Source organism: Chanodichthys erythropterus, chromosome 20 (genome assembly GCF_024489055.1).
Source record: "Chanodichthys erythropterus isolate Z2021 chromosome 20, ASM2448905v1, whole genome shotgun sequence".
NCBI classification, from domain to species: domain Eukaryota; kingdom Metazoa; phylum Chordata; class Actinopteri; order Cypriniformes; family Xenocyprididae; genus Chanodichthys; species Chanodichthys erythropterus.
In genome coordinates this window covers 5,042,272-5,103,219 of record NC_090240.1, presented here as the reverse complement: position 1 = coordinate 5,103,219, position 60,948 = coordinate 5,042,272, and the positions used below count along the sequence as shown (strand labels likewise).

The following is a 60,948-nucleotide window of genomic DNA, read 5'->3' as shown; positions in this document are numbered from 1 at the left end:
GCTCATAGCTCCCTGATCCTCTCTCCAACAAAACACTATTTATGTTCACTTATTATTAAGCAAAATGATCCAAGAGTAAATGTCCTTATCTTGCTTGTTTTCTTTAAAGAAAATTATACTTCTCAAACCTTTCTTGAGGCAAATGTTGATTCAGAGAAAGTGATAAACAGAGAGAACACGACTGATCAATTCAAGACAATATTACCATTAATAAGAGGAAATCAATTCCACTCAATATAAAACCTGGTTTATCCCATTTGAGTGAAAGGCACTGTTATGCTCATCGAAATGAATATGGACTGTAAGTGGAAAACTCTAAATACAATTCTCCTCTTCATTGGCTGAGCTTCCTCTAAAGTGCCACAACAAACCATGATTATCATTTTGAATACAAAATGATAAAAATATGAAATGCATTATGTAATTTGGAATTATATTAGAAAACACATACACAGAGACAATACTATGAGAATGGTGGTAGAGATTAATGTTGAAGGCGTCGTTTTGCAAGTTACCCAAAACGGTAGTTTGCTGGTGGAAACATTAAGCCACCCAAATGCACTTGATGATAGTGCAGCTGTCATTTAATTTTAGAGTGATTCTGTAATTTTTAATTACACATAGTGGACCAGATGTGGTAGGTTTATGAGATTATGAGATGGTTTAAGTTGTTTAATTATTTAATAATAGGATTATTCAACACAGATGAAATTCTAACAAAAATCTAGTTCCTGTTACTTATGTTTTCAGAGAAACTGTTACCTCATTCATTTTACTCAAGTTAGGTAACTTTTATAATAATCTGTTCCCCCCATAAATCTAGCAAACACTGAAGCACTAAAAATGAAACTCATTGGCTGAATCTCACAAAACCTGTGAAGAACCTGACTGAATCATATTTCACCACAAAATAAATAGAAAAATATAGACATTTTTCACTTTAGGGAAATGATGCCTATTTTAACACCATAAACATTCTTTTAAATAATTTGCAATACAGTTATTCATAATTCTAATTTTACAATTTAAATAATACATGTTTCAGTAATACGTTTTTGTGCATGACAAAAACGTATTACTGAAAAATGTATTATTTAAATTGTTAAATTTTTCGTTTATACATCTTAGAAGTCCTTGCTGTACAGCACTTAACTGAAAAATACTATATATATATATATATATATATATATAGAGAGAGAGAGAGAGAGAGAGAGAGAGAGAGAGAGAGTCACAAGTCAACACAAGCTAAGACTCGAATGTGGGTTGCCTTGTGCACAGCTATGGCATATGACACTACACTGTAAAAAGTTATACTCTATCTACTCAATAAAACTGTGGCAACAGATTACATGCAATATTATTAATTAAATTCAACATATAAGAATTGAGTTTGAAAATAATCAAATTAATTTCTTCAAAGTCAACCACTTGTGCAAAGTGACGTAAAAAGCAAAGAGTCAAACTGGCCAAGTAAATGAAACACCAGAACACCGATCACCATAATGACGACCAAACATTTTCAATAAAGTCATCAACATCAACATCTAAACCTCTGTTAATTCTTGTGTTTCTCTTTCCTTCAGTGATTCTATTTGTTATCATCAGTTGTCTTCAATGTTGGCAAAAAAAAAAATTCAATAATAAGAGTTCTTAATTAAACTGTCTGTCTGTTATTCAGATATTTTTATTTACATTTTACTTAAATTTGACTCAATTTAATTGGTTGACATTTAAGGAATTAATTTGATTAATTCCAACTCAATTCTATTTGTTGAACTTAATAATATTTCTTGTTATCTGTTGCCAGAATACGTATTGCTCCTACATACAGTTTATTTTAATTAGTTCTTATGTCTTTGGGTCATTATATCTCTCACAGATTTCTGCTCATTCTAAATCAGATAGAGATAAAGTAGCACAGTAAGATTACATTTATATGAATGCATTATTGAGAAAGTGATTGCGTGTGAATTAATTCTACCTGGCAGATTCTCTCTACTAATAATGAAGCTGTGGGTTTTAGTTACTAAGGAGTATATGCTATAAATTTTCAGTTTTTAAGCTATTGTATTGATTAATCACAGAACAATGTTGACAGTACATTTCTGCGCTACTGAATGATCCTGTGTGCGCACAATCTGCACATGATGTACGCATTACTGTCTGTATCTGTGTGTGTTACAATGCAGCGGCGCATTAGTTTAGAACAGCGATTAACTTTCGTGTAAAATAAGCTGTTTAAAATGTGCATTCGCCCAATGAATATTGAGCATCCAGATGATCTAATCAAACATATCTTGTGAAGCACTCTCAGAGTATGCATTTGTTTGTCATTTACTGTCAGATTCGGAGCGAAAAATGTGGACTTCAAAGATTTCTTATCCTGCTGCGCCCTCTATAGGCCATGATCAGCAACTAGAGCATTTCTGTAATGAAAATTGGAATAAGAATGTGTTGATCAAAAAAATAGACTTTCTTTATGCAAAATATAATCTCTTGACTTTGTGGTGAAATATAACCTGGGCATGTTTAATGAGATTCACGCTCATGAAAATGAAGTTTCTATATGGGTTTTAATACTTAGATTTGTCAGTCTGCCAGTTCCCATTTGCCTTGTTCAGAGAGGAACTACTTCCATGTTTTGCATTGTTCCCTGGTTTTAAACCTTGATCGGTTATCTCAGCTATGGGTGGCTTGTCCTCCTGCTCTGTCTCTCTATGGTAAAAGTAGTTGAAATTTGAGACTATTACAGGCACTGGCAGGGCGATGGTCAACACCCCAGCAATGGCACATAGAGTGCCCACAATCTTACCGCCTAGTGTAATGGGACACATGTCTCCATAACCCACAGTGGTCATGGTAACTACTGCCCACCAGAATCCATCAGGGATGCTAACAAACTGGGTGTTGGGGTCGTCCACCTCAGCGAAATAGATGGCGCTGGAGAAGAGAATGACGCCGATGAAGAGAAAGAAGATGAGCAATCCAAGTTCCCTCATGCTGGCCTTGAGCGTCTGTCCCAGGATCTGCAACCCTTTGGAGTGTCTGGAAAGCTTGAAAATCCTGAAGACTCGAACCAGTCTAATGATTCGCAGGATGGCCAGGGACATGTTCTGCCCTGTGTTGGACTTATTGGTGGTGGTCACGATCTCAGTTATCAAAGTGACAAAATAGGGAATAATGGAGACGATGTCAATCATGTTCATGATGTTGTTGAAAAATTCTCGCTTGCTGGGGCAGACCAGGAAACGCACCAAGAGCTCGAAGAAGAACCAAATAATGCAAGCGGTCTCAATGATGAAGAAGGGGTCGGAGAAGGTACTGGTGATGGTTTTGGGAGAGGCGCTTGGAGAACCTGAGGGATGAGTTTGGTTCAGGGAAAAACCAGCAGTTGGAAAAATCTCCACGTCCTCACGGAATTCTGGGAGAGTCTCCAAGCAGAATATGATGATGGAGATGACGATGACGAAGATGGACACGAGAGCAACCCCTCGGGCTGCATTTGAGCTCTCGGGATATTCAAAAAGCAGCCAGAACTGCTTGTGGAACTCATCGGACGGCAACGGGATCTCCACATCTTTGATAAAGCCTTCCTCCTCGCGGAACTGGTCCATGGCTTCCTGTCCTAATTCGTAGAAAATTATCTCATCTGCGAAGACATCTAAAGGTACATTCGCAGGTCGGCGAATCTTGCCCCCCGACTGATAATAGTACAGGATCCCATCGAAGCTTGGACGATTGCGGTCAAAGAAGTACTCGTTTCTCATCGGGTCAAAAAAGCCCATTCTTTTCATTGGGTCGCCCAGAAGAGTGTCAGGAAACTGGTTGAGGGTCCTTAGGCGGGTTTCAAAGCGAAGACCGGCGATGTTAATGATGACCTTCTGATCACCATCATCAAGGGCTCGCTTATCAATAAACAAGTCCTCGTAGCATTCTTTGGCCAGTCTACTGAAGATTGTCTCACTTTGTGTTCCTTCGCTGTTCACAAGTAACTTCCAGTTGGAAATTAGACTAGCACAGCTAGCACGTCCTCTCCTTGTGTGAGGGGGAAGGATAGGTGATTGGGGTACATCACAATTTTGTGGGGTCTTCTCTTTAAACGGCGACACTTTTGCAGCATTGCAGTAGGTGCTGCCAGGCCCAAACTCTGGCATTTCTACCGTCAAAGCTGTCATCTCATTGGGATAGTCTGGGTCATTGAAGTTGTCCACACCATTGTCAGTATTCTCCATACTGTCAAAGTCAACTAGCGCCACCTCTATCCTTCCAGCCTGGACCGTCATGTGGCCCCAGATATCACAGGACCACCCAATTCAACCAGAACAAAATCACTGGTTCAATATTTCAAATGCTCCTCTGCATTTGATTTTGAGGTGAAGGCCAACAAACTGAGGAAGAATCCACAGTGCTGGGACCTGAAAAACAAAGAAGAAGTGTTAGAGTGTGTTTTTTTGCTAATAAAACTTAGACTAAACCAGAAAATGGTGTTTGAGAGGCACATTGTTTCTTGGTTGCTGGTCTGAATGGAACCCTGAGGAGAGCAGCTGGTGAAGGTTGACATATTTTGGGAAGTGTCAGCGTCACAACACTTCCAAAAATGTCAGTCGTTGCTGGGTTATTTTTGTTTTCGCTGTGAATCTATTTTACACTGCAAATGTTGGAGTGTTGGCAAAATTCACAAGTCTATCACAATCCATGAAGGAAACACTAAACATCCTCTAAACATCCTCTTTCTGACATCTTCTGCCCTTAGTACTATTATATATTTTTTCATTGTTAGTTTGTTTTCATGACAATTAAACACATGTCCTCCTCCAGTTCTCAATTACTGTAATACAAAAGAAATTATATATTATTTCAATTGATGATATATTATTTCACTGTATTACTCTGTACTTACATGTACATAAAAATATACTTATTGTGTTGATGTACTGATGTACAGGTTTAGTGGTATGGGTAGGTTTAAGGGTGGGTTAAGACATTAAGAGGTAAGGGAAGGCTTAAAAGATTAGTTCACTTTCAAATTAAAATTTCCTGATAATTTACTCACCTGCATGTCATCCAAGATGTTTATGTCTTTCTTTCTTCAGTCGAAAAGAAATTGATGAAAATTGAAAAAGAAAGAATTTGTTTTTGATGAAAACCTTCCAGAATTTTTCTCCATATAGTGGACTTCAATGGAGCCCATACGATTGAAGGTCAAAATTATAGTTTCATTGCAGCTTCAAAGCATTCTACACGATCCCAGATGTGGAATAAGGGTCTTATCTAGAGAAACCATCGTCATTTTCTAAAAAACAAACAAAACAAAAAAAATATGCTAAGTGTATTACTGCCCTCCACAGGGTAAAGTTTTAATTAATTGTTATATACTTGCACTAGCATATTGTATATGACAATTTAGTTTAAACTTTGACCTGTGGAGGGCAGTAATTCAAACAGAGAAGAAGAAGAGAGCTAGTTCAAGATGAGCATTTATGGTTAAAAAGCATTAAAAAAAAATAAAAAATTTTTTTAGAAAATGAGAAAACTGATGGTTTCTCTAGATAAGAACCTTATTTCTCGTCTGGGATCGCCGTAAACTGTAATTTTGACCTTCAACCATTTGGGCTCCATTGAAGTCCCCTATATGGAGAAAAATCCTGGAATGTTTTCATCAAAAATCTTAGTTTCTTTTCAACTGAAGAAAGAAGGACATGAACATATTGGATGACATGGGGGTGAGTAAATTATCAGGAAATTTTTATTTGAAAGTGAACTAATCCTTTAACATTGTAATTATAGATGTAATTACATTAATTAATTACAGACAGTTACTGTACATGCGTATATGTACACAATAAGTGCTTTGTATCAAATGATTATTAAATGTTACTACATGTTAGTTAAAGACACTTAATATAAAGTAGGACCAAAAGTATTTATACATCATAGTATTCCCTAGTGAAAAAATAAATTTATTTTGTGCTAAGTATATGAGAAATACATTTACATATTTATGTGCTAAATACAAATGCCCTGCAATTGTACTTTTGGTATACTAAACTGCTATATTTAAAGTCTGCTAAACTGGAGCAACTAACTTAGTACTTAATGCACTTTAATTGTGCAGAAGTAGTGCTGAGGACCAACTAAAGATATACTAAAGATCATTCAAATGTGGAAATATTGCAAGTATACTTTAGGTACACTTTAAATATATTGCATTTAAAGACTGATATTATACAAAGATCATACAATCCTTATTAATAGTGATATCAAAACACTTTTTAGGCATAAAATGTGCATTGTACAATAAAGAAATACCGCAATAGTGAAATACTCCAAATAAAGAAATATTCCAATTAAAACTATAATTTTATATCAGTAGGCCAAAGTCTTAAGGAATATGTCAATAAACACGTTAATGGATTTGAAGTATACTTTACTACTTATGAAATAAATGTAATTTAAATAGATTTTGGAATTTCCTACTCCCCATACTGTAAACAATCAGTGAAAGGCTCTGTGAAAGCAAAAATACGTGTTTTTTTGTTTTGTTTTGTTTTTTTACGGAAGAGGATTAGGGCCAAGCAATAATAAAAAAATAAAACCATCTCGAAATTAAAGTTGTTAAATTTCGAGAAAAAAGTCAAGATAAAATGTTGAGAATAAAGTCATTAAATAACGAGAAAACTCGTTAAATTTCAAGAAAAAAGTCGAGAAAAAATGTTGAGAATAAAGTCATTAAATTACGGGAAAAAAGTCTTTAAATTACGAGAAAATATTTGTTAAATTATGAGAAAAATGTCGTTAAATTTCAAGAAAAAAGTCAAGATAAAATGTTGAGAATAAAGTCATTCAATTATGAGAAAAAAGTCGTTAAATTACGAGAACAAATTAGTTAAATTACGAATTTGCTCTCATAATTTAACAACTTTTTTCTCGTAATTTAATGCCTTTATTCTCATAATTTAATGAGTTTGTAATAAATTGTATTTACTCTTGGAAAGAAACCTGGAAAGAGACATGATTTGAGTAGATAAACAAGATATTCTTTGTGCATTCCAGTGAATTATTAATGGGATATATTGTAAATTAAATTGGGAGAACAGACCACAAATGGGCAGTATATGTTGTTCTTTTTTCATACTATTACAGCAGAATACAAGGGGAAAGAAGAAAATCATCATTAGGAAAAGAATGCAGCGACTGAAAAGAGCTCTTGCCATAGATATTCTTATAACATGTCACGTTAAAATACAAACTGTTACGTTATTCCGATGACGTCTGAAAATAAAACATGAAGGAAAATTGACCACTTCTTTGCATTCCCGTTTCCTCTCACTGTCACAAACTCGAGTTTCGTACATTTGACCACACATTTGGACGGGTTCCCTGCTGTTCTTAATGTGACGTTTCCAGTATCTATGGTGACACACCTCTGACACAACAGTCGGCCGGACATCACTTCAGCTAAAGTGTAACCCCTGTCAAACACTTGACACCAGAGTCCTGGCCTGCATGGCGGTGTGAGAGAATAAGAGAGCCACTGAAAGAGAAGTCGAGAGATTGAGCGAAGGAAGCCGAGAGAGAAAGAGAAACTGCTGGCCCAGCAAAGGCCAAGACTGTGGGGAAAACAATCGCCCCTCATCTAATTCACTTACTATTCCTCTGACCTGCATTGGGTTCAGAGGAAATGCTGCAGTGCCTTCAGCCAAGCTGTACAAGTCATTAGTACTACACAGGACTGTGTAGAGCCAGTATTTCTCTCTGGTTTTAAACCCGATAACCAATGACATTTTAATTTAATACAAATACAACATATTAGCAAAATCACAATGATTTTGAGTGGTGCCTATGACTTTTAATTTCACAATTTATTTAATTATTTTATAAAAAAAAAAAAAAAAAAAAAACCTCTTCAGCCTATAGGTAATAAACTTAAGTGCATTACTCATCCCACACGTTTGTACTTTGAATGTGAATGATACCTCAAATCTTCTTTCTGCTAGTACTCTTCTAAGTGACTTTTTGCCTGGTGGACAATAGGTGCAAAATCCCATAGACTTGCATTGAAGGAGGGATCTGAGCTCAATCTAGAGACCACCTAGCAATCATCATGGCTCACTCCAACCTGGTCTCATGGAAAGACGTACCTGTGGGAACGTTTTTGCGAGTTGCAAAAATACGTACCAATGTGTACATATCACTGCAGTTTCCAACAGAAACACTAGAGGCAGTAAAACAGTAAGCACTTTTAATCGTTTTTATACACAGTTCTGATTACAGGGTCAGATTATGGATTGATAAAGACTTGTTTTCACATCTCCTTGCGCAATTTTATGTTATGACTTTAAAATGCTATTTACCAAAGTGCATGATTTGTAAACGAATATATTTTGGACACTGCATCTCTTAACCAGCTCCATATGTTTTGCTTTTCTGACATAACAAGTTTGCTCGGTAGCTCAGCTGATACGGAGTTGTACTTAGGACAAGGATACCTTGGGTACGAATCCGGGGAAAAAACGAATCACGGTAAAAGAGCTCAAAGATGAGAGATCCAAACAAGCTAAAACGGCATAATTACGGATGCTTTTTATGTCACATTTGCTTTTGATAACACTATCGGGTAGTTTTAGGTTTAGTGTTGGTGGTACGTTATTTTAAAATGTAATGGAGCATTTTAGCGCCACCCACCGGACAGATTTCAAATCAGAGCTGCGGTGATTTGTATAAATCAAATGTTATAAAAATGTACCATATTCACGTTTATCTGTTCCGAAAAAAAAAAAAAAAAGAACACGCTTTTAGCGCCACTCAGTGGAGATTTAACATTGAAACTGCAGTGGTACATATTTTGCGACTCGCGAAAACATTCCCACAGGTACGTTTTTCTATTGAAACCAGACTCTATGAAACACACTAAAAACTTCCTGAATATCCTAGAAATCATTAAGCGCAACCACTTCAAACACATTTGCTACTAAAGAGCCATGTGCTAATAATAATAATAATAATAGATTAAAGAAAGTTCATTTTTGGCTACTATGAATTATACATAATTACATGCAACTAATGCTAAACCAAACTTAATCAAACCATATACCTATAGTAAGTACACATAGTTAATTTATATTACTCAGTACTTGTACTACAATGTATTGTTACATTGAAACATGACATCTTAAAATAAAGTGTAACCACTTTAGACATTCTACCATCTAAAAGTATCTTTGCAACTACATGTGAACTAACTCTCAATAGAGTATTAAAGGGTTATATCACCCAAAAATGGATATCCTGTAATTTATTACACACCCTTGTGTCGTTCCACACCCGTAAGACCTTCATTCATCTTCGGAACACAAATTAAGATCTTTTTGATGAAATCTGAGAGCTTTCTGTCCCTCGATAGAGATCCAACACAACTACCACTTTCAAGGTCCAGAAAGGTAGGAATGACATCATTAAAGTAATCCAAGTGACTCAGTGGTTTAACCTCAATTTTTTAAAGCGACGTGAGTGCTTAATTTTCGCAAAAAAAAAAAAAAGATATCATTTTACTTACAAAAATATTGATCTGCAATGATGCTCATGAGAGCATCACGAGGCATGTGTGTTGTGTTCAGACTTGCGCGTCAACTCAACGCGAGTGTTCACGAAAACATCAACGCGAGAGCACTGTTGCGTGAACACGCTTTGAATAATATTATTTTGTAAATAAAGTGGTAAATTAAGTTTTTTTTCCCACAAACAATGCACTCATGCCGCTTGAACAAAGATGAATTTACAGATATGAAACAACACAAGGGTGAGTAATAAATGACAGAATTTTCATTTTTGGGTGAACTAACCCTTAATAGACTGTTAGGTTACAGTCTTGTTTCGCATGTTCATACTACATACTTATTGTAGTAAGTACAACAACTGTAGTTACCTTATATTATTCAGTACTTTTTTTTTTTTTTTGGTAAGTACATTGAAAGTGCAAATAGTGTAAAATAAAGTGCAACCGTTCGTAGAATAAGTTGACATGTAGTTGCAAAGTTACTCATAGTCAGTAGAATGTCTGTTGGAGGAGCATCAAAATAAAGAGTTAGCAGATATTAAGAAGACAAAGTTACTTTTAGTTGGTAGAATGTCTAACATGGACCATCGACATAAAGTGTAACCGGATTTGATTTCATGCATGTATAGAGATTTCTACATGTGCTGCATTATCAGGCTAAATCTGATAACAGAAAACAGAAGTGTGGTTTGAGAGGCACGGACAGATGTTTAATTAAAGATGCCAAAAATGAGTCATCCTGCTCAGCTGCCACTGACCAGAAAACAGAGAACATGTGCGTCACGGAGAGAGAATGAGAGAGAGAGAGAGAGAGAGAGAGGCAATCATTATACGAGGGAAATAAATTCCAACACTGGGTGAAGAAACACTGCAGGACATATTTTATTTGGAAAAAATACAAGCACACAATGAATAAAGAAGAAGAGAAAAGAAAATGTTGTTAAGACAAGTGACTGATGCTGATCAGTGCTGTTCAGCTGGATAAGGACTTTTACAGGAATCTATTTAGGGTCACTCAACACCACCACTGCGGGCAGATAAAATCTAACCGACAAAAATCTAATAACATCTTAGCCAACCATCTATTCTAGTTAGAAAATTTCATTTTATGATTAAATCTTTCTTTTTTGGATGTTTTACATGAAGTGAAAGTCATGGAAGTATATTCAAATTAATACAAGACCCTATTCTGTTCTTTTCTATTAAATTCTATATTTTAATTTATCTCTACCCTCTAAAAAATCAAATTTTTGCAACATCTGAAGTTCATCAAAGAATCCTCTTCATATCAAGAACATTTATCACTGTATACGGTTCATTATATTGAATATATGGATCTTTTAAAATTGAAAAACTTTTCATTATAGTTCTTGAGATCATAATCATCTTTAAAGCACCAGAGAATAAAACCTCTTTGAGAAATTTAAACACCTCTTTTAAGCCTTTAGGCTGTTAAACCGCTTTTGGTTCTAGTTGAAAATTTTGAACACTATCACAAACCCTTACAATAAATAATTATCAAATTGAATATAATATCATGCAAGTGAATATCACACAACATATCTATATATCAAGGTCACATTTTACCCGATATTAATAAAAAAAAAATTAAAAAAAATATTTAAAATATTTTGAAAGCCTATTTTAGTTCTAAACAGTAATCTGAGAAATTAATTTTTCACACTTCAAAGCAGAGCATATAGAACATATTAAAATCAACATTTACATTTACAAAACACTGAAATTAAAGATGATTCAGAAAAAAAAAATACCCTAATGAACACTTCCTCAACAGGTGTTTGAACAGATGTTGCATAATACTAATTTTTTTAACTGAACATGCACACACACACACACTCACTCACTCACTAACTCACTCACTCACTCACTCTCTCACTCACTCACACAGACACAGGCCTACCTCTCGTGAGAGAGGGGTCTCCTGTCCGGCTGTTGTTTCTGCTTGTTGCTTGTTCTACATTTGGGTTCAGAGTGGCTTAATCTATTAAAGTCAGCATTGGGTAACCTTATGCTGGCGAGAAACTAGAGCTGACACTACGCAAACAACTACGCACACACACACGCAAGCACTCACACACACTCACACACACATTTGTTTGGATATACACCCAGAAACACCCAGAATGACCAAAAAAAAAAAAGAAAAAAAAAAAAGAATTGGCTATCACACAACAATAAAATGAAGTCAGATTTTTAATGATCAAACTTTAATGGAGGTCCATATAGCCACTGCTGTAACCAATCTCTCCTCAGCAGCTCACCTTCTCACCTTTAACAGCGAGAGACGTCTGATTGCCCTTGTAAAACAGCTGTTACCTGTCATACGATAGATTTTATATTCATCACGACACGTTGGACACGCCTATCCGGTGGCAGCCCAGACACATTTGATGAGTGTAGATCAACCAAAGCTGAATATACCTGACTAGAGCCTTACATCATCCAGCATCAATAACCGCCAGACCGATAGGTTACATATCACATCAATCCAGAGCCTGCTTATTTAAAGATCACTACCTCAATGGCTCACCGATTCACCTTGCACACTTACAGATCAACTCATCATCATCAGACAGGTGGGGGTCACTGAAATGATAGAGGAGTACTATCAGTTTATCTGAAGATTTGAGGAATTGGTTTGTGGCTTGCATCAGATGTCAAAGATTTTGTTCTGTTGTGAAAACTGCTATCTATCTATCTATCTATCTATCTATCTATCTATCTATCTATCTATCTATCTATCTATCTATCTATCTATCTATCTATCTATCTATCTATCTATCTATCTATCTATCTATCTGTCTGTCTGTCTATCTATCTATCTATCTATCTATCTATCTATCTATCTATCTATCTATCTATCTATGTATCAGTGGTGTGTGGTGTTGTTTTAAAATGAGGAGGCAAAGTCTTCACATTTTTTATATATATATTAAATGTAAATTTATGTCCCTATTACACTTAATTTTCCTGGTTAAATAAACATTACATAAAAAGAGAGACCAAAAGCAATTTTATTTTGTATTTTTACACAAACTATGTAATGTTCTATTTATTAAAACCAAGTATACATTTCATCAGGTTAATGCATTTTTACATTTATTCCAAAATAATCACTAAGGGCAGTAACAATTTAAACAATATATTTTATTTGTGGATTAATGTTCAGCTTTTCTTTTTAATAGTCAGCTTATTTTCAGCAGTCATCAAGCTTGGTCACTGGTCACAGACACAGACATGAAAATATGACATGAAAGCAGATTGCACACTAAAAACCCCCACAGTTATCATGTTTTCAGGCCATTTCAAGTTTGATTTTGATGTGATAAAAAGCAGTGATATCTAAGTTGCTGAGTCTTCCCATTAACGCCATCGTCTTAATTTAGAAATTAATTTGAAATCAAGAGGCGGGATTTATTACACAAACCAATCATATCCAATCACATCAAATCATAGCGCAATGGAGGCATTGCCTCTTCTTATGTTACTTTCCCCCATTAATTCTCAATTACCCTCCACCAAACTCAGTGCCGACTTTAGGGGGTCTGTTTAAAGTTACCGGGCTCAGGGGAGGCAAGCCTCCAGCTGTAACTTTACCAGTGGTTGTCACTGTTGGACAGTGTTACTTTATAAAAACAAGTGATTCTTACACTTTTTAATGTCACATTTTTTAAATATTTGTGTTGTTTTATCTTTGTAATATCGATTATTTTCTCGTCCATTTTTTTTTTTTTTTTGAGGAGACATTGCCTTCCTTGGAGGGGAAACTTTCAGGAATATCCATCTGTCCGTCCGTCCATCTGTCTGTCTGTCTATTTATAGCCTAGAACATCCCAGCAATGCATCAGGACCAACTTATAACACTTTAATAACCACTTAGCAACCACCAAGAATTTTGCTAGCATTTACCTAGCAATTGCGTTGCAGCCAACCAGAAAAACGTATCAACCACCTTGCAACTCCCTTAGAACTATGCAGAATACATTAACAACTATATAGCAACACCCTCGCAACCATTCAGAATGTCCAAGCATCCACCTAGCAACCCCTCAGAACACTTTATCAACTGCTTAGCACCTTTACTGTCTATGGCAACACCCTAGTAACCACTTTTAACTTCAGACATATTCATGACTATATTTAATACACATTTACTTTCGTAAGTGAATACATAGTGAAAATGAGAATCCATAATAGATTCTCAGATAAAAGCACCCTGCTGTAACTATCCATGTCTGGTCTGTTCTTGTTAAGAGAGATTAATTATAAACTGACCAGCGCCGCTGTGATGTGACATGATTAATGACTTGTGGGCTGCAGTCCAAACACCGCATGCTCTCATCAATTTCTCTCTGTCTGGCTATTAAAGCAAACAGTGACTTCTATTACACTTTTAAACCAGGTCCTTTAAAATGCAGCGTCAAAGACGGCTCATCTCCTTGTAACAGGTTGCTAAAGAGGTGCTCATTTCTGTCCAATAAATTTGAAACCACAAAGCTTAAAGTATTAGTCCACTTTTAAATAAACTTTTCCTGATGATTTACTCACCCCCATGTCATCCAATATGTCTTTCTTTCTTCAGTCAAAAAAAAGAAATTAAAGTTTTTGAAGAAAACATTCCAGGATTTTTTTCCATATAGTAGACTTCAATGGGCAACAAACAGTTGAAGGTCAAAATTAGTTTCATTGCAGCTTCAAATTGTTATACACGATCCCAGATGAGAAATAAGGGTCTTATCTAGAGAAACCATCACTCATTTTCTGAATTTTATTTTTTTTTTGAATATTATATAAGTTTTAACCATAAATGCTCATCTTGAACTAGCTCTCTTCTTCTTCTTCTTCTCTATTAGAATTCCAGCAGTGTAGACACTGCTAAGCGTATTACTGCCCTCCACAGGTCAAAGTTTGAACTAATTGTTATATACTATTTAACTAGCATATTGCATATAAAAATTAGTTCAAAGCTTTGACCTGCGGAGGGCAGTAATACGCTTAGCAGTGTCTACACTGTTGGAATTCAAATAATTTCTTTTCGACTGAAGAAAAAAAGACATGGACATCTTGGATGACATGGGGGTGAGTAAATTATCAGGAAACGTTTATTTAAAAGTGGACTAATCCTTTAACATTTAAACTGCACATCAAAAGCAGAATGTTTCCATAGAATTTCTTAATCTCTGTCACTCAAAAGGAAATTAATATGAAAGTCAAAAGTCATTTTAAAGGGTAAACAATGTAATGAAAATCCTAAAGAATGTCATTTGTCCTTTGAACAATTTCGGCTGTGTTATTAATATTTGTTTTTAATATATTTCGAAGACTTAAGTTGTAAATTCTCATTGTGATTATAACCATGAGGCAAAAGCATAGTATTTAACTGCATAGTATTACAGTTATACTTAGTTTTGGTTTCATCAGTTTCATGCCACTTGTTTTCTCCTTAGTTACTTATAAATTAGATACCGAGAAAACCCCCCACAGTCATCATGTTTTCAGGCCGTTTCAAGTTTGATTTTGATGTGACATAAAGTGGTGATATCTAAGTGGCTGAGTTTACTTTTTAAATTAGACTTCCCATTAATGTCATCTTCTTCATTTAGGCTGATTTGAGAATGCACATGAAATCAAGAGGCGGGATTTATTACACAAACCAAACATAACCAATCGCATCCAATCATAGCACAATGGAGGCATTGCCTCTTCTTATGTGACTTTCCCCCATTCATTCTCAATTACCCTCCACCAAACCCAGTGCATGATTTAGGGGGTCTGCTTAAAGTTAATGGGCTCAGGGGAGGCAAGCCTGCGGCTGTAATTTTACCAGTGGGTGTCACTGCCAGACAGTGTTACTTTATAAAAACAAGTGACTAAAGACATTTTTTAATATTTGTTGTTTTATTTTTGTAATATCAACTATTTTCTCGTCGTTTTTTTTTTTTTTTTTTTTGAGAGAGAGATTACCTCCCTTGAAAAAAGAGGGGGGAAAAAATCCCATATAGCATTAAATACATTACTACATTTTCTAAATGTCTTTCTGTCTATACTGAGCCACTATTTAAAATTAAGTGGGGCAAACTAAATGTGCATGGTGGTTGCTTTGGGCTACCCCCAATCCACAGCAGGTGATTTTGGGCTTGGTTGGGAATCAGGATGGTTCTATTAAGAGGATTAATGTGGCAGAGGCAGATCAGTGATATAAGCTGAAGATCACCTCGCTCAACTGAACATTAGTGCCGCATGGCTGCAGGCTCAATTATAGTGGGCATGACTCCAAAACATCAATGCATCATCAAAATCCAGAAGCTTCCTAACAATAGATGACTAGTCCATAACTGCCTAACGAAAAAGAGCCATAGTAACACATCTGTAGTGCTATGGAGGAGGATTTTCAAAGTGTCCACTATGACTTAAAAGGAATTTACTGAGGGACAAGCCCACATTGGGACATTATATGTATGTGCTGATAAAAAAAAATAATCCTAAAAGCACTATTTAAAGTCCGGTAACTGGAAATACATCAGAATAGCAACCAAATAAAGTTGCTAATACTTAAATTGAGAGGAAGGTTCAATCGTCCTTGAGTAATTTAAAATCTGACCTGCTTTATACAGGTATATTGATTAAAATTAATTAAAACTAGAAAAGGAAAAGTTCATCAAGACATTATGACAAATGTTGAGTTGACACAACCAGTCATAGATAGATAGATAGATAGATAGATAGATAGATAGATAGATAGGATGGATGGATGGATGGATGGGATAGATAGATAGATAGATAGATAGATAGATAGATAGATAGATAGATAGATAGATAGATAGATAGATAGATAGATAGATAGATGGATGGATATATGGATGGATGGATATATGGATAGACAGACGGACATACAGACAGATAGATAGATAGATAGATAGATAGATAGATAGATAGATAGATAGATAGATAGATAGATAGATAGATAGATAGATAGATAGATAGATAGATAGATAGATAGATAGATAGATAGATAGATAGATAGATAGATGATGGATATATGGATGGATGGATATATGGATAGACAGACGGACATACAGACAGACAGATAGATAGATAGATAGATAGATAGATAGATAGATAGATAGATAGATAGATAGATAGATAGATAGATAGATAGATAGATAGATAGATAGATAGATTGATTTAAATTCTCTTGCTTAAATTCTCACCCTTTGGTTCTCACTGCACTGGTAGTTTCCCAGGAGCTCCTCAAAGTATCCAGTGCTTGTGTTGTTTTTAGTTACGCCCTGAGAGAGATTCATGTTTTCACCATCCTCTACGTCATAGTCTGACTTGTATGTCAGTATGAATACAACCCAAAAATATTACAGTATTTGATTATAACTAGGCAAGCATATTTATTCATATTCATATTTATTTATTGAATGTATTTTCTTTCTCTCTTTCCAAGTTTCCCGTGTTCAAGCATGGGAACAAATTTTAGCTACTGTGCTGCTGAAAGGAAACAGAACATTTGGATTCTATTTTTACTTTCTAAAGAATGCAAATAAAATCAAAGCTGTTCCTCAGAGACTGATAAAGGTTTTGTTTTTTTTTTGTTTTTTTTTTGTACACAGTTTGCTATTCTATTTTATTGTAAAACTCATTATTTTTTACTCAGATGCAGTCTTTAAACTCAGTGACTTTGCATGTATGGATATGACAGGAAAGGATGCTGTGGCATACTGTGCAAAATGTGCATTTTGGCCTGTGGTGCTTGGGGATTCTCCTTGGCACAGCTTCTGAGATTTGCAGAGACGAGGAAGCCCTCAGACATATTACAGAGTTTAAATTAACAGCCTGTCCCTTTGGGTCACCACTCAGAAATAAATCCACTGGCCATCAGCAGCCATGTGGGTTTATAAACATGTAAAAAAAAAATCCTAAAAGACTCAAATACTGCAGAGAACAGGTCCCATATGACAGAGACCGACAACCAAACTAAAAAGATTAGTTAGTAGTGATGGGCACTTTCAAAATATTGCTTCATGAAACTTCGAAACATTTACAAATCTTGTACTTTTCTTGACAAATCTTGACTTTTTATTACTTGTGTATGTATATTACAAAAAGGAGAATGATATTTAATTGCTTCTAATTGACCTACTGTGCCAACACACAAGAAGCACTACACATTAATAAAATAAAAAATAAAAAAAAAACTAATTTTACCAAACCTTCATATTTAATATTGTTTAATTATTTGTGGATTGCATTCAATAGGTCACACTTTAATGAAAACATTTGTAATTGGTTTGCAAAATGTGAGTTTGTGCTGAGTTTTCATTGCATTTACACAATTATGACCAGCAGGTGTCGCCAGCCTGTGGTGTTTTTCGAGAATGATTTGCAGCTTCAAAAAGCTTAGTTTCTCCTATCATTTGTAGTTACATAAAACCTTACAAAACACAATGAGCAACTGCAATTCTACAAAAAACACAGACAACTCTACAATGCAGAAGCAGTTGATCGATAATAGGCCAATTAGTCTGCAGAGACTACAGTACAATCCACTGAACCCACATAGCCCTCACAGCTTTTTCATTATTGTGAAAAATTACAGGGTTACCCTCATGTTGTTCCAAGACTTTCGTTCCTCTTCGGAACACAAATAAAGATCTTTTTGATGAAATCTGAGAGCTTTCTGTCCCTACATAGACAACTAAGTGACTTGCTGGAACTCAAACGTGCTGCATAACACGATAATTAACCTAACTGGTTCTCGTGGAAGCTCAAATGTGTTGGCTAAAACAAGAATGAACCTCACTGGTCCTTACAGAAGCTCAAACGTGCTGTGTAACATGAGAATAAACTTCATTGGTCCATGAGGAAGCTTAAACATGCCGTGTAACACGAGAATGAAGCTCATTGGTTCTTGCTGAAGCTCAAATGTGGTGCGTAACACAAGAATGAACCTCATTGGTCCTTGAGGAAGCTCAAACGTGCTGCTTAACACAAGAATGAACCTCATTGGTCCTTGAGGAAGCTCAAACGTGCTGCTTAACATGAGAATGAACCTCATTGGTCCTTGAGGAAGCTCAAACGTGCTGCTTAACATGAGAATGAACCTCATTGGTCCATGAGGAAGCTTAAACATGCTGCGTAACACAAGAATGAAGCTCATTGGTTCTTGCTGAAGCTCAAATGTGGTGCTTAACACAAGAATGAACCTTATTGGTCCTTGAGGAAGCTCAAACATGCTGCGTAACACACAAGAATGAACTTTACTGGTTCTTGTGGAAGCTCAAACATGCTGCGTAACAGGAGAATATACCTCATTGGTTCTTGAGGCAGCTCAAACATGCTGCATAACACAAGAATGAACCTCATTGGTTCTTGCAGAAGCTCAAACGTGCTGCGTAACACGAAAATGAACCTCATTGGTTCTTGTGGAAGCTCAAATGTGTTGAGTAACATGAGAATGAACCTCATTGTTTCGCACACGTCAAGCAAACGTGCTTGAGCTTCTGTTTACCACAACTGATGTGTGAGTTGAATGTTTATATGTTAAAAAAGCCTAAATTCAATCTGTTCATTATATAAAATGATTGATAAAAATTTAACTGATGTTCAAAAAAATTTAAATTTAACTGATGTTCAACAAATAAAAAACAGAGATAATACTGATAAACAAATGATAAAGCTTGGGGTGCTGAATATTAGATAAATTCTTCAAAAGCACTTATTGTAAATGATATTATCACAGACAATAATCTAGATAAGCTGTGTTTGACAGAAACCTGGTTAAAACCAGACGATTACATTAGCCCTCAAGGTTACGATTATCGACACAATCCTCGTCAGAGAGGCAAAGGGGGAGGTGTTGGTGTAATTTATAGTAATATTTACAGCATTACTCAAAAGTCTTTCAATTATAATTTTTTCAAAGTGATGGTGCTTTATGTAAGTTATGTAAGACATTTGTGCTGGCTACTGTATATAGGCCACCAGGACACCATACAGACTTCAAAGAATTTGCTGATTTTCTATCGGAGTTAGCACTAGCTGTGGATAAAGTTGTCAAAAGTCCTTGTTTTCAGTGATTTTAATATCCATGTAGATAATAAAAAAAATGCATTTTGGCATTTACAGACATTCTAAACTCAAACAACATGTGTCAGGACCCATTAATTGTTGTAATCATACTTTAGATCTAATATTGTCACATGGAATCGATATTGATGATTATCGATTGAAATTCTGCAGCAGAGTGATGACATCTCAGATCATTATCTAGTCTCGTGTATACTACATTTAGTCAAGGATGCTAAACTGCCTCCTTCCTGATCAGTTTTATTGCCTTGGCATACCAGACAGCTTAGAAGACCTTGATGTTGCAACAGAAACTATTGACTATTGTCTTTTCCAGCACATTAGACTCAGTCGCTCCTTTACGCTTAAAAAATATGAAGGAAATTAGTCCAACGGCGTGGTACAATGAGCACACTCGGGGCCTTAAGAGAGCTGCCAGAAAAATGGAGCGCAGCTGGAAGAAAACAAAACAAAACAAACAAACATTTTGTGGAGAGAGAGAATGATTGAGTACAGAAAGGCCTTAAAAACTGCTAGATCTGCTTATTTTTCAAATCTCTTAGAAGAAAATAAACACAACCCTAGGTATTTATTTAATACAGTGGCTAAATTAACAAGGAATAAAGCTTCAACTTCTGATGTTTCCAAACAGCACAGCAGTAATGACTTTATGAACTTTTTTACTTTCAAGATTGACAATATTATAGAGAAAATTATAACCATGCAACCGTCTACTACAGTATCGCATCAGAATTAGTCAATTACAGGCCAATCTCAAATCTTCCTTTTCTGTCAAAAATACTAGAAACGGCAGTATCTGTGAGGATTTCCAGTCAGAATTTAGACCGTACCACAGTACTGAAACTGCTCTCATTAGAGTTACTAATGATTTGCTCTTATCATCAGATCATGGTTGTATCTCTCTATTAGTGTTACTGGATCTTAGTGCTGCATTTGACACTATCGATCACAACATTCTTTTAAATAGACTCGAAAATTATGTTGGCATTAGTGGAATTGCATTGTCATGGTTCAAATCATACTTATCTGACCGTTATCAGTTTGTAGTAGTAAACGAAGAGATGTCATATCGATCAAGTTCAATATGTATTACCGCAAGGCTCAGTACTAGGACCGTTGCTTTTCACTCTGTACATGCTACCCTTGGGAGATATCATTAGGAAGCATGGCATTAGTTTTCACTGTTACGCTGATGATACTCAGCTCTATATTTCTTGTTCTTTGATACAGATCTTTCATTCGAAAGCCATGTTTCTAGCATCTGTAAAACCGCATTCTTCCATCTTAAAAATATATCTAAACTAAGACATATGCTCTCAATGACAAATGCAGAACAGTTAGTTCATGTGTTCATGACCTCAAGGCTAGATTACTGTAATGCTCTCCTGGGTGGTTGCCCTGCTCGCTTGATAAATAAACTACAGCTCGTACAAAAATGCAGCAGCTAGAGTTCTTACTAGAACTAGGGAGTATGACCATATTAGTCCAGTTCTGTCAAGACTGCATTGGCTTCCTGTTAAACACTGTATAGATTTTAAAATCTTGCTAATTACTTGCAAAGCACTAAATGGTTTAGCTCCCCAGTACCTGAGCGAGCTATTAATGCATTATAGTCCTTCACGTCTATTGCGATCTCAGAATTCAGGCCAGTTGATAATACCTAGAATATCAAAATCAACTGCAGGTGGTAGATCCTTCTCCTATTTGCCATCTAAACTCTGGAACAAACATCCTAGCATTGTTCGGGGAGCAGACACACTCTCGTCAGTTTAAATCTAGACTAAAAATGCATCTCTTTAACCTGGCATACACATAACACATTATCAATTTATGTTTTCAAATCCGTTAAAGGATTGTTAGGCTGCATAAATTAGGTCAGCCGGAACCGGGAACACTTCCTATAACACCAGATGTACTCGTTACATCAGAAGAAGAATGGCATCTACGCTAATATTAGTCTTTCTGTTTATCCCGAGGTTTAGTAGGGCCGTATCTGAGGCCGTATCCAGGTGAGTCCGAGGACCTGCACCTTGACACAACCACAACGCAACCCTAAAGTATCAGCAGAGATTGAGTCAACTAGATCATCCATTGTAAAGGCCACAGTTCCGACGGCCAGTGGAACAGTTTCTCAACAAATCGCCCATACCGGCATGATAAATACGATCCTTAACTGGATGGAAATGGAATAAATACTTTGACTGTTGCGATCCCATCGGATTTATGATAGCTGCCTGAATCATAATAAAGCACTGTCACTGTTGGCCAGAGGAGAACTGGCCCCCCGACTGAGCTTGGTTTCTCCCAAGGTTTTTTTCTCCATTTTAACACCTGTTTGCCACCTGATGGAGTTTGGGTTCCTTGCTGCTGTCGCCCTTTGGCTTGCTTAGATGGGGACACTTGACATTTGATATTCAACAGTGTTTTGATCTGCCTGCATTGACACCATTGTATGCGAACTGGACTGAGCTGAATGATGACATCACTGTTTACTCCAGTGCTGATATAGATAAATTAACTAAATTAATATTGATTCTTACAACGGAATGAATCAATACTGAATTTACTTAATCAAGCCAATAAGAGATTATTAAGTCAAGTCAAGTCACCTTTATATATATAGCGCTTTTAACAATGCAGATTGTGTCAAAGCAGCTTTACAGTGATAACTAGTATATAATTTTGGCTGCACAGCAGCTCTTAAAGAAAATGGTTTCATTATCCATCTTAACCAAGCTCTCCACAAAACAAACCCTACAATTTAGTAACTCATATCATACAGAAACTTCATATTTAATGGTATTAGATGATTTGTTAATTGCATTTAATAGATGCACTTTCAATAAAACATTTGCAATTGTTTTGTAAAAGGTGTTTTTATGCATGTATTCGTTACATTTACACTTATTTGACCAGCAGGCGTCACCTGCATGTGGAGTGTTGAGTGCTTCGAAACAATGAATCATTTTAAAAGCCAACTGGTTCAACTAATTCAAAGTTTCAAAAAGCTTTATATCTCCCATCACAACCTCACAGATATTTCACTGGCTGAGGCATCTTTTTAATGGGCGCACTATTTGGGGCCTGCTCGAAAATGACTGAAAGTCACTTAAAGTGTATTTATTCTTAATCATGAAAATTATGTTAATGGTTTTAAATTACATATCACATTATCCAAGAGTGGTCGTGGTCAGTTTCCCTTGAATGTATAAGGCTTCTGGTTCCAGTTATTTTAGCTGTACAAAAAGTCTGTTATTGTAACGAAGGCAGGACTCAGAGTAAGATCCAACTGCAGCGTTTTATTAGAAGTGAGCGTAGTCATACAGGCAGGGTCAATCAGGAGCAAACAGGAACAGCGAGGGACAGGCAGAATCGTGGTCAAGATACAGGCAGAAGATCAGGGCTGGCAGATATCATTCACAGAACAGGATGGCAAGGCAAGGGTCAAAGGCAGGAACAGGAACAGACAGGGAAACAGGATAATCACAGGGAAACGCTTAGAATTGACACACAGAGTAATCAAGACTTCGCAAACTGGTGGTGTGAGTGTGAGTCCTTTATAGTCCTGGTAATGATGTGCAGCTGGGTGTGGTGATTAGTGTGGAGTGATTGTGAAGTGAGTGCAGGTGATAAGCAATGGAGGATCATGGGAAATGTAGTCCGGGATGTGACAGGAACAGACGTTGATCATGACATAACGCCCCTCCCGGAAGGCGCGTCCTCGCGACGTGAAGGAACAGCTAGGGAGGGGGTGGGTGCATTGGAGATCTAGTAGCAGCCAGGAACGGGATCTCCAATGCAGCCCCTGGAACTCGGGCAGCCACGGTGGGTCAGGTGGCTCGGGCGGCCACGGCAGGTCAGGTGGCCTGGGCGGCCACGGTAGATTGGGTGGTTCAGGCAACCACGGCAGGTCAGGCGGCATAGGCAGCCACGGCAGGTCAGGCGGCTTGAGCAGCCACGGTAGGTCGGAGTCCATACATGGCCTTAGTGGCCTACAGTCCATTAATGGCCATAGGGGTTTATAGTCCATGGGCGGCCCTAGCAGTTCGGAGCACGCTGATGGTTGCGGCCGTGCAGGGTCCCCACCCACAAGCTCCCCACCCTCTGGTATATGGCCCCCCCCCAAAAAGTTCTTGGGGAAATCAACGGTGGCCATGGTCGATTCGTGGACAAGGAGCTCGTGGGGCGCTGGCAGGGCAAGTAGCACAGGTTCTGGAGTGGACTCGATGGCTGGAACACCCCCTATGTTCCTTGACACCAAAGGGGCGACCATCTTGCCCGGAGGCACTGGCGAAACAGCCATCTTGTCCATCGCATCCAGAGAGCTGAGGTGCGTTGCAAGCGGCGAACTTGAGTGCGTTGCAAGCGGCGAACTTGAGAGCGTTGCAAACGGCGAACTTGAGAGCGAAGCGGCCAGCGGGGCAAACGGCTGCTCTGAGACGGCAGCAGGCCGTTCTGAGACAACAGCGGGTTGCTCTGGGACAACAGCGGGCTGCTCTGGGACAACAGCGGGCTGCTCTGGGACAACAGCGGGCTGCTCTGGGACAACAGCGGGCTGCTCTGGGACAACAGCGGGCTGCTCTGGGACAACAGCGGGCTGCTCTGGGACAACAGCGGGCTGCTCTGGGACAACAGCGGGCTCGGGCTGGCAGACTGCTCCCAAGTCCATAGAGCTCGAGTACATCCTCCATGCACGCATGACAGCCAAGACATAAAAAGTGAAGACAGCCCTCTTGGCCATCACAGGACTGACAGGGAAAGCATGCTGGACTGGAGTGGACTCACTGGCTGGAGCGGGCTCGGGAACGGATACACTGGCTGGAACGGGCTCTGGGCGATCAGCGGAGACGTGACGTTGCTCTGGGCGATCAGCGGAGACGTGACGTTGCTCTGGGCGATCAGCGGAGACGTGACGTTGCTCTGGGCGATCGGCGGAGACGTGGCCGTTGCTCTGGGCGATCAGCGGAGACGTGACGTTGCTCTGGGCGATCAGCGGAGACGTGACGTTGCTCTGGGCGATCAGCGGAGACGTGACGTTGCTCTGGGCGATCAGCGGAGACGTGACGTTGCTCTGGGCGATCAGCGGAGACGTGACGTTGCTCTGGGCGATCAGCGGAGACGTGATGTGATGTTGTTGTGGTGGCCGCCATTTTGTGAGTGTTCTCTTTAGCGGCCGCCATGACGTGATTCACTGTGGTGTCGCATTCCTCTGCGATACCCACAGTAAAAAGTGAACCGACAGTGAACAGGGCAAAGTCCAGAAATTCCATGAGCGACCCTCGGGGACCATTGGTAAGTAAGCAGTTCTTTAATGGTTCGTTTAATCCATAGGTAAAGAAGTCAATGAGGGCGTGGTCCGGCAGATCAGATAAATTAGCAATCCCCAAAAATTTCTGGATATGTGCCTCGAGAGTACTGTTACCTTGACGCAGGCTGACGAGACACCATGCTGGGTCCATGCTGAGGCTGGACATGCTCACCGAAGCTGCTGGATCTGGGTATGGCGAAGTCTTCTGTAACGAAGGCAGGACTCAGAGTAAGATCCAACTGCAGCGTTTTATTAGAAGTGAGCGTAGTCATACAGGCAGGGTCAATCAGGAGCAAACAGGAACAGCGAGGGACAGGCAGAATCGTGGTCAAGATACAGGCAGAAGATCAGGGCTGGCAGATATCATTCACAGAACAGGATGGCAAGGCAAGGGTCAAAGGCAGGAACAGGAACAGACAGGGAAACAGGATAATCACAGGGAAACGCTTAGAATTGACACACAGAGTAATCAAGACTTCGCAAACTGGTGGTGTGAGTGTGAGTCCTTTATAGTCCTGGTAATGATGTGCAGCTGGGTGTGGTGATTAGTGTGGAGTGATTGTGAAGTGAGTGCAGGTGATAAGCAATGGAGGATCATGGGAAATGTAGTCCGGGATGTGACAGGAACAGACGTTGATCATGACAGTTATGCTGCTTGATATTGCAAACTAGTATTTGTTATCATATTATTTTAATTTAGGCAGCGGCTATTTCCGCTAAGTGTAAAAAGCAACAAAAATTTATTTACTTTATACTAAGTGAAAATAGCAGTATTTCATTTTATTTAAGTGTAAATAGTTGTTTTATTTAAGTGTAAATAGATGTTATTCATAATTAGTGCAAATAGTGGAAGGTACTATTTGCACCTCAGTGTAACAAGATAACATCCCTTTTAAAATTCCCCAAAAACAGACAAGTTTATTTATTAATTTCTGCAATTTACACCTATACAAACTGCAACTGCCAGACATTACCCCATGCCAGGGTCAGACATAAACGTATCCAATATGGAGCCCTTTGCAATTGATTTCCAGGGGCATTTTATTTATTTATAAGTGCAATTTTTTTTAATTAAATCTGTGTTGTTGTTTGTCAAATACTTAACTTCAACCAGTTACTTAAATCAATCAGAACACTATATAGACTGTTACCAATAAAATTTTAGCATTAACAAAAGCCATCTTTACACTGCAAAGGTGGAACAGAAGCTGCACCTGAAATAGCATAAATATTTATTTACAGACTGTTACTCAAATTATCAAATTAACAGGAACTCTTTACAGAGTCATGTTTATCAATTAATGCTCTTTATATTATAATAATGATTATTAATGTCGAATAATAGATAAATAAAATGTTTGTGTTTGGGGACACTGAACGTCATATTCTGGCTACAAAGATAAAACAATCTTAGAACCATTTATGAATTATTTAAATGCTTTTTATACATTAGAAAATGAAGATTTCATTTGATCTTACCAGCATGATGAATAAATTATATTAACTGGCATAAACTGTATACAGAGGGAGCAGAGACGGGACCGATTGTGAAGCTAAGCATGAGTTTAAGCGCTCTCACAAACACTGAAACACTGACAGTTAAAATCACTGAAGCTGATGACACTGCGACATGAATCTCTTACATCCAATCTGCATTTTGTTGATTATTATGGGAAAATTGGCCAGTTTCAGTCAGAATTCAGACAGAGCGCGCACACTGAACCAAACTCTTCATTTCAGCGATGACTAATCTGAACGCTTCTGACTGGCCCTCACGCTCGACAGAAACGCCTGTGATTGGTTATATGTGGCAGGCGGTTGGATCGAATAAACAAAATAAAAAAGTATGTTCAAAGTTTGTTTAACCAATATTATCACTTAAACATATATTCTATTACATGAATATTTCCAAACAAATTTCCATAACTTTTCCAATACTTTTTGGTTCATTTATTTTTCCAAATCTTTTCCAGGCCTGGAAATCGCGGTTTCAAAATTCCATGATTTTTCCAGGTTTTTCATGACCGTACGAACCCTGTATACTAGAGGAGGATTGATGACCAATACAAACACTACAACCATCTGTTGGTCAGATAAGAATGGACCCACTGTCAGACTACGCCACGAAAGCCCACAGATATCTCCAGCCGTCTCAACAGGACCTCATGGTCGACCAAATCAAATGCAAGCCAATGTTGATTCTTGTTTTATTACGAGCTCTGTCGCGTTCTCTTTTTGCCAGCAGTCTGGCTGTTCAGCGTTTGTTTAAAACAGGTGATTCCCTGGAGGTTGGGTATTTAGCTTCTCAAAGTCAACCTTTCTCGCTTGTTGTGACAACTAACCTCTGCAACTCTCACACCAGACAAAGAAGCCGGAGCAACTTTTTCTCTAATTATGGATATGACAAGACCATAGTGAATCAGGGTAAGACAAAAACACGATTTGGAAGAAGGATTGATGATGTATTGACAAATTTTGTTAATTTTGAACAAAAAAAGTAACAGTGTACCTTTAAAATAAATGCCTCTCTGAGCGATGGGAAAAGTGAGAAGAAAAGGGGTCAGTTGCGTCAAAAGCTAATGCTGCCCTCTTTACTCTCCATGCTACTGCTCCTGTTATCAGCAGGATTTCTTTTGTCATTTTGTCAGGTTCAATCAGACAGTGGTGGGTGGAGTTAGTGTAAATAGCATCTGCCAACAAGGTGGGCTAATTACACTTGGTGTAAATAGACAGTCTGTTTAAACTATTGTGGTAATCATAAGCACACTGGTTGAAAGCCTCAGTTTACTGCACTTATAGTAACAACTAAAGTCTCGAACATTCACAGGAAATAGCTTACTTCAGCGCTGAAAAATGAGGTTGATGTTACAGAATCTAAAAATAGCCAAATTAAACATTTTCTTTTCTTTGTTTTCAGAAAGCCTTCAGTTAGCATGTCTACTAGCATAGTGCTAACTGGCCTGTGTAGACACTGCATATTTACAGCTTTGATGTGGGTTCTATGTGGAGTAAATCTCACCAGATTTAACCAGAATAAAACAGGTATATACAATATTTCTTGTCTCCCTTGAGTTCATTGTGTTCTCTCTGAGCTGCTAAAAAATTAAAGCCAGAGGGGACTTTTTTGCCCTCTAATTTCAGTTTCTCATACACCATTGACTTATACAGCTTGGAGCTCTATGAGCGTCTGGTGTCTGTGTGGACTGTGAGCGCTGGTGGGATCATGATCAGCTCTTGTGCGGCAGCTGTTCTAGCCTGATTTAGTTGCTGAATCACATCTGCAAACAAGCCCCAACAAACCATTAGATAAGAGCTGAGCCCGGCCACACAGATGTTACTTCTCCGCTACCACTTCAAGCTCATAAACACGTGTACAAGGTCAGGAAATTACAAGAGCTGAGTAAATGTGTCTGATTAACTGTATTATAACAGTATTGGGATTTTTTTTTTCCTTTTTTCTTGTTTTGTACATCATGATGAAGGGCTGCACAGAGGAAATAAATAAGAGGGATGGCAAAGGATTGGCACTGTCAACTGGCACAGCTTGATAAAACAAACATGTTTGCATGCGAACATCAACTAAAACCTATAAAGAAATTGCACACTTTAACTACGGAACCAGGAACATTCAAATCACAGAGCCAGTTATTAACATCATGAGTTATTACACCAGTTATTACATCAATGTAAGAACAATGAAAGATGCATGTGCCATTGCAAACTATGCTGGGATAATATACAGTAGTGCAATGTCTTTCCATCTATGTCTGTTGGAAGAATCTGTAAAGTGACCTGCAAAGGTCACAAAATCATCAGCTAAGACGTTTGCAGGGAAACCCTTCCAAAATGTAAACTAAAAATACCCTGCCCCTGCTGTGCAACCATCTGTGCACTGCTTAACAAGGGCATTAAGTGTCTCCACACACAGTCTCTGATGCTCACGCCAGCCCGTCAACGCCTACGACTGACGACTGAAGGTCCTTCACTGTGAGCAGGAGGGCAGAAGGATGAGCTCTCCTCTCACCAACACTCTCTGCCCAAGCTGTGCCAACATCTACCTTTCATCATGCACTCCATGCTGGATATTATTTATTGTCCAAAAATGACATGGCATTATATATATATTTCATAGACATAGAATAGTTTTTGCTTTTCTTCTTTTTTAACATTAAAATTTTACATTTTATTTAATTAAAGCTTTTGTGCTTTATATTTTGAAGCATCTTCAAATTTATTTCTGCATCTTTATATCATAAATGTTCAATAGCCTTACTGCAGAAGCATTTTAAAAAAAAAAATCAGTCAGTTTTCAGTTGTTGTTGTTTTTTGTTTTGTTTTGTTTGTTTTTTGTTTTTGTTTTCTTCATCAGAATTGTACGAAACTTTGAATTTCATCTTGTGGAAACATTTGGTACTACGCCCAAACAAAATCTTACTGAAAGCTAATTTTTTGAGATATCAAGCTCAAATTTGGAACACAACATGTTTAGATGTATGCCTTTGATTTTCTTGTGGTTTTAAAACACTTTGTAAAATACATATTTTATTTTAAAAAATTATTATGAAAATAATAAACTTAAACTTCTATAACTTTAGTAAGTTTCACCTTTTTAACTTTTCACTTCAGCAATCATCTACCAAGTGTCATCTTTAAGAAGAGAACAAGCTTAAGTCTGTTCTCCAAAGCATTCAAGATTTATGAGAGTTTAAGTTGGAAATTTCATTTTCAAGTCAATGCTCAAAAAGTGAATAAATGGATTATAAATTAAGCATCAGCGTTAATTCAGGCAGGCCTTGTAGTCAAGCTCCGCTATCAGCTGATTCTCAAATTTCAGCTGATCCAATTTCTATGGACTCCATTGGCAACTCTAAAATAAGGCGCATTACTTAAACGCAGCTTCCGTCTCTCTGCCTGCTTGGCTGCTACCACTGCACGCTGCTTGCAACCCACCTCCTCCCCAGCTCCTCCTTAAACTTGTGTATAACTTAATCAGTGTCATTCTGTTGTCATTGATTGCATGCTCTGTTCTCAATAGGGGGATTTTTTGCTGCTCTCCCAGTTAAAAAATGGGAGGTTGTCCCCAGAAGCTGCTGCTGTTCCCGGTCTTGGCTTTCATGGAGCTTAGAACAGAATGGAATTTAGAACAGAGCCATACCGCCAAATTGTAACTTTAGCAAATATGCCAATAAAAAAATTGACTAAATTTTGTCTCTTGTGATTTTTGACTTAAGTGGTCCTGACTGAACTACTGCATAAATAAAATTCAGTACCATAAAATCCCCTAAAAATACCAAATATTAAATAAAAAAATAACATTATTGAACTAAAATATAGTACATTAATTTCACTGAAAAAAAAAAAAAAAAAAAAAATCATTTTTTCACTGTCATGCGAAGAGCATCAGAAAGTTAAAGGGATAGTTCACTTAAAAAATAAAATATGAAAATAATGTAATTTATTACTCACCCTCATGTCGTTCTACACGTAAGACCTTCGTTCATCTTCGGAACACAAATTAAGATATTTTTGATTAAATCCGATGGCTCAGCGAGGCCTGCATAGACAACAATGGTACTTCCTCTCTCAAGATCCATAAAGGTTCTAAACACATATTTAAATCAGTTCATTTGAGTTCAGTGGTTCTACCTTAATATTATAAAGCAATGAGAATATTTATTTTTTTTCACAAAAAAATAAATAACGACTTTTTAACAATATCTAGTGATGGCCGATTTCATAACATTGCTTCTTTAAGCTTCGGAGCTTTACAAATCAAATCAGTGGATCGGAGCACCAAAGTCACGTGATTTCAGCAGTTTGGCCATTTGATACGCAATCCGAATCACTGATTCGACTCAAAAGATTCATAACGCAGTGTTTTGAAATTTTTTGTTTTGTTTTTTGGCACACAAAAAGTATTCTCGTCACTTTATAATATTAAGGTAGACCCACTGTACTCACACAAACTGTATTAAATATGTTTTTAGTATCTTTATGGATCTTGAGAGAGAAAGTACCATTGTTGTCTATGCAGGCCTCACTCAGCCTTCGGATTTAATAAAAAATATCTTAATTTGTGTTCCGAAGATGAATGAAGGCCTTACAGGTGTAGAACGACATGAGGGTGAGTAATAAATGACATTATTTTCATTTTTGGGTGAACTAACCCTTTAAAGAGGCTATATGTAGAATTCATAAACCCTTGTTATTAGTGACTCCAGTGGCCATTAAATGAACTGCAGCCAGCAACTTGTAGCTTGTGCTCACACTCGTACACATGTAACGTACAAGAGACTGAACGTGATTCAATGCCCCGATATACTCACGGCAAAGTTCTATTTTCATTCTTCGCTTAGAAGTAAAAAGAAGTTGGAAATACCTTTGCAGTGATATACTTTCAACGAACATCCTGATGGCATCCGAGCTGCTGAGAACAATGTTTAGATGAATATGTAAAAATATGCTGCATGCATGCTTACCTCTCAGTAACAAAATAAACACAACAACAACAACAACAACAACAAAAAATGACAGTGGTGAGAAAACAGCAGTTAGAAAGCATCTGATCATAGTGATGTGGATATGTTTGCACCAGCTCTGCAATTCATCTGCATCATGTCAACAGATGAGATCATTAAATTACATGTTACATTATATTACATAAATTATTAATTACATTACATAAAATTAAAATTAGTTTGATTATAAAGTATATTTGAGATTATAGATCAGGGGTGCTCAATCCTGTTCCCGGAGATGTACCTACCTGCAAAGTTCAGCTCCAACTCTGATCAAGAACAACTGAAGCAGCTAATTAAGATCTTCAGGAGCACTTGATAACTGTTGGACAGCTGTTGGATCAGGGTTGGATCTGAACTCTGCAGGTACAGGCAGTTCATTTGGGTACCTCTGCTATAGATTAGATCTGGCTATGTGAGACTACAGTTTGAATTAATTCCATTTCTTTGCATGACACATTGACATTACAACATGGCTCTTTCAGCATTATCTTGAACTTGGCATAAGCATTCATTGTATGTGTCATTGAATGGAAGAGAGGCTTGGGAGTGTGTATAAACATCACATCCTTTTGATTTTCCCAGCAAAAACGTGCTGAGTCTTTCACATAAAAATCAGTCTACAGGCTTTCATAGACAACAAAGTCAGGGAAGGTCATGCTGAATAGACTGCAAAAGTCTTGTTTAATTTATTTTTACCTGACATGTGTCTCAAGTTCATAGACAGACATATTTTAATTCAGGGATTTTTTTTTTTTTTTTTTTTTTTTGAGGGTGAACCAATTTATGGTCCTGGCTGATGTGTTGCCCTGGGCAACACATGACCAAAGAAAAAGAAAGAAAAAACTAATCAAAACATAACACTTGCATCTCTGTAGTTCTTTATATAAGTGTAAGATGTGGCCTGAGCAAGAGGACCCAAGTTCAAACTGACCTAATATGCAAAATTTAATTTGAAAGCATATAAAGCATATCATGTATTTTATGGAAAAGAGAATCTTTTTGATAAATATTTTTTACAGGATAAAAGTTATAATAGTATAGCCTAGGGAGTGGGGTGGGAAGATGGTAACAGAGTTTTCAGTTTAAGTTTTCGCAAATAATCTGCGAAGATGCTAGTCAATACCTACAATCATATAAATTATGATTTATATATAATTTGATGTATATGGGTCATTGACGAATAAGGTTTTTAAATGTGTAAAAAAATATTATTATTATTATTATTAAGTGTCAACTATGTGATTATGTGGCTTTTATAATCAATTAACACTGCTTTTGTCATTTTTTTACAAGATGGACAAGATTTGGTCACCAAAAAAGTCATTCGGTGTAATCAAAATTTCAGTTTTACAGAATTACACTTTTGATTATACCAAATGACAAAATGTTTTAAAATATTACAACATTTTCCTTGTTGGTTGTACCGAATTATCTGATATTTCGAGACATATGTATGAACAAGTGAAAACATGATTTTTTTCAAATAGTTAAAAGAGAGTTAGTTACTTTGCTTCATGACCATGTGGTCCTTTGCAGGTGTCTGAATGATGTCACATTCTGTCACATGATATTGACCGCAAAAGTTCCTCTTTTGTATTGGTTACTCCAAATGACATCAATATGTCACGATCCGGCCGTCTAGGGCTCGGTCGGACCGGAGACAAAAGTAAAGAAAAACCCCTTAAAAAGCCTCAAGCGGGCAACGGTTCCTGGTCTCCTGTCCCAGCTCACAATAACCACAAATTTCTCAAATCTTTTTATTATGATTATTTTGTATGAAACGATAATATTTTCAGGGTTTCATCGGAAGGGGTTACAGGCCAAAACAACAAACAAAAGGAGAGCTAACTAAGGGTTTAGAAAATACTAACTTACCTGACCAAAGAAAACAACAAATAAAATACAGAGAATTTACCCTGGCTCCCTAAATAAATTCATTTTTCTGGACATTGTTTCTCATAAAGCAATGACTTCTACACATAATTTTAATACCATTTTGCACTATGTTGATTTATGATGTTATAAAATCATGCCAGAATAAAATAAAAACATTAAATAAAATTAAAAATGAAATGGCTGTATTGGCCTTTGGACGGTTAAACCAAATGACCTTTTGACACTTCAAAATCTTTAAAATGCCTTTATATGTTGCAAAACATAATTGAAACCTTTTGGATTCAATAAAAGAAATCTATACTTTGGTTGTCATATCTTCTATTTTAAAAAATAAATAAAAAATTACCTGTCACGTCATTGACCCATATATCTATATCATATATCATAAATATCATATATGATGTATATCATATAATTTAATATTTTAAGTTGGTTTGAAATTAATGAATGGTCCAACTAAAACATTTAATAAAAACGCTGCATGAATGATGAATAAATAACGTCTTGAGAACGTCATTAAAGACCAGATAACTTTGAAAGAACATTATATTAACGTCACTGGAAGAACGTTAGCTAAAGCTCTGAGAACGTTCTGTTAGCTGTGCTGTTCTTAACACATTCTTCGACAAATTCATACAGTATTCATATAAATTCAGTTCTTCTAAAACTGTTAAAGCTAGATGAAATCTGGCTTGAATCTGAAAGTTTTTGTTCAGGTGTAAATGCTGACATTACCTGTGTGAGGTGCAGTGATATGTGGCTGCCAGCGCGCGCCTGTGCCACAGCTGTGACGCGCAGAAGAGCTCGAGACGCGCGTAAACAATGAAAGATTCGCCAAAACAGGATCGACAAAGTCGTCGTAAAATGAGCACAAAGTAAACGATAGCAGCTGTCTTGCACAGACATTAGAATATAAAGTGTGTAAACGGAACTTCCAGCATTGTTGGTGAAGTTTGCTTTCATCCTGGATTCCAGCAGAACATCAGTGTTTTAGTGTGAAGAGAGTTTGATCTGTAAGCTGGACTAAGGGGTGATGGGGGCAGGACAAATCAGACACTGACAGATGTGCTGGGGCACACAACGTGTCCACTGATAGGCTCTCTTATTATTTAAAAAAAATAATTGTTTTATACTTGCTGAAAAGCTTATTCATAAATACTGCTGTGCCATGCTAAAATGTCAATGTGTTAAATTGACTGTATTCTATCTACAGTAACAATACTTTGGAAATAGCCTGTGTGTCTTCACACACATTTCCAGAAATTGTCTTATTAAAATAATAATAATAATAATAAACCTACCCAGGAAAAAGTCTTAATTCATTCAATTCATTCATAAAATGTATACAAATCTGAACAGTATTTTGATTTTCATCAGACTCACGTTTCCTCTGCTGTCTATAGTGCACATGAATTCTGCTTCATCCATGGACCACACGCCCCCTGCCGGCCACTGAGAGATGCTGCAGCTGAAAATACTGTTGTCATTAATCAAAGGTCTGATTATGAAATCCTGTTTTTGACATGTACAGAAATTCAGTCTGAGCAGCACTACTACATAAAGACTAGGGGCATAATTTTTTATGATCCTTAATGCTATGACACCGTCATATTTTTCAAAGTGAAAGAGCTCATGTGAAGATGACATGTTGGTTTAGGACCACATTTTACACAAGAGGATCAATAAGTCTGACGCAAAAATCCATTTGTATTTTATTGTCAGTTAGACTGGAGGGAAGAGGTTTAAACCTGGCTATATATATATATATATATATATATATATATATATATATATATATATATATATATATATATATATATATATATATTGCTATTTCAATATTTATAATATAAATATACAAACCCGATTCTGACTGTACAAATTGTGAATAAAAACAGAATGCAAAGATGTGTAAGTTTCAAATTTCAATATTTTATTCAGAATACAACATAAATGACATATCAAATGTTTAAACTGAGAAAATGTCTAATTTTAAGGGAAAAGTTGATTTTAAATTTCATGGCATCAACACATCTCAAAAAAGTTGGGACAAGGCCATGTTTATCATTGTGTGGCATCCCTTCTTCTTTTTATAACAGTCTGCAAATGTCTGGGGACTGAGGAGACAAGTTGCTCAAGTTTAGGAATAGGAATGTTGTCCCATTCTTGTCTAATACAAGCTTCTAGTTGCTCAACTGTCTTGGGTCTTCTTTGTCGCATCTTCCTCTTTATGATGCGCCAAATGTTTTCTATGGGTGAAAAGTCTGGACTGCAGGCTGGCCATTTCAGTACCCGGATCCTTCTTCAATGCAGCCATGATGTTGTAATTGATGCAGTATGTGGTCTGGCATTGTCATGTTGGAAAATGCAAGGTCTTCCCTGAAAGAGATGACGTCTGGATGGGAGCATATGTTGTTCTAGAACTTGGATATACCTTTCAGCATTTATGGTGCCTTTCCAGATGTGTAAGCTGCCCGTGCCACACGCACTCATGCAACCCTATACCATCAGAGATGCAGGCTTCTGAACTGAGCGCTGACAACAACTTGGGTTGTCCTTGTCCTCTTTAGCCCGGATGACTGACAACAGAACTTTTTTCCGCTTTGCCACAGTCCATTTTAAATGAGCCTTGGCCCAGAGAAAACGCCTGCGCTTCTGGATCATGTTTAGATATGGCTTCTTTTTTGACCTATAGAGTTTTAGCCGGCAACGGTGAATGGCACGGTGGATTGTGTTCACCAACAATGTTTTCTGGAAGTATTCCTGAGCCCATGTTGTGATTTCCATTACAGTAGCATTCCTGTATGTGATGCAGTGCCGTCTAAGGGCCCGAAGATCACGGGCATCCAGTATGGTTTTCCGGCCTTGACCCTTACGCACAGAGATTGTTCCAGATTCTCTGAATCTTTGGATGATATTATGCACTGTAGATGATGATAACTTCAAACTCTTTGCAATTTTTCTCAGAGAAACTCCTTTCTGATATTGCTCCACTATTTTTCACCGCAGCATTGGGGGAATTGGTGATCCTCTGCCCATCTTGACTTCTGAGAGACACTGCCACTCTGAGAGGCTCTTTTTATACCCAATCATATTGCTAATTGACCTAATAAGTTGCAAATTGGTCCTCCAGCTGTGTATATATTAACTTTGTGCTTCATATTTTCTTTACTCTAAGAACAAAAGTAAATGTCTATAAAAGTGTATTTATATATATATATATATATATATATATATATATATATATATATATATATATATATATATATATATATATATATATATATATATATATATATATATATATATATATGCAGTCATTACCATTGTTTCCATGCTGTTTTTACCGGTATCTCCTCTGCATTTATACTCTTAGAAAAAAGGTCCAGTGGGGTACTATAGAACTCTAGGTTTCTTGACTCAATTTTAAAGAACACTTTATGGCAAAAAGGTTCTATATAAGGAGACATGTTATAAATGATTGCATAAAACTACATGTTTAATGGGCTATTTCATTTTTTCTAGTGATAAAGTATGTTTATTAGCTGTAATTCATATACATACAAATAAATTAAATCAAAATGAATTCATTAAATTTAATCCATGAGATTTAGAACCCTTAATAGGTTCTATACATGAAGCGCCAGAACCCTTAAAGGTTCTATATAGAACCTTTTCTACTAAGAGTGTAGCCTTTAAAAAATGTAAATATATAACAGTATTGAATATTCTTGCAATGACCTGTGACTCAGCATCAATGGCGTTTACACAGAAAAACACAGAATTTCACAACAAATGTTTGGTAGGGCTCAATTTAGGAGGAGGATTTATACAGGTCTTGATTTATAACGTATGACAGAGAATATGACGGTAGTAGGTCATTTTATGTATTCTCATCTCATCCCAGCAGACAAGAGGGGTCTTAAAATATCCCACCCCCATGAATATTTTACAGCAGCATACACTCTTCTGTGATGAATTGCTCTCTATCTTTATCTCTTATTCTTCCTGCCTTTGCCAGTTTTTTGAGGGTGTGATGATACAAAACGATGGAAAAGCAGTCAACTTAACAAACCAAACCTGTATGACATTGCATATTTTCTGAAATGACTCAAACCATGTTTGTCTGAAAGGATGTTGATACTGGGTATCTTCTCAAAGCACTCATCCATTCTTTCACAATGGAGCAACACAATCCATCATGTCTAATTCGATTCATTAAGAGGTGTGTTCAGCATTTCTTTCTCCTCTCTTCCTCACTGAGCTCTCAGATGCATATTAGAGCTGAAGTGGATGATGTTGTGCTGAGTGACCATTAGCAGTCAATGACTATTTTATTCTAGCAATTTCCACTCTGGCTGAAGCACTCTCTACTTTGGTCTGCTGGCTGCTGTTTCTCTATAAAACGTGTGCTTTTTCTTTGTAAAAGTGTGAATGATACAGCGCTGTTCAAATTTTTGGTGTCTGTAAGATTTGTATTTTAAATAAATTAATTCAGTAAGGGTGATTGAATTGATCAAAAGTGACTAATGACATTTTATAATGTTACAAAAGATTTCTATTACAAATAAATGCTGCAAGACTGAAAATTGCAAGAGCTGAAACTTTGAGGGCTGGTAGGTAGTACTCACACCGTCTACAACAGCACCAAGGTTCATCCTGATCGGCCTGACGGGGGCTCTACAGTGGTCAAAAGTACAAAAAGGCTAATAACTCCTGAATTGTTAGGTGTGGCTCATTCTGTGGTCATTTGACAAAGGACGTGGTGACTGGCCACTGGTGACTGGTGGTGCTATAACAGGAAAAAAAAAACATGAAAATGGCTGTAACTACTTCATTGTTAATCCGACTGACTTGAAAATTGGTGCCATGATTGTTTATGAGGACACTGATATATTTCAAGAAAATATGCCATCGGCCAATGATGTTTGAGCAGCTATTAGATAAGAATAATGGAGGCCGATTGGAACAAAATTGCTGGGCCTGTTTGACTCATGGCCCTAGAGGCCTGTGAAAAATTAGAAAGTAATCGGCCACCCGGGGGTGCCTTTGTGTTTTTCACATGTGTAAAGGATTGTGTATCAAGTGACTTTTTTGTGCACGTCCATGACATTTGTACCACATCGTAGAATTCCTCATTCTGAGCAACTTTGCCTCAAAAACTAAAAAAACCTACTTTTGCAAACTAGTCCTAGGTTTTTTGCCCAATCGGAACCATACCAGTGCAGTACAATTCTATGGACTCTCCAGATTAATAATTATCAAAAAAGGTTGAACATTACCCTTTGGGTAGCTATAACAGGGTCAGGGGCGTGGCAAGTGCTCACAAAAGCCTATAAATCCTAAACCAAAACTCTGAACTTTACGAAAATATGTAAGCACATGCAGCATATGGCTCTAAAGAAGCATACCAACTTTTATGGAGATCGGACCATAGGTGGCACTATAACTGTTAAAAAACATAAAAAAAAAAAAAACATATATTTCCTATGGTAAAAAGCCTGTATTGGCTGTAAATGGTCTTTTCCTTCTATGATTTAAGTGGTTACATGTTTGCTCAATAAAACATAATACCTTTTTACACATGTTCATAAATGCCCTAAAGCACTTAAACCCCAAATAAATTACATTTTAAAATATATTCGCACATAGTAGAAAACAGTTTGTTAAACTGTAATAATGTTTCACAAAATTACTGTTTTTTTTTTTGTTTTGTTTTTTTTATCAAATAAATGCAGATTGATGAGAAAAAGTTTTATTTCAAACTTTTATTTCAGTTGGTTTACAGCAGAATAGCAGTTTGTCATAAAGGTTTTACAGTTCGAAAAAAAAATATTCAGCATAAATTAAGTTAAATTTTCATGAGGCCAGTTAACATTATTATTTTGGAAAGCTATATTACATTATAGATACTCGAAATTTACAGTACATTTTGGATATACTGCAAATTAGAGTGTCCATTTTATCTCAACAAAAATGACAAACTCACTAGAAGATAAATGTGAAAAACTTATATGCATTTAATATAAATTTAATTGTATTTCCACTTCTAAACAAGTATTTTTCTTTCTTTCATACTATACCTTTGGGCCACAGACAGAAATCAAAAGTAGTTTGTCTGAACTTCATTTGCTCCTCTGCTGTGCTGGAGGTGAAAGGGGAGCAAGGCCAGAGCTTTTATCAATTACCATCGACCCAGTGCTATATTGATCCATTGTGGTCTCTGCACTTCCTCATCAGTACAAGACATAGAATAGACTTGAGCGACTGCATTACAGTCTGTGATATCTGATCACTTAAGGTCACATGCAGGTTTTGTGTCTCAAGTGCTGAAGGTCCTCTAATTTGAAGGCATAACCATGACAGTACACACACATTTTTTCAGGATAACAACTGACACTTATGTTATTCCCAGTGCTTCATGGGTGTTGACCAGCTCTAAGGAGGTTGTTTGGTGCCCTTTGCTTGTTGTAACTCTCTGCAGTTTTTCACCAGGAATTCCACTGTTGAACACAATTACTTAAAAGGTTCCTTGAGGTTCACTTATAATGTTAATAAAGTTTTTGCACACACACAATGACAAAAAAAAAAAAAAAAAAAGGTTTTAAGGCAGTTAAATGCAGTCGGTTTACATTTCCAAACATTCCTTTTGCCATAAATTGTAATAATCCAGTGAGACAAGGAGTCTGACAACAGATCTGATCTGATCACACCATCATCGAGTCTGTCTGGGATTACATGAAGAAACAGAAAAAAACTGAGACAAACTAAATGTCTCCAAGGAACACCTGCTGTAGAGAATCACCTATTGCACCTAGTACTCTGACAAATGGCTTAAAACATTAATACTAATGTGTCTAAGACTTTTGCACAGTGCTATATATGGGGGGAAAAAACAATAATTTGGGGGGGTGGGACTTTGTATTGTGTGAGGCTGCCTCCTTGTCATTTATGACTTACAACAAAAAAAAACAGAGCATTGCCTTAAAGCTGGTATGTGACAAGGTGTACAGCAAAAAAGCTAAAAAACCCCCCAGAACTAAGTTTTTATAAGCTACCGAACCATAAAAGCCAGCCTTTAAGGAGACAAAAGTGAATACAGGCAATAAGACGTGATCCTGACACTCACTATGCCTCATTAAGCCTACGTGTGAAGTAAACATTTAGTCACTTTTAAGTCAAACATCCAAATGTCAGTTTCATATATTATATTTCCTGTCGCTGATTACGTTACCCTCCAGTGGGTGTAGTTCTCATAATAATATGACATGTCATGCTCTGTCTCAATAGCCTGTATTCACTTTTTAGTCCTCAAACACTGGTTCTGGGTTTTTTAGCCTGTTTGCACCTTGTCACACAGCATCTTTTAGACATTGTTCTGTTTTTTTGTTATAAGTCAGAAATGACAAAGTCAATGGAGACTGTTGGATTGTTTTCCCCCCCGGTGGGCGTGGTTTTCAGATTATGACGCGTCACTCTGTCTCTATTAGTTAATGTATTAACTAACATGAAAAAGAACAAAAGACAAAACAATATGAATTCATTTACTTACGGTTTGTGATGCAGCTGCTGTCAGATCCAACGCAACTGACTACTTCATCTTTCAACAGTTTTTTTGCAAACTCTCACTGTGTCTTGTTTACAAAACAATCTGCATTCAAATGCTCTGAACAAACATATAATTCTCCAACATGATTCGGGACATAATTAAAATAAACCATCCACTCTTTTCTGATGCTGGGATCCTTCTGAAGTCTGCACAGAGACGCAAAACCAGCTGTTTAAACTGGACATGTCAAAGCGAACGTTCTTTCACTCATTCATTTACAAGTCCTGACTCAAAGCCTGTGGAGTACGTCAGAAACTGAACTTGCATCTGTATACTGTATCAGTGTAGACAGCGTCAGTGATTACAATTAGTTCTATTTGCTTTTGACGCTATGCTAACATTCAATGTAGGCAAGTGTCAACCACTAAGCGACTGAATGACAGTGGACGGGGCTTATGGTGCTACAAATTAGTCGCTCCATCATCATGACACTGCATATCAGCACAGAACGTTCCCCTAACATTTCAATATGGTTCCCGTTTGGTTATTTTTTGGGGGAACCAAATAGGAACGTTCTATTGGTTTCTCTCTTTTTTGTAACCTAAAAGGAATGTTCTATTTAAAGAAAACTTTCCTGGCTAACGAACAGGGAACGTTAGAATCTTTGTTCTGGGAACCTTTTGGGAACCATAAACTAACGTTCCTGGAGCGTTCTGATAACCAAAAATTGTTAGCTGGGATATTATAGCATATATAATATCAAATAAATGCATTATGCTAAAGAGTTTTATATTAATGGTAGATGCTCTTAACAAATTTTTAGAGAATCACAAGGCAGATGCTACTGTAGGAAGAGAAGCATCAGAGATAAGCCCCAGTCCTAACTGTATAAATGTTTACTTCTTGTATACAGCTTTAGCTATATAGAATAGTTTCAAAAGGGTTTAAATGATATGTGGTAATGCCATGTCTGATTGTATGAGCATAAACAGGGATGTTTCCAGGCAGATGTCCTATGATGACATTATTGACACTTTTGCAGCAATTAAGTCCAGCGCCGTCCACTTTTAAAGCTATTGAAAATAGTAAACATATGCTCAAATATGCCAAGGTCAATTTGTTTTAAGTCCTTGTAGCTGTTTACCAGTTACTTCCTTTGAAAATGGATGTGCATAGTTGTTTTATTGAAAAGTGGTAACTGTGTATTACTAAATAATAATTATAGCTAATAATGTAACATATTGCGGGGTGTGTGTGTGTGTGTGTGGGGGGGGGGGGGGGTCAATAAGGATCTCGCCTAGGGTGCCAAAAATGCTAGAAATGGCCCTGGGTTTAACTATGTATAACTATTGGTCGATGTCTTGCTCTGGAGGTGGTCATATGCAAATGTATTTGACTGTATGACGTCACAGATCCCACAATATCAAAATGAGCCGGTTTGATTAAATAAATGCTTTGTTTATAATGAAGAGGACATTTTAAGCTGTGAAACATGTTTTAATGTTTTTACAAAAACCTCTTTTATGTCAAAAGATCAAGATAAAAGTGATTTCTAATGTCATGAGCCATTTAAAATCAATTAATATGGAAAAATAAATGGGAAATCGGGTTAAAGGGATAATGCTCATCAGCACCCACATGCCTGCATACATAAGCAATAAGGTATGAGAGGCTGTGCTCCATCGTGAATAAGTCATTAATTCACTTATTATTCACTTATTCACGACTTATTCACTTGCCTCGAGTACTTTATTTGCTTTAATAAAACGACACAATACATAAATTAAAGCCAAAATGTATCAATATTATCAATGCAACTTTCATGAAGTAAACTTTCACTAAAAGCCTTCCTTCCGCTGGAAAAAAAATAGTCCCTGACTGTGAACAGAAAAAGAAGTTGCATTATTACGCCATTAGATGGTGGCAAAGACTGTCTTTATGAGTGCGTCAGTCAGTAGCAAAGACTTTTACATTGAAAAGACTGAATTGTTGTGAACACGGAATAAGACAGAACTGACAAATGCTTTGGCTAGCGACTGTCAGTCACGGGAAAACCCCTTAACTGTTAAAAGGACAAGATATTGCAGCGGACATTTAAACATTTTTTATTATGAACATAGGACTGACCTGGAGGAAAATGCTAAATCTGAATGCAGGTAATAAACTCGGTCACTCGATCTCTTTCTCACAAAACACTTCTACATAATAAAGTAAGCTTCAATGAACAATATCAATTGAGAACAAACAGTTTACGTTGCTAAGAGTGGTTGCTAAGGGTGTTGTGTAGTGATACACAGAACCGTTGGGTCAAGCGGTCATAGCCATGTTTTACTGTGAATAAAACACAGCTATTGACCAATCAGAATCAAGGACAGGAACTAACCGTTTTATAACCGTTTAACCGTTGTAATCAGTTATTTTAGTATTATTTATATTATTAGTATTTATATAACTATTACTCCCAATCATATTACTATGAATGAGCGAAAGTGCAATGCACAATATGATGGAAATAAGTCACGCCTTCTAAATAAAAGAGCCAATCGCCAAGTAGTAAAGTCATTGCGAAGCTCTGGTTTTTACAGAATATATATTTTTATAGTCAATGTTCTGGCGCTGAGGGATGCACATGAGCGTTGTCATGATATTTTGTCATGATTTGAGCATTTAGAAACAAAATTTATGAGACAGATGTTGTCAGATTTCATTGGTGATTTCTAATATGAAATGTAATCATAAAATTGAACAGCTTTGGAGAATTTAATGTTTCCCCAATCAAAGAAATAGAAGCTGTACTTGCATGACTGAAAGATGGCCGCCGAGTGAAATGACTTGTCTGAAACCTGTATGGTTCTAGCAGGTTTCTCTGCTCCGCTAATAAGGAACATGAGATAATAAATTGCTATTAGCAAGGCATCAGGAAACTACCCGCTCTCACCACTCAGCTCAGCACCCGGCTCTGCTTCCCTCCGTCATGCTGCATATTAATCTAGCTGTAAAGCTACATATCCCAATGGACTCTTCCCAGCAGCTCCCTGTCCTACTTTCCCCTGGCCAAATGCAGTAGTTACAGAACAGGGGTTGAACAGTAGTCGGGGTCAGCCAGTGAATGTGTCTCTATGGTATAACTAGTGGTGGATTAGTTGGTACTTTATTAGCTTATGAGTTTAGAAAGTGGTAAGAGTTAAATATGCATATAATATATGGCCTATTTGTAAGTCATTTATATATGTAATACATAGGTCTGACAAGTGCACACTTTTAAAAAGAGTAATTATGAAAATAATAGACTTTAAAAGAACTGAATATGTGCACTGAATGTAATGCTTTTGGACACTTAATTTCATGTTAATTGCAATTAAACTAAAATGTATTCATTTAAAATTTATATTAAATTAGCTGAACGTTAGAGTGTTTTTGACCAACTTATGTAGGTAAGTAATTTCATAATTACTTCAGTTTTTTTTTTTTATTTGATATTTATGGTAAACTTTATGGTATTTATAGTATGTTATACTTTAATGTCATTTCTATTGAGACTTGTATGTCATGTATTTTAAATATATTTGTAATTACACATTTGTAACAAGAAAGTTGCAATTTAGTACATTTAAATTATATTAACTTAATATAATATTGGATAATAAATTATAATCAAGTACTTTGTATGTTAGTCAACACAATAAGTGTACTTTAAAGCACAACAAAAGATTATTAAAAAATAATGAAACAGTCATGAAAATTGTACTTTCTTTAAGTATACTGCCATAATCCCAGCCTGTTTCCCATACCTTACAAATATATACATATTCCTTGTTTAATATTATATATCTGCAGGTAGTTTTTAAAATGGTCACCGTGATTTTGCCAAGTAAGACATGTTCCTGGATCAACATATTTTGTTGATCCTGGAACAACATTCCAGTCTGAAAATTTTGTCTTAACCCTATTCCTACCCCTAAACCTAAGGCTACTAATAACTTATCCCTAAAATCAGAGGGGAAAGATAGGTGAATAACATTGATGTAGAAGCACCTAACTATGGTTGCAAGCCTAAACTTGACATAAACTGTAAACTTGCCCCTCAAATCTGATGGGTTGATTGGAATGTTTTTTCCAGGATCAACAAAGGAACATGTCTTACTTGGCAAAATCACAGTGACCTTTTTAAAATATACTTTTAAGATCTGAAGTACACTACAAGTGCACATTCAATACAATTAAGCACACTTCTTTTTTACAAGGAAATCTAGCCTTTTTTCATCAACAAATTTGAAACTCCAGTTTCAAACAGGACATGTTTGTAGATTCTTGTTTGTCTTGGAAGAACATTTTTATCAATCAATCATATTGTAGATGTAGCATTTACAGTAATGTTTTAGTTTAGTGAAAATGGGTCGCAGGACTGTTTTGATAGGACAGTGGAGAAAAACAATGGTAAATGTGAATAAATTCAAAAAGAAGGTGAAATCATCCATTCAAACTGTAGTCTGTATTGAAGTGAAACCACTAGAGAACCACTGAAATATTAAAATCATTCAAATAAATGACTTTAATATAACTAATATATTTTAGTGACAGAAGTAAAAAAAATAAATAAATAAATAAATAAATTTGGCTCTGAACGAGAGAGTTCAGATTCTCCCTGCTGTTCTTTCAGGTTCTGTTGAGCCTCAGATTGCGTTCTTTGGATCAATAGCCATCAGCTGCCAGGACTCCTGTCTGCTTCATGCTATCTCCTCTCAGACAGTCTGTCGGCCCTTTTTAAACAATATAAGAAGAGAACAGAGGCATCTGAAGCAGAAGTAAACACCTAAGGTTGTGACAGTGGGGTGGTAATAGTGTTGGGCAGCTTTGGACCAGCTGAGCTAAACTAGAACAGATGGGGCAAACGGCTGGTGGAAGGTGAGATCTTAGCCTGTCGCGGGAGCTGGAAATGTTTGCTCTCCCACAGGTTATCTATCGGCCCATAAGGAGTGGATTATAAATAGATGACTTTGCTTTCTCAGTGCAACACAGAGTGCATTTTGCTTCACTTAGGAGCACAACACAATGCATTTAGACATCTCTTTCTGCTTGCTAGTGCTCAATAGCAACACAGAAAAGAGTACAGTGGCTTTTAAAAATGGTCTTAAAGGGATAGTTCATCCAAAAATGCTCACCCTCATGTTGTTCCAAACCTGTATGAGTTTCTTTATTCTGTTGAACACAAAAGAAGATACTTTAAAGAATCTGGGTAACCAGACAGTTGACGGTACCCATTGACTTCCAAAGTAGGAAAAAAATACTATGGTCATTGGCTAATGTCAACTGTCTGGTTACCAACATTATTTAACCCTTAAATGCATACCTCGGGTCTTTTGTGACCCGGGACGTCATTCACTACCCTCCTCCTCGTTCATTTTTTAAAGTTGGACATCAACCTTCTTGGTATTCCTCAATCAATTCATTATAAAGAATATAAATCATACAATTATAAAAGAATGCCTATTTTTGTATTCATTTTTTGTAAAAATTGTATAGGGTCACAAACGACCCGAGGTGTGTATGAGTGTACATATATTTTTCTGCACAACAATAATTGAATCTTAGATGACGGAATAAGTGCGATTCACCTTTATTCCACGAGGTGGCACTGTCTGATACACAATGCTGAAGTGACGACTCATTCAGACAGAAAACGAAATAATAATAACAACATGAAATGGCTCAGTGATTTACTGCAGAGTAAGTACTGAACGCAATCAAATATGACTGTAACTGTTACTGGATTGATCTGGTGAAGCTGTTAGTGTTAGAAATATTGATTTTGAAGATGCTGAAAATGAAATAGTTTTGAGAATACGTTTGAGATCGCGAATGGGCTCATATTCGTGACCAGAAACATAAAACTAGCCCATTATTTGCTGAATTTACTGGGAAATGAGCTCTGACGAGGACAGTGATGATGGCATAAAACATCTGCTCAGAATGAGCCCTTTCAAACTCCAAAAGGTAACAAAATACGATTTATTTTATTCTTCTGTAATTGTTACTCTAATATCAGAGGAGTTTTATTTTATCGCGACAGGTAGAGATCCTTCCATGTTAGATAAAGTTCCGGGTCAATAAAGACCCGAATATGTAAGAATGATTGGCGAAACAGTCATGCATTTAAGGGATAAAATATCTTCTTTTGTGTTCAACAGAAGAAATACACTTATACAGGTTTGGAACAACATGAGGGTGAGTAAATTATGACGAAATTGTCATTTTTGGGTGAACTATCCCTTTAAGGCCTGTTCACACTAATGGTAACTATACATATAAAGATATAGTTCTAAAAATCGTTAAAAAAAATAGCAGAGACCACACCAACTATAATGATAATGGCATATAGAAACTATATATTTGAAATCACTTTCAGAGCGATTTTTTTTCCAACATTGACAGCCAATCAGAATCCATCCTGCTTTAAAGGGTTAGTTCAGCCAAAAATGAAATTTCTGTAATTTATTACTCACCCTCATGTTGTTCCTGTCAGACCTCGATTTATCTTCAGAACACAAATTAAGATATTTTTGATGAAATCAAAGTTTTTTTTATGTTTTTATCTCCCATAGAAAGCAATGTAATAAATGGAAAAAGTCCAGAAAAGTATTTAAAAAATTGTTAAAATAGTCAATTTGACTGCAGTGGTTCAACCTTAATGTTATGAAGCGATAAGAATACTTTTTAGGTTGAACCACTGTAGTCACGTTAACTATTTTAACAATATTTTAGTACTTTTCTGGAACTAGAATGACGGTAATTTCATTGCTTTCTATTAGGGATAAAATTCATAAAAAATATCTTAATTTGTGTTCTGAAGATGAACAAAGGTCTTCCGGGTGTGGAACAACATGATGGTGAGTAATTAATGACAGGATTTTCATTTTTGGCTGAACTAACCCTTTAAGACCTCAAGCATTTAAAGTGGCAGAAGACAAAACTGCAGTACTCGCTTTATCTGCTAATATAGTTATCATTATAGTCTTTATAACATTCTTGGTTTGAACGGGCCTTCAGCAACCTTCTGTAAACTCTTTAAAAACATATATTACATCCACGTTATGCACCATTTCATAGAGGTCAACATTAGAAATGGATCAAAACCTTTCATCAAAGTTGTCCTAAAACCTTCTTCAGGACAACTCCGATAACCTTTTTTGATCCACTTCAAATGTTGACTACTGTGTTATATAATATGGCAATTAGGTAAGAGAAGGTTAAAAACGATGAATACGTCAGTAGTCACCAATAGTATCATGAATAAATCAACCATCATCCCAGAATTGAAGAGACACACAAATAATCAGGAGTCGTTGTAAGTTTATCATGATTTATACTCATCCTCATAATCATTATATATAGATCTCTTTACAGTTATAATCTTTTGGAAGGAAAAGACGCATCTCTTGTTCTCTTTCCAAGATTGTCTTTTAGGTTTAGCATTCACGTCCAGTGGTCCTTGTAAAGTGCATGATATTTATCACATCCAGAGAATGTATTGAGTCCTCAATCTCTTCTCTTTGTTGTGTTTTTGTGTTCAGTTCAAGTTTTTTCTCTTTTTTTTTTTCTTCTTCTTTATCCTAGAAAACAAAGGCTCTGTACAGGAAATGAAAGATTAGGCCTCCTGGATGACAATGTGGGGACAATGTCACATATACACATAGACACATGCAGACCAACACCTAAAAACTCAGCTCATCCACTGCACAGTTCATTATCCATCAACCCGTTGACATCAAGAGTATCTCCACAAAGAGTGGAGAGAGGTGAGCTATTACATAGATAGATAACATGAGATTTTCCAAGCTGTCAAAGTTAGCCATTCATTCTTCTATAAGGCCTTGCTTACACAGGCAGCAAAAAAAATTGATTATTCAGTATATCCGAAGTGGAAACTTAATCCAAACCACATTCACAGGTGGTCTGAAATCCTAATGAAATATGACTTTGGAAATGTGTTTCAGTACTCTTATGAAAAAGAAGGACACTTCAGCATACTTATAAGTGTGAACTTGACTCTGACACTTAATTGCATGTTATTTATATTTACATGAAAATGTATTGTAGTTTAAATTTATAATAAATGCAACTCAAGAGTGCTTAAGTAGGACTTAAGTACATATTTATGTAATTCCATAATTCTGTTGTCTGTTGAAATGTGGTTAAAGTTACTGCTGTATGTACTGACACGCATTTATGCTAAACAAAAATATAATGGCATTTCTATTGAAACGTACAATATATGTCATGTATAACAATACATTTTAATGACACATTTGTAAAGTTGCATTTTAGAACATTTAAAATGTATCAACTATAAATCAAATAACACTCAAAATTACAATCAAGTGCTTTACATGTGCTTGAATGTTAGTCAACACATCAAAATAAATGTACTTCAAAGCATGATAAAAGATTATTAAAACAATTATTTAAAATGTACAACTTTTAATTTCTATTTCAAAGTGCACTTTTTTAAAACTGCATTTAATTGTTACAAAACAGTGATGAAAGTGTCTAAGTACACTTAAGTGGCCTTTTATTTCATTAATATTTAAATTACAATATCTGCAAGTGAAGATATTAATATTATTATTAGTTCATATATTAATATAAGTGCAGATATTATATCTGCAAGTGTAGTTTTGTTTGACGCACATTACAATTCCACATCCAATACAATTAAGCACACTTCTTTTTCACAAGGGTATGAATGGTTGGATTGGATTTCAGTTTTGTGTTTTTGTAATTTAGGGCTTAGCGTGTATGTAATGTCACAGACAACGCACACAACGTCTCTAGTTGTGTTCTGTCACCCATTTTCGCTCACATTTTTACCATGTAGTGAACTATGTGGCATTCACTATTATGCTACACGTGAATAAGTGCACTGTAAGTAAAATACACCCCATGTGTCTCAGTTGCAGTAGCTTAGCATTATGCTAATGCTAAAGCTAATTTCGATACACTATACTGGATATTGTCTACACTGTGTTAACAAACAGATCTAATAACTAACAGTCAGTCCACAAAAAAAAAAAAAAATGTGAATCAAATCGGATTCATGCAGTGTGAACAAGGCCTAGCTTTCACTTCAAAACAAGATGCTAGCTCACAGCTCCCACCTCCATCCATCCCAAAAGACCTCCGTTAGGTTCTTCTTCTGAATCACATCTTCTCATCTATCCTCTTAATCGTTGTCTGTTCATCTATCGTTTGTTCATTCATCCACCCATCCATATCTATATATACACTGTATATCCATATTGCATGTACAAATGAGGGCATATGTTTTTATTTCTCCATAAAACATGCCTGAGTGTGAACAGTAAAGCCTGTAATGACATTCAGTTGAATATTTATTAGATATAAAGGCTTGGTTTGATTGCTGATACATTTATATACTGCAGTAATCAATAGGCAAAGCTTCTATGATAATTACAGTTCGAGGTTCATTTTTTTTCCCAGTGTTTGTGCTTTACGTATATGAAGTATACCTATACTACAATACATTTGGATAAGGTTTAAAGGATATAAATGCAGCTGTGAATTTCCGACTATTAAGAAACTGCGATACATGGCGGAGTTTTTTTTTTTTTTTTTTTTTTTATAAAGCTATAGCTTTTGTTAAGACAACAATGAAAGCAGCGGATTCTTGGAAAGTATCGCCACAAAGCTGTGTTCGTATAGAGGCGTTAAAAGTATTCGAAATCTCTAGAGTATTACAAATGTACAGACCAAATGTCAGAGCGAATATATTATAAAAACAATATATTCACAATTTCAGACAGAACGAGGCAGCTATGGAGATGCTATTACATATACTTTGAGAGCATCAGTTACGCGCATTTTTCTATTAAACGCTCACTAAAATTCCAACCTCTTATTGAGAATTCCTTTGTCTCAATGGACGAGATGATTTGTAGTCCTGGCAGTGTAAACGGGCTTTTCCATGCATTCAATAACACACATGGGGGAGAAAAAAAAAAAAAAGACACATTGAGAAAGGCGATGAACAAGCATCCTCATTTAAGTTATTAAAACAGGATGCGGCGGTAATGGAGGCAAATAATTTTATGCATGAATAAATGCCTTAAAACTACAACAAAAAAGTCAACATGAACTTTGGTGTCACAAATCCCTCTTACTTACTTGCTCTTGATTTCATGCCCCCAACAATTTTTTCTCATCAAATATTGTATTTCACTGAGAAATGTCATATTCCACAAGTAACAGTTCATGTTGACTAAGTGGTTTGTAAGAAGCTCCTAAAGGGACATGGTGGTGGAACAAAAATGGGATGGGGTGGAAGATTTCAACAGTTTTGCATTCTCGCAAAATTTTCCCCCATTAAACTTTGAGTTCACTCACAAAGAACTTAACATTTTTGTGAGTGAACACAAAAGCCGCTTTTCCACCATTGGGCCAAATCTTTCTCTTTGCTTAACTGTTCTATTCCGTGCCAATCCGGCCCAGCCGGTATGATTTGGTTTTACTTTCCACTGTGGGACTGATAATGGAGCTCTTTAATACTTATGTGTCATTCATTGCCTTGACAACGCAAGAGTTTACAGACAAGATGATATGTAAATAGTAACCACGTTAAGGAGGACGATCAGATATTAACTTGCGTTAACTTCGCTCAAATAGCGTGCTTGGCCAGTTACAGAGAAACTGACAGCCAGGCGACAGACAAGTGACCAATCCTGAGTGGCGACATCACTACACTCATTCTACCAGCACGATTCAGTACGGTTAAACAACCATGCTAAGAATTCCGGGCCGAGAACAGTGTGTAATTGTCCCGTGCCGAATCAAGCTCAAGTGGAAATATAACTGTTCGTTACCGTTCTTAGAACCATTTGGTCTGATGGTGGAAAAGCGTCTTTTTCTTGCGAGAGAACACCAAAGCATTGACATAATTGTTCCTTCCATCTCATATTTTTTCATCACTATGTACCTTTAGGGGCTCTGTAGGTTTGTAACAAGGATGTTGTCATATTCTGGACACAAATTCACAAGTTAATGTCTTTTCGAGAGACAAAGAAATGTGTCACGTCCATTAAGGCTGAACATAAAAGTAATGTCTGCAATTTGTCGCTCACTTTTTCAAGTCTGCGAGACACTTCTGTAATATGCTTTTAGCAATCTCTGCTAAAAACTTTGCTAAAGCTGGTAAAAGCAGGTAACATATCCCTTATTCACTGAAGCTCTGGGCAAGGGAAGAAAAGGGTTATTGGGTTAGGATGTCCTGTATTTGGAAAGGGTGGAGTGAATGGCACACCACGTTCTTGGATATGACAGTATACATAGAGACAGGGAGATCTGCCAATAGTTTGGCAGTGAAGTGAATCTAATTCTGAGAAAAACCTTGGGCAGTTGAACGTATTTAAACTGGGGGTGTAGGGCGTTTACTGTTTAGTTACCATAGAGCGTTTCTGCTTCTTAACTGTAAATTGCATAGGTCCTGAACCACATTTTATTTTATTTTTTTTCAAAACAAAAAGGTTTTCTGCTGTTATTTGCCAGTTTAAAGACCCCATAGAATAGTTCCACAAAAATAATGCTATGACTAAAGCCTGGAGGGAAAAGAATAAATAAATAAATAAATAAAATACATAAATTAAAATGAGTCACTAGTGTAAAATCAATAATATATACATATATTTAAGGTGCAATGTGTAAATTTTAGTGGCATCTAGTGGTGAGGTTGCGAACTGCAACTAACGGCACGCACGCCTCGCACCCCTCCCTTTCGGAGAAGCTACGGTAGCCGTCTGGCCAACACAAGACAAAGATGTCATCATCTGAGACAGCAGTAGCCTGTGTGAAGCAATGAGGTTTCTTCTTAGTTCTAACAAAGCATGGTCTCTGCTTCTAATAAATCAGATGACGACTACTACTACTACTACTACTTTCTGCATATTGAATGTAGTGATGATACAAGCTGCCTCTAAAAACACAAACGATTTAGAAGAACAACAACATAGTGACTAAACGCGCTCTATAGAGAGTGTCTGTTTAGGGCTGCTGTAGAAACAAGCCGGCGCATAATGGCAACTTGACCCACGGTGTATGAGATAGAATTGGCTCATTCTAAGATAAAAAAAACATAAGATTCATTATGTAAGGTCTTTATGCACCACTGAAAACAGAGTTATGTATATTATATTGCATTTCTGTTAATAGATCCTCCCAAATTTTACACATTCCACCTTTAATAATTTATTTGTTGCTTTAAAAATATTATTTCATAAATATACATGGTTACATTTAAATGTCCATTAATATAGAAATATTCTCAAATGCATAATGGCGTAGTTACATCATCTACCAGCAGGGGCAAACTACTGAAGCTAATCAGCCAAGACCCACTGGGTGACATTAGGGAAAGGGGATGTTCTTATTGATGTCATCAATGTTTTGGTTCATTTTCTCAGAAACGCTGAAAATTTGAAATATATCTTAATATACTTAAAAATGTCCAAGTTTGACTTCATGAGGTTTTTAACATTAAAGCATTAGTTCACTTTCAAATAAAATGTTTGTTAATTTACTCACCCCCATGTCATCCAAGATGTTAATTTCTTTCTTTCTTCAGTTGAAACGAAATTAAGGTTTTTGATGAAAACATTCCAGGATTATTCTCCTTATAGTGGACTTCAATGGCCTCCAATCGGTTGAAGGTCAAAATTACAGTTTCAGTGCAGCTTCAATACCAGATGAGGAATAAGGGTCTAGCGAAACGATCGGTTATTTTCGAAAAAAAATACAACTGTATATGCTTTATAAACACAAATGATCGCACATGCGTCCGCCAAAACCGCACTTTCGTATTCTTCAAAAAGCTTACACTGTATGTCCTACATGTTCCCTATTCTCCCTATTGAAAAAACAGAACTGAACTAATCCTGGAATGTTTTCATCAAAAACCTTAATTTCTTTTCAACTGAAGAAAGGAGGACATGGACATCTTGAATGACATGGGGGTGAGTGAAAATAATTTTGTTTGAAAGTGAACTAATCCTTTAAGCACAAAAGACAATACTATGTAAACCATCTTTAGTTATGAGAACAGGCTACAGACTAGATGTGTCACAAAACATTGAACAAAAATCATCAGAATCCCTTGTTATTAAATCAGGGATTGAGATTTTTTAATGTTAGATCTCCCTCATATCCAAATGTGGTGCTTTGAAATGCTCATTTTAATTGGTGCATCTCACTCTCCCTTGCTTAATTAAACCAAACTAAGAAATGAGCAACCTTCAAGGTATTCAACCCTGAAAGTGGGCTATTACACTCCAACTAATGTATTAGCCTACTAACATAGAAAACTATTTGCAAAATCTTGCAACCTTAAAAAAAACAAGCATTTATAATATTGCACATACTGTTAATCTCACAGAGAAAAATATTTATATTGATAAAGATATGAATACTTATTTCTAGTTTTGTAAGTATCATTCTTACTACATGCATGCTACAATGAATGTGTACCAGACATGCATCACAAAGGTAGTAGAATATTTCCTATCTCTTACAAAAGCTATTCAAGGAAGCATCATTTTCATACAAGCTTTATCGAAATTCTCCAGCATCATATCATGAGCAGGATGCACCATGAAATGGCACTAAAATGTAAAAACAACATAAAAATGAAATAAATAGCGGCAGTGAACTTCATCTTTGGTGACCTGACATAGTGAGCTAGTGTTTTGCTGTTGTTGGCTGCGATGTCACAGTAAAATATCTAGACTCCTGCAATCCCCCAGCAGGCGCTTTTAGGGGTAGATCTTCGTTACAAAAGACATTTCTCATACACATGGAATGCTTGGAAGTTTGCTGGGGAAAGTAAGTGACGGAAGGAAATGATGCAATGGAGGGCAGCTGCTCATGCAGTGTAGTGAAATGACGACGATGGAAAAAAGGGCAACTTCAAAACAATCTCCACTCCACTTTCAGGGTGTTTACTCTAACACGGGACACACTGAGATCCTAGTATGCTGGCAGCGAAAGAGGGAAAAAAGGTCATACAGATAGGGCCACATAACCGGTCTTCCAGACCCCCAAGATTGGCCATGCATGTATTTCTCCGTCACAAGATGGAATGTAACATTTTTTAGGTACCGCACATGGTACACCGTTGCGGCTGGCAGGACAGGCAGCGTTTGTGCATTCACAGAGAAATACATCCTCCATGGTGATTCTTCATGAATATGTTATCTCCTCCATGTTTTTATATGCCATTAATCAAAATTTGTGTTCTTCCCAGGTATAAATACACTCAAAAAAGACTCAAGCGGTCCTCAGGTTGGCAGTGAATGGGGAACTGGGAGTCAGGAATTGGTCCCTCTACGCTACGCTTGTATCTACTGGTTAGGCTACGATTGGCTACTGTCGCAAGCAGACTGACTACTAGCACAGTCATACAGAATAGACAAACTCCATGCAGACACTGAACACAAGAATGCAAAACAACGTCCCCCACCAATCAAGTTTCCCAGAACTTGTGAGAGGGAATGGAGATGGAATGATGGACAGGTCTTCTTCACAGATCCTTCACTCAAATGGACGCATTTCAATTCTCCTGTCTTGAAACTCTTCCAAGAGGTGTCTGAAGCCTTCAAAACTAGGGTTTGCACACCCCTTCTTTATCTTACCTTCTTCGTCAAAGGCAGTTCAAAGCGGTTATACATCAGTAAGCATTTTGGTGATGTTAACATAGTTAGTGTTGGTTAGTGTGCAGTTGCCAGTCTTGATGTTCTCCTCTCGGAAGTCCTCGTTGCTGTTGTTAACAGCCTCTTGAATCTCCATGTAGTCAGACTTGCTCATGGTTGACCCGCTGCGGCTCTTTTTCAGGTCCTCTGACGAATCTATCTTGGGGACGCTGGTCACGTTAAGGTACTGGGCCTGTTCCTCGCCTTCCGTCTCTCGATGGTAGAAGTAGTTGAAGTTTGAGACTATGACAGGCACAGGCAAGGCAATGGTCAGCACACCAGCGATAGCGCACAGGGATCCCACAATTTTGCCTCCGATGGTAGTTGGAACCATGTCGCCATACCCTACTGTTGTCATTGAAACCACCGCCCACCAGAAGGCATCAGGGATGCTTACAAACTGTGAGTCAGGCTCATCCGCTTCTGCGAAGTAGACGGCACTCGAAAAGAGGATGACTCCAATGAAGAGAAAGAAGATAAGCAGCCCGAGCTCCCTCATGCTGGCCTTGAGCGTTTGGCCGAGAATCTGCAGCCCTTTCGAGTGCCGAGAAAGTTTGAAGATCCTAAAGACTCGTACTAATCTGATGACCCTCAAAATGGCAAGTGACATGGCTTGCTGCCCTTGCTGACCATCCTCTGGCTTCTCTGCTAGCTCCGTGCCCAAGGTGATAAAGTAAGGTATTATAGCCACAATATCAATGATGTTCATTATATTGACAAAGAAGCCTGCTTTGCTGGGACACGCAAAGAACCGCACCAGGAACTCAAAGGAGAACCATATGATGCAAAGGGTCTCCAAGATGAAGAAAGGGTCAGTAAAGTAGGTAGAGGTATAGCTAATTGTTGAGTTGGAGTTGGTCGCGTACGTTTTGTGCATCTCCATTTCCTCATTGCGAAAAATCGGAAGTGTCTCCAGGCAAAAACTGACTATAGATATGAGAATGACCATGACTGAAATGATGGCAATAATCCGGGCAGGCCCTGAACTCTCAGGATACTCAAAGAGCAGCCATACCTGCCTCTGAAACTCATTTTCTGGCAGGAGTTTCTCCTCTTCCTTAATAAATCCTTCATCCTCCCTGAACATCTCAATGGCTTCTTCCCCAAGCTCATAAAAACGTATCTCCTCAGAAAAAATATCCAATGTCACATTGACAGGCCTTCGCAGCCTGCCGCCTGATTGGTAGTAATAGAGAATGGCATCAAAACTTGGGCGGTTCCTGTCAAAAAAGTACTCGTTCCTCAAAGGGTCAAAATAGCGCATTCTCTTTTTGGGGTCCCCAAGCAATGTCTCTGGGAACTGAGACAGAGTTTTGAGCTGCGTCTCAAAGCGCAGGCCAGAGATGTTAATGACCACCCTTTCGCAGCACTCATGGTCTGGTTCCGGGTCGTACGTGTCGTGTGGCTGACCCGGGTGAGCTGCGGCTTCATCAACTGGGTCGCCCGTGGCAACAGTCATGCTGTGAATGAATGCAACCTGCAGTTTGTGGTCAGGATGCGACGGTGTTGCCTCTAAAAGTTTGTGGGAAAATTGGGGCTTCTTTTCACTCGTTAACACCTCCCTCTTGCATTAGAACCCAGGAAACACTGAAAGAAAATTAAAGCAGAGAAAAGATTACTTAGCCCAAACAAGCAAAACATGCTCACTGCAAGAATGCACTGTGCTTACTTAATATGTATTTATTCTGATCATTATTTGGATACCTCATTTTTCCAAGACAATGCAGAAAGTACTCATTTGCTTTTGAACTAAATTAGCAAGTTACTCAAACACCATCAAATCTGAAATGAAAGTGAAGAGATATCAAAGCACTGCACAAGAACACAAAGCACGACTGCTAAGGAAATACACATAAAGTATGGCTCAAGAAAACCAAGCCATCTAAAAACATCTATCAATCATATGGAGAAGTCCGCCTGACCACTTTACACATTGTATTTGCTTTTATCTGCCAAGTAGATCAATACTTGCCATGGAAAGACTGTATCATTCCTCTTAGGATTCAATTATGCACTGTAAATCTAATAACAGCCTGAGTGCACTTAAATCATAATTGGATATTCCAAAACCTCCCCAAATGCATTTTCGCCAAGACAGCAAGACTGCTTGAGGTAAAAAAGTAGAAGATACGCAACACTGTCTACCTTTGTTCAATAGGTAAATATAATGTTAAGACTTAAAAAACACACAATACCAACCATCAACCATATGACCATATTTACATGCACATCATTTCTGATCATATACTTTTTAAGCTTATAGTCTGAAAAAGGCATTTACATGCTTCACTGCCATTGACTGCAGTATTCCTGTATGAGCAAATAATCATTCAATCAATCAATCAATCAATAAGACATATAAAATATGCTTTTACTGCTATTGTATTTCCCAGAAATACTATTGATGCTCTTGCAATTTATTACAAAATGTTTTATTAATTCTAGACTGTTTGATGAATTAGGAAGATTACTTACATTGCCCAAAAAAGTTTTCTTGACTGTTTTATATATTGTCATTTAGAATTGCTTAGAATTACATATGCAGGCATAAATGAATGTTTACTTATAGGCATATTCCAGATGTATAATTGAAAATGTGGTTAATATCAGGTTATTGTATGCACATGATGGGTACATAATGTAAATATTAACCAATTTTGACCAGAATTAGAATATTCTTGTGCTTTTAACTATACACCATGTCCCTTTTGCTTAAACCAGCCTCATACAGTTTGCTAGTCTAAGCTGGTCTTAGCTGTTTTAAGCTGGTTTAGCAGGCTGGTTTTTCAGTCTAAGCAGCTGAAAAGTACTCTAAAATAATCAAATAGGCTGACTTGACCAGGCTAGGAGACGGAGACCAGCAATCCAGCTTAGGCTGGTTTAAGAGTGTAAATTTAAAACATAATTCATTGCATTCATTTTATTTTTATTTATTTGTGTGTGTGTGTGTGTGTGTGTGTGTGTGTGTGTGACTAATTAAATATATTCATATAGCTTCAGTGTAATTCCAAAAAAAAAAAAAAAAAAAAAACACTTGGAAGTCAGCTCCAGATGCACAGACAGTATATAGGCTATAACTGCAATAAGCAAACGGGAGGTTACGCAAGCTTACCTGCAAGCATCAAGAGTCCCCAAAGCGCCATAGAAATCATTTGTTAAATGATTATGTTTACATGACACCAGCAAAACTAATAAAACGTCTCGTTGCCAGGGTCAGTGGTGTCTTTCAGCAGCCATTCATTACAGGTACTGCAATGATCCTGGTCTTCCTCCCGCCCGCTGCGCCAGATCTGCTGCGCTGAACTTGAATATATCCACCCGTACACGCCTTCAGGACAAACGGGAAACATACAGAAGCAGCAGCGCGTCTCAAAGAAATGAACGGAGGCAAAGCGAAGGGGACTCCCTCAAGGTGTTATTGGTAAAGAGCTTCCCATTGAAACGGTCCAAAGATGCTAAGGTCAGCAAAATCTGACGCCCCCTGTGTCCTCACAGTGTTGTCTCGACTCAATTCAGAGATCTGCAAAGAAACAGGGGAGCTGTTTGCGTTGGGCGTCGCCTCAAACATGCTCACATTACACACGATAGTAACATTTAACACAAGAGACTGAGGAGAATTGCCTGAATACGTGTGGCCACTCGAGTTTGATGGCCAAAATGATGCTCTGAGGAGTGGCAACATCTTGTTGTTGAGCAAACGTGCTCATCTTAAGGGCAAAAATCCATCGAGCATCACGTTTCAGATGTTCTCCGTCATAATTTGGCTGTTTGTTTGGGGGTTTTTTTTTCCCCGTTGCGCAAAGACAGCGTCCCTTTTTTAGGTGTTATCCAATTGCCCCAAAACAACGTTTTTTGATTAGAGGACACATATTCAGATTCCAGGCTCATGCACCCATGAAAAACACATCACACCGGCTGTGATCAGTGTTTTAACCCCTTCAAGCAAGCGCGAGGTGTCTGCAGTGACATGCTTCAGCAATAGGTTCCTCTCTCTAAGTGGATGATCAAAGCATGCCCATGCATTACTGTGCTAAAGGCATTCACGCATTTCGTTTCACTCAAGGCATTAATGCATTAAATCATGCGTTTAAAAAAAAATGAAAGTCAACCTTCCCGAGTTGTTTTCAAGATGCAAAATATCCATCGAAATATGCACATGGATTCCTCGTGCGCTTACTTGTGTTCTCCTCGTTCATTTTAGGGAGTGGCGCGGCGCGAGCGAGACATTTCATGTCAAAGTCCAACTTTTCGTCTTTTACTCATAATTATTGTGTTATAGCGAGCAGTTTAGGCTGCAGTTGGGCACTGCTGCGCATACAAAGGGACTACAGTCAGTGAGCTGTGCTGCTCACCACCACTCCTTACCGCTATACAGCGTGGGCAAATTAAAGGGGACGCGCCTACTCTGCGCTAATACAGCTGCTGCTGGTACCTCAGTACACCACACCACACCACAAGACAGTCGCAGGGATCCCTAGTTCTAGAGTAAATTACATTTTATTGCAAATATTTATTTATTTTTTATTTGGAAATATCTTATATGTAATTTTTAAAACTATTATTATTATTATTATTATTATTATTATTATTATTATTATTATTTTACTATATAAAGTTGTCATATTACACGTTTTAATATTTAAATTAAATTAAATATTAAAGATTACATATTTATTTAATTATTCAGTATTTTATATATTATTTTAAAATAATATCAATTAATGTAATATGTGAAAATAATTTAATGTTATATTTAAAATTAAATTGTTTAATTGATAGTTTTCCCAATATAAAGTCAATGTATAACATTTATTGCTTTATTTGAAATATATACACATATATTATATTTAAAGGTGCAATATGTAATATTTTTGCAGTAAAATATCCAAAAACCACTGTGTTATAGTGATATATATTTTGTTCACTTGAGTACTTACAATATCTCAAATGTTTCCAACCATTTTTAAATCGTGAGAAAATTGCAATTTTAACCAAGGCTCCGGGACGTGTGAGGGGTCGCCTGTCAATTCCATCATACCCGCGTTACCCTCGGTTTCAAGTTTTATTATGTAGAAACCATGGAAACACCAAAGACGCTTTAATATTTACATGTTTTAATAGACAAGGGAGCAACTGTTTTGACACATTTATAAACAGAAAACGAATTATTGTTATATAGCTCAACATGTTTACTCTTATTGTTTAAATCTAATTTTCTTGATTTTTTTTTTGCGAGTACCATGCTTTACCAT

At 37.0% G+C, this 60,948-nt stretch overlaps 2 protein-coding genes across 2 annotated transcripts; both read right to left on the bottom strand.

The window, feature by feature from the left end:
- Positions 1–2,027: 2,027 nt before the first annotated feature.
- On the bottom strand, positions 2,028–31,382 carry kcna10a (potassium voltage-gated channel, shaker-related subfamily, member 10a). Its single transcript, XM_067370932.1, has 2 exons — positions 31,360–31,382; positions 2,028–4,415 (listed from the first exon to the last, which is right to left on the bottom strand). The coding sequence occupies exon 2, from the start codon at positions 4,281–4,283 to the stop codon at positions 2,574–2,576; it is 1,710 nt and encodes a 569-aa protein (XP_067227033.1). The 5' UTR covers positions 4,284–4,415; positions 31,360–31,382; the 3' UTR covers positions 2,028–2,573.
- Positions 31,383–55,667: 24,285 nt separating this feature from the next.
- Positions 55,668–57,155, bottom strand: kcna2b (potassium voltage-gated channel, shaker-related subfamily, member 2b). The gene has a single exon (XM_067371043.1). The coding sequence runs from the start codon at positions 57,153–57,155 to the stop codon at positions 55,668–55,670; it is 1,488 nt and encodes a 495-aa protein (XP_067227144.1).
- Between the last annotated feature and the right edge of the window lie 3,793 nt (positions 57,156–60,948).

What these genes read in the sequence shown, in the direction of transcription:
- kcna10a (XM_067370932.1), bottom strand. Translation starts at nt 4,283, where the DNA reads ATGACGGTCCAGGCTGGAAGGATAGAGGTGGCGCTAGTTGACTTTGAC.
- kcna2b (XM_067371043.1), bottom strand. Translation starts at nt 57,155, where the DNA reads ATGACTGTTGCCACGGGCGACCCAGTTGATGAAGCCGCAGCTCACCCG.